This window comes from Humulus lupulus, chromosome 1 (assembly GCF_963169125.1).
Source record: "Humulus lupulus chromosome 1, drHumLupu1.1, whole genome shotgun sequence".
Taxonomy (NCBI): Eukaryota; Viridiplantae; Streptophyta; class Magnoliopsida; order Rosales; family Cannabaceae; genus Humulus; species Humulus lupulus.
This window is the reverse complement of record NC_084793.1, coordinates 158,924,161-158,996,249: the sequence shown is the minus strand read 5'-3', so window position 1 is coordinate 158,996,249 and position 72,089 is coordinate 158,924,161.

The following is a 72,089-nucleotide window of genomic DNA, read 5'->3' as shown; positions in this document are numbered from 1 at the left end:
TAGGAAGGCCTTGGCTATTTGATCGGCGAGTCCAGCATGATGGCTTCACCAACAAGTACTCATTCACGTTCCGCCAACGAACAATCACTCTAGCTCCATTGACGCCAAAGCAAGTATATGAAGACCAAGTGAGGTTGCAAAAATTGAGTGATCAAAAAAAATTGAGTGAGCAAAAGAAGGAGAGTGAGAAAAAAGAGAGACAAAGAGAGAAAAGGGTCGAATCAAGTGAGAGAGAAAAGAAAGAGAAGAGTTCGATCAATGAGGGAAAATTCGAGAGAAAACAAAGTAATTTTTATGCAAAAAAAAGTGAGGTTAAGGAGGCTCTTTTAAACACTAACCAATTTGATGCTAACTAGGGTCGTCACAAGCAGGTTTTTGATCCCGGTGATTGGGTATGGTTACACATGAGGAAAGAGCGATTCCTAGCACAAAGACGTTCCAAATTGCTACCTCGAGGAGATGGGCCGTTTCAAGTGCTAGAAAGGATCAATGACAATGCCTACAGACTCGATTTACCAGGTGAGTATACTGTTAGTGCTACTTTTAATGTTTCTGATTTGAGTCCTTTTGATGCAGGTGACGATTTGAGGTCAAATCTTTCTCAAGAGGGGGGAATGATGAGGACACCAAGACTCAAAATCCAAGTCAAGTTCCAGTTGATCCAAGCCAAGAGGGGAGGAATGATGAGGACACCAGTTTAGGAGCTTGATCAATATTTAGCTTCTTGTAATGAGTCTTTTTATTTTTAATGACGTTTTTTAGTCTTTGTTTATTTTGTGATAAGTCAAACACTTGACTTGTGTGAGTCCAAGAGTCCTTTTTGTCTTTAATTTTCGGTTTTTATTAGGAAGACAAAGGGTTGTCTTTAATTTTCGGTTTTCATTAGGAAGACAAAGGGTTGTCTTTATTTTTCGGTTTCATTAGGAAGACAAAAGGCTTGTCTTTAATATTTCGGTTTTTAGGAAGACAAAGGGGGCTTGTATTGATGTAATTTTCGGCTATATAAGGCCTTGAAAACATTTGGAAAAATCAGATTATGTTGAATGAAAATTTGTGAGTTTTCTTCTTGAGTTCTTGAAGAGACTATCCGAACTTATCAAGGGTATCCCTTGTGGCGTTCAATTCGACTTATCAAACGGATTCCCATCCCCGTTTGTGGCGTCTTCCTCATACCAAGGTTCGTGCTTTGCTAAGCATTGGGTCGCGGTTCTTCATTCCATTTCGTGTGCTCTTGGTGGCTGTGCCATATTTGGTGTCGGGTTTCATCACAGTGTTGGTGTGGTTCGTATCATTAGTGCAACTACCACCATCAATAATAACACTGCATACCTTGTCTTTCACATGACAACGAGTGTGAAAGATGTTCTCCCGCTGCACCTCTTCTTCCTCTTCTTTTGCTTGCAAATTTAAGGCTCGTCGTGTGACTAGTGCAAGCATCTCACCAGATTCTGGCCCATACTCATTGTCAGAAGCATCTTCCAATGGTGGCATGTCAGCAAGATCATCTTCATCTTCAGAATCTATTTCTCCACTTTCTCGAATCACCATGACTCTCTTGTTTGGACACTGGCTAGCTATGTGTCCTCGCCCCTGACATTTGAAACACCTTATCTCACTAGAATGAGACTTAGTAGGAGTTGTTTTACCTTGAGGTGGCGTGGCTGTGGTGGCTGGTTTTGGTGTAGATGATGAAGTGGGTTGGTCTTCTTTCTTTGGATAGTTCGACCTCCAAGGTGTTGTACTTGGATTGTGTGGGCTCGGTCTTGACCTCGAACTTGAACTACCCTTCTTGAGCTGCCTCTCAACTTTGATTTCCATATGAACCAAATCCTCCAATTCCACATAATGGTGTAGCTCGATTGGGTCAGCAATCTCTCGGTTCAACCCATTCAAAAACCTTGCCATGGTTGCCTCCCGATCCTCTTCAACATTGGCTCTAATCATAGCCATCTCCATCTCCTTGTAATACTCATCAACACTTCTGTAGCCCTGACGAAGACCCTGCAACTTAAGGTAGAGATCTCGATAATAATGAGGTGGTACAAACCGTCGCCTCATCACTCTCTTCATGGCCTCCCATGTGTCAATAGGGCGATCTCCACTCCGCCTCCTGTTGATGCACAACTGATCCCACCAAACAATAGCATAATTAGTAAACTCAATGGCAACAAGTTTTACCTTCTTCATGTCGGAGTAGTTGTGACAATCAAAAACTAGCTCCATCTTCTTCTCTCACTCAAGGTATGCTTCAGGATCACTCTTCCCCTGAAATGCTGGGATTCTCATTTTGATATTCCCCATATAATTATCTACCTGGTTCCTATCTTCTCTATTCCCACCATACCTCCTATGGTTACCCGTCGACATCCTATCAAACTCATCATCAGAAACTACCCCTTCTAAATCCCCTTCATTCTCATCCTCCCTTTGGTGTACCCTACCCCTCCTTGGTCTCCGTTGTGCCCCCTCTTCTACCCTATCCAACCGCTCATGTATTTTCTCACACTCCTCCCTCAACATCCTCCTCATCTCCCCCATTAAAGCTTCAATTTGTAGATTTGGAACTGTAGGTGGTGGAGCGTCATTGCCTGCATTTCTTTCGGTATTTTGTGACATGATGGAAAATCTGCAAAACAATAAGGTTAGACAATTATAGAAAGGACCTCACTGCACTCCCTCACGTGTTTCACTCAAAGAAAATGGTCACTCAAGTACACTCGTGTTTGCACTCAATGATGGCTTTTACCCTCAAATAAGCTCACACCTCTGCCTTTTTCCACTCTATTTTCTTCTTTAAGCTCTTTGAAAACTAATGAAACGGTGATATGGAGGTTCAAGCAGCCAATTCAACCAAACAAACCAAACGAACACCGACGAAAACTGGTGAAAATGACGAAAAATGATGATTTTTGGAACACTTGTGTGAGGTTTTGGCCAAAAGGCCTCTAGACCATAAGGAACAAGAATAGAACAAAAATTTTTAAGACAGGTTTCCAGACTTTTTGTTTTTTTTTTTTTTTTTTTAGAGTTCGGATCCTCTTTGTTTTCTTCTTCTTTCTTTCTATTTTTTTTTTCTCAAATGCAGATAAGAAGAATCAGAATTGGTGGAACTACAACAATTCGAAAACAATACAACTCGGATTGCAATACTAGAACAAGAACAATTAGATATTTCACAACAAGAACCAGAGAAAAAAAAACTCGATCCCAATTCAGATTCTCAATCCCAATTTCAGATTTCACAATAAGAATAAGAGAACCTCAATCCCAATTTCAGAAAACCCAAATAGACTTGTAGCACTATAACAATCTCGAATTTCTCCCAAATAAAGGGAAACAAAATTTCAATCAGTGGCACTATAACAATTGGTGGTACACTCCCAATAACAGAGAACAAATATTCCCAAAAATAACAACCCCAAAATAGAAAAGGACCAATCAATCCGTGGCACTATCACAAAGTAAACAATTGACTCAATAACAATCTCAGATTTTCACAAACTCAATAACAATTTCAGTTGAGTAGTTTCGGATTTCAAGGGATTTCACAAAGAACTAATGTAAATAAGGAAATAAGAACACGATTTGAACAAAGAAACAATCTGGAATAAAGAGATTAACTATAATGTTTTCGGATTTTTAGAAGGAAAACAAGAACAAAGACTAAGAAAATCAAGAACACGAATAGATAGATTTTTTTTTTTTTGATTTCAGAAACCCTAAAATTGAAATACGACTAGAATAGAAACACGAATGAAAGAATAAAAAAAAAAAAGGATAGGCCAAACCGAATGATCCTAAGCTCTGATACCAACTGATACGAACCACACCAACATTGTGATGAAACCCGACACCAAATATGGAACAGCCACCAAGAACATACGAGATTGGAATGGAACCGCGACCCAATGCTTAGCCAAGCACGAACCTTGGTATGAGGAAGACGCCACAAACGGGGATGGAATCCGTTTGATATGTCAGGATGAACGCCACAAGGAATCTCCTTGATAAGTTCAAAAGTTTCTTCAAGAACTCAAGAAGAAATAAACTCACAATTTCATTCAACATAATCTGATTTTTCCAAATGTTTTCAAGGCCTTATATAGCCGAAAATTACATCAAGACAAACCCCTTTGTCTTCCTAAAAACCAAAAATTAAAGACAACCTTTTGTCTTCCTAATGAAAACCGAAAAATAAAATAAAGACAAGCCTTTTGTCTTCCTAATGAAAACCGAAAAGTAAAGAAAAAAGGACTCTTGGACTCACACAAGTCAAGTGTTTGACTTTTCACAAAAATAAACAAAGACTAAATAAAAAATACAAGATGACAAAATACAATAAGACTCATCAAGCTCCTAAACTGAGTCTTTTGGCTCGCGCCCTCGTCACCAGACCAACTGGAACTAGACTTGGATCTTTAGTCTTGGTGTCCTCATCACTCTGACTATGTGCTCTCCCAGATGGCATCGCCTGCACCGTGCACACTCTGGTAAGCTTCTCCAGTTCTCTCCCCCGCCCTGACGACCACTAAAGGCACCCTGTGCCCTCCTATATGGACCAGGAGGAACAAAAGAATCTGGAGCCTTTCTCTTCTGCTCACTGGGGCCACTACCTCATCCACAACTAGTGGAAGGAGTCTCCATCCTCCGAGCATCACGCCTTGTGGATCCTTCCTTTGATTTGGTCTTCAGCACCCTCAGCGGTAAGGGTTTTTTCCACTACTTGAGCATAAGTAGTAGTCCTTGGATCCAATGTTATCTTGACATCCCGAGATATTATGACATTCAACCCCCGTACAATACAATCTCTCCTTGCCATATCAGTAGGCACCAAATCTGGAGCGAATTTAGCTAATCGGTCGACTTCAAAGCGTAATTTGTTACAGTCATTCTATTCTGCATTGAATTAGTGAATTCATCCTCCTTTGCAGCTCAAACTGCAATACTGTAATATTTCTCATTGAAGACGTCCCTGAACTCATCCCAAGTAATAATGATCACATTTCTCCTCTGAGACATAACTTCCCACCAGATGTGGGCATCATCTCTTAACATATAACTAGCATAAGCCACCCTCTCATTTCCCTCCTCCATCATAAAATCCAATATGGAAGTAATCATGTTCATCCACTGCTCTACCTGTAGTGGGTCCGGACCACCCTCAAAGGTGGGAGGGTGCTGCTTTATGAATCTCTCATATAGAGGCTCCCATCTATTCTCCATGAGAGGCTGGGCTAGCACTGGTACCACAACCTGTGGAGCCTGTATTCCAACATCCCGAGGAGGAGCCTACTATCTCAGCTCTCGGATTTCATCTTCATTCCTCTGGAGTCTGGCTTGCATTTCTGTGAACATCTATTGCCAGTTCTGTGGGGCAGGTGGAGGGTCCTGACCCTGGTTGTTATCTTTGGCCATATTGTTGCAGAATTGGTTTGATCGATGAGGCATAACCCCAATATGCCTGCAATATATGATGTCGCACATCAAGCATGATAAGAACATCAAAACAAACAACCCCTAGTTCAACCGATCAAACAAAAATAGCAAACCAACACCATATACACATAACATAGTCATATAACAATCAAAGGGGTCCATGCCCTAGCATTATATACACATCATGCTTTATATATCAATCAGGCAAATAGGGCAATTCAAATAAGCTATTAGACAAATATTTCACTTAATACCGACAAACCCTGAGTCGAGCTTGTCTTTGGCAATGTAATGGCCAGACTATTTCTAAGACCTCAGACCATTAAAACTACTAGGACATGGCTACTAATTTGATAGAATCATAAGAAATAACATAACTTTATTTAAAACCCAAAATATTGTATCAAATACAAAATAATGTATAAATATAAAATCTGGTATGGGATCCCATTGTTATAAAATATAAAACATAAACTTCAATTGCTTAAATACTAATTGTGGAATTACATCAAAACATAGTTTAAAAGACAAAAAAAAAACATCATCCTCGATCATCACGCAGTCCATTCAATCCATTGATCCTTAACACACAGGTCAAGCTGCCAAGAATCTTTCCACCTTCCATATATTCATTTTCTTGCATCAAGCTAAAAATAAAGGAATGAGCCTAATGCCCAACAAGGAAAATCTACTAACAACATATATCATAAATCATAAACATATACTATAAAACATATGACTATAAAAACATATATCATATAGGACTACAATATTAATGGCCATTAACTCATTAACATGGCATGTGATAGAACCATCTAGGTCCTCTGTCTACTAATCAAGGTAGGTTAGATCACATGGTAGTATATGATAACCTATCTAGGTTCTCTGTCTACTAATTGAGGTATAACTGTAAACCATGAAATTGATAAAAAATCTTAGGGCTTGCTATCTAAGCAGGTCATATGCCCAAGCGACTATAAAACATATTCTTGGGGCTTGTTATCTAAATAAGTCATATGCCGAAGGACTATAAAACATATTTATACATATATATAATATAGCATAAAACATATCATAACATAAACATATAAGCACATATAATCTATCCTATTTTCCTTACCACAAACCGGGATATATGAGAACAAGAACGGGATTGGAACACTCCTAAAAACCAACAGCAAAACCATGAGTTTCTAAAGAAAAGAAAATGAAAAGAAAACTAAACCATCAAGAAGAAACTTACCGAAAAGAACCTTAAGTTTCAAGAAACTCACCTAACCAAGAATCATAAACAAGAGTTAGGATCTGAAAGAAAATAAAAGAAAACTAAAGAACCATGAAGATCTGAACTTAAGGATAAAAATACCTTGAATGATCTTATAAATTGATCTAAATCTTGATACCGAAATCTCACTATATCTCACTTCCCAAGTGTTTAGAAAAGCTTAGGATGATAAAACTCTTAACCTAAAACCCAAGTGTTTCTCTCTATAGTAATCTTAACAACTTGGAGGCTCTGAACAAATGCTTGAACAATGAAGAAAAGGGCTGAGTACTAGGTCCTATTTATAGAGTTCACGGAGTGAAACTAACCCATTTTACTTTGAACAAATAAATGAATATAAAATAAAAAAGATTTGAATTTTCGTTCAACAGATGCCTAGAACTCAGTAAAAATCATTCAAAGATAGGTCCAATTGGTTAAGGCTATTTTTAAATTTAAAAATCCTCAAGATTAAAAAATGATGCACCAGGGGCGATATATCGCCTACCCTGGGTGATATATCGCCTAGACCATTTTCCCGAGCCCCGTTCGATCGTTTGTGCGAAGTCGACGTGTTTTTCGTATCTTCCGTAGGCGATATATCGGCCCTATAGCTGCGATATATAGACATACGTTGATATATCAAACACATATTTGCACATTTTCAGCATAATTTGAATTGATTAAACAGCTTTGACTGAGTCTAAATGTGATCCTAACAACTGATGGAAGGTTCTAGAGCTTCTAGATCTTTCTTCTATTTAAACTATTCATGAAAAATACTTAAATCATTAATAATCATGCTTGTGACAAGTGTCACACTTTTATTAACTCTATCTAAACCTTAGGTTATAATAAATAATATTTCTAGGACCAGCAATATTAATCAAACCTTATGTTATAATTAATATTTCTAAACTATAGGTTAAACTTATAAAATCCATAATTGTTGCTATGAGTTTCCAACTAAGTCCCGGCTTGAACCAAAATCCATGGAAACTAACATACTACTAACTACTACTACTATCTAGCTAAGTAAAATTCTGGGACACTAAATTGAAGTACTCCTTTAAGGGTAGTAGTGCCTCAGCTCACATATGCTCGTGACTCTAGGCCGCGGGCTTAACTTTTCTCTCTGAGTCGTATTGACCCGGAGCAAAATAGCTCATTTCGTGGGAGCTGGCAGGTCGACACACCAATTTTCCAGACATCTTTAATCCATGGCTCAATAGGATGTCTAAAATCTATCTCATAGAGGTAACATAGCTCTGGTAGTGTTCAGCCTTGAAGAAAGAACTCTCCAAGGCCAGGATAGAGGAAACTTCAATGGCTATTTGACTTGTTGGCTGGTTTGATGTACTCCCCATGGTCTCAAAGGAGAGCCTACCCGGGGGAAATGCTATGGTAACCCTACACTTGGGATCTAAGGGAATAGGACAGATTAAACATATAAAATCCATAATTTGTTGCTCTGATTTTCCAACTATGTCCCGACTTGAACCAAAATCCACAGAATCTAACATACTACAAACAAATACTAACTACAACTATTATCTAGCTAATTAAAAATTATGGGACACTATAGGCAACGAGTGTACATGTTTGGTCAATCTCTAGGAACCATAAACCTTAGCACGCTCTAATACCAAGTTGTAACACCCTACTACCCTAGAGCCATTACCATGTGGTTTTAAAGATTAATTTAATAAAATTTTTATGTAAAATGTTTAAACATTAATTAGATCATAGAGAAGTTACATTGGGATACCAAAATTTTATTTAAGACATATTTACAACTCAAAAGTCATTGTACGATCCACTTAGGCGAAAAAATCAGACATTTACACTGCATTCCTTAAAAGTACCCCAACCGTAGAGACCAGGTAGGCCAAACATGTAAGCACCGTTCCATGCTCTCCAACTCAAGCTTGGTCGGCCTTTCCCTTGCCCTTACCTACACCATAGAACACCCATGAGCCAAGGCCCAGCAAGAAATCATCACTAGCATAGCATACAATAATTCATTTCAATAAGTGCATAACTAAACAAACACAACAGACAATCCACATGCATCCACTACAATTCACAACAGTGGCCCAAGCTGGTCAAGGTGCGTTATCGAGCACTAAGTTCACAGTCCTAACCGAGCGAGTGAATACAACTCCCTTAGATGGCCCTGGCACGACGACCTGCATTTAGCATGCCTATTTCAGATCCCGACCCTTGCCGCTTAGTCACAAACACATATATGACATAATAGTTACCAACATTTACACATAACAATAAGCATAATACAAGCACAAATAATCGAGTCATGCCCTGCTCTATGTGCACAAAAAGTTTTCTTACCTGAACTCGACAAGCTCTAGGTAAACATCCTAGATACGATACGATCCCCGTCAAATGCCCGGATTAACCCTAAGTCACAATAATATGGAATCTCTGTCAATCTCACGTAAATAAAGATCTCCGAACATAGTTCTAGCCTCTGAGACCTCGAATTCTTCTAAACCGAGTAGTAGAATCTTTCCTGAGCCCTTAGGATTGAGTTCCAATGACTCAAAACCTTTTTTTTTTTGGTTATTTTCTCCAATTAGAGTCGCGGCTTAGGTCCAAGGCCAGGGCTCTCTTCTAAGAGACACGCACCACAGTACACCCCAACCAGCGTTGCGCCCCATAGGCGATTTCAGAGACTGCCCAAGCCATTTCACGCACACGGGCTGCGGCGCATGAAGAATAGCGCCGCGACTTGAAACCGAAACCCAGAAATTTCCCACCTTCTTCAACCCAAAAGTCCTTAAAATTTCCTACCAAAACCCTCATTTTTCCCAAAATCAAACCCCTAAACAAGCTCACTGCAACATATACAACATCTTTAACCTATAAACTAGCTCAAAACTACCTCAAACCTCAAAATTCACACTTAAGCTAAAGCTTTAAAATCCTTAACTATAAGCATCAAAACTCCTTACCTCAATTGTGTAGTACGACCTCAAGCTTTCTTGGCTCCAATTCATAGCTAGTATTCCTCTCTTGATCCTAAAAAATCTACTCCTTTTTTATCTTGGTTTTTATTTAGTTTTCCCTAAAAATGTCTAGGTGTTGAGAATAGAGAAGAAGGGAAGAGACTTAGAACATACCACAAGTTCTCAGAAAAAGTTTTATCTATCCTCAAGCCAAATTACCACCGCCCCTCCCTCTAATTAAGCTCCTATACTAACCTCAAGGGCATCCTAGTCTTTTACTCATTCTCTTGGAAAAATGCCATCTTTTCCACTTAATTTCCCACCAATATCAACTACTCTCAAGTGTTACAAATGGTTACCCATGATACCAAAATACCACTAATTACCAAATATCCCCACTTGTGACTTTCCGCTAAAACTGTGTGACAGGATCCACCGATGCTGGGAGCACATAACATAATATAATCAACGTACGTACCCTCAACGAGTTAACTTTACGAAAATTCCCATGGTTACCAAGCATGGGACTTTAGACACAATTAAATTAACAAAATCACATTAACATTCATAATTCAACGCTTAATGCACTCATAATCAATATGCCCCCTGACACACTATCCAAAGCTGAAGTTATCTTTCTTTTCAAATTTTTGGGACGTTACAGACGTCTCAAAGAATGGTAAATAGAATGTTTGCTAAATAGATTGGAAACAACATGGAAGTGTATGTGGAAGACATGTTGGTCAAGTCCAAATACAATAATAACCATGTTGATGACCTCTCAGAATACTTTGAAATACTTCAAAAATTCAACTTGAGACTCAACCCACAAAAGTGCTCTTTCCAGGTATCTTCGGGAAAGTTCTTAGGATTTATAGTGAATGCTCGAGGAATCGTGGAAAACTCGGATAAGATCAAAGACTTGATCGATATGCCTTCTCCTTGAAAGCATAAAGATGACCCTTGCCTAACTGGACTAATGACGACTTTTAGTAGGTTCATCTCGAAATCCACAAACAAGTGCCTACCATTCTTTAATACTTTGAGAGGGGGCAGGAAGTTCGAGTGGTCAGATGAGTGCGAACTCGCCTTTCAGGATCTCAAAAAGCACATCGATGTGTCACCAATTTTATCCAAACCAATCACGGGCAAAATATTGTACTTATACATCGCTACTATCAAGCATGCAATCAGTGTGTCCATCACTTATTCGGGAGTAAATGAAAGTACAAAGACCGGTCTACTATATCAGCAAAAGACTACTGGGAGCTGAGTCGAGATATCCACTAATTGAAAAACTAGAGCTATGCCTAGTTCATGCGTCTCGAAAGCTTCGACCTTACTTTCAAGGACATCCTATTCATGTGATGATTGATCAACCACTAAGACATATATTAGAGAAACTTAAAACCTCCGGAAGACTATTAAATTGGGCGGTTGAACTTGGGCAGTTCGAGATCACATACCACCCGAGAATGACAATAAAAGGTCAGGTCTGGGCTGACATTATAGTTGAATGCACATGAATTACCAACGAAGAAGTCATAACCCCATCTCGTGAGCTGTGGAGACTTTAGGTCGATGGATCCTTTAATGAGAACGGATCGGGGGTAAGCATTATCCTAATAACTCCATCAGGAAACAGGCTTCACTCAGCCTTAAAGATTTGGCTTCAATGCTTCAAATAACGAGGTTGAATATGAGGCACTATTAGGAGGGCTTCGAGTAGCTTTCAAGCTGAAATAGAGATGGGAAAAAAATCGGTGGATTGGGGCAGGTCGAAACTCCGAACCGATGGGGCGACCCCGATCCAGATATAAGCGAGGCAAAAACGAGGCAAGTCGAGATCCGATCCGACCCGCTAGCAATTGAAGTGGGTCAGATCACGACCCGACCTGGTTTTTTTTTGTTTTTTCTAATTAAATAATTTTTTTTTAAAAATTACTACCATTATTGAGGATGATCCACGATCCAAATATATATAATAAGACAAAGTAAATTTAAGAGAGATAGAGAAGAAAATTGTTGTTTTTCTTGGAAGTATATTAATTATTTTTTTATTTTTGTATGCAAGACCACTTATAAAAAAATTTAGGCCGCTCATTTCTGTCTAGTATGACATATTTTTTTGCCATTTATTTTATATTGTAACATTTTAAAAAATTTGTTTTTCTTTTATTAAAGAAAAAGAAAAAAAACCTGATGAGGACACCAAGACCCAAGTATCAAGTCAAGTTCCAGTTGGTCCAGTGACGAGGGCACGAGCCAAGAGATTCAAGGAAGAACTTAACAGCCTAGTCCACAAAGTCCTAAAACAAGAGGAGACTGTGGTCAACATTGAAGGAGAACAAAGACTTGTCTTACTCATCAAAGTTGACTGAGTTTAGGAGCTTAATGAGTCTTTTTATTTTTAATCACGTTTTTTTAGTCTTGGTTTATTTTGTGATAAGTCAAACATTTGACTTGTGTGAGTCCAATAGTCCTTTTGTCTTTAATTTTCGGTTTTCATGAGGAAGACAAAAGGCTTGTCTTTAATTTCGGTTTTCATTAGGAAGACAAAGGGGCTGTCCTTAATTTTTCGATTTCATTAGGAAGACCAAGGGTCTTGTTTTCATGTAATTTTCGTCCTTATAAGGACTGCCAAAACAATGTGAAAAATCAGATTATGTTGAATGAAATTGTGAGTTTATTTCTTCTTGAGTTCTTGAAGAAACTTTTGAACTTATCAAGGAGATTCCTTGTGGCGTTCATCCTGACTTATCAAACGGATTCCATCCCCGTTTGTGGCGTCTTCCTCATACCAAGGTTCGTGCTTGGCTAAGCATTGGGTCGCGGTTCCATTCCAATCTCGTATGTTCTTGGTGGCTGTTCCATATTTGGTGTCGGGTTTCGTCACACTTGTTGGCGTGGTTCGTATCAAAACCTTACTGGGTCATGTATCCTAGGATCCTATATGAGTTCAATTGGAGCTAGAAGGGGGCGATACCGATGAAGTCGGTGAACTTCCTGAATGTAATGACCCGACTATTTCTAAGACCTCGGACCATTAAAAACTACTATGACATAACTAATAATTTGAATACATATATAAGAAATAACATAACTTTATTTAAAACCCAAAATGTTGTGCAAAATACAAAGTAAAGTATGAAATATAAAATACGGTATGGGTACCCATTGTTTAGTACATAAAAATATAAAACATAATCTTAAATCAATTGTTACAAAACTAAGTGCGGAAATACATAAAAACATAAATTAAAAGACTTAAAATCAACGTCATCCTCGATCTTCCATCAGTCCATTCATCACAACACACATGCCAAGTTGCCACGAATCTTTCTGCATCAAGCTAAAAATAAAGGAATGAGCCTAATGCCCAGCAAGGAAAATCTACTAACACATAAATCATAAATCATAAACATAAGACTATATCATAAACATATACTATACATATGACTATAAAAACGTATATCATATAGGACTACAATATTAATGGCCATTAACTCATTAACATGGTATGTGATAAAACCATCTAGGTCCTCTGTCTACTAATCGAGGTAGGTTAGATCACACTATAGTATATATGATAACCCATCTAGGTCCTCTGTCTACTAGTCGAGGTAGGGTAAATCATAACTCTAAACCATGAAAATGATAAAAATTCTTGGGGCTTGCTATCTAAGTAAGTCATATGCCCAAGTGACTACAACATAAATTCTTGGGGCATGCTATCTAAGTAAGTCATATGCCCAAGCGACTACAAAACATATTTATACATATACATATCATAGCATAAACATATAAACACATATAATCTAACCTATTTTCCTTACCAAAAACCAGGATATGGAGACAAGAACGGGATTTGGAACACTCCTAAAATCAACAATAAAACCATGAGTTTCTAAAGAAAGGAGATGAAAAAGAGAACTAAACCATCCAAGAAGAAACTTACCGAAAAGAACCTTAAGTTGCAAGAAACTTAAACACCTAACCAAGAATCATAAACAAGAGTTAGGATCTGAAAGAAAATAAAAGAAAACTAAAGAATTATGAAAAACTGAACTTAAGGATAAAAATACCTTGAATGATCTTATGACTTGATCTATACTACCATACTGAAATAACTCTATATCTTACTTCCCAAGTGTTTAGAAAAGCTTAGATTGGAAAAGGTTTTAACCCAAAACCCAGGTGTTTCCCTCTATAGTAATCTTAGCAGCTTGGAGGCTCTGAAAAATGCTTGAATGATGAATGAAATGGCTGAGTACTATGTACTATTTATAGAGTTCAAGGAGTGAAACTAACCCCTTTTAATTTGAATAAATAAATGATTATAAAATGAAAAAGATTTGAATTTTCGTTCAACAGATGCCCAGAACTCGGTCAAAATCGTTCAAGGGCAGGTCCAAGTGGTTAAGGCTATTTTCAAATTTAAAAGTCCCAAACTTTCAAAATAAATGCACCAGGGGTGATATATCGCCTACCCTGGGCGATATATCGCCTAGACCATTTTCCCGAGCCCCATTCGTTCGTTCGTGCGAAGTCGACGTGTTTTCCGTATCTTTTGTAGGCGATATATCGGCCCCTATAGCTGTGATATATCGGCATACGTTTATATTTTGAACTGATTAAACAACTTTGACTGACTCAAAATGTTATCCTAACATGTGCTGGAAGGTTCTAGAGCTTCTAGATCTTTCTTTTATTTAAACTATTCATCAAAAATACTTAAATCCTTAATAAAAATGATTATGACAAGTGCCACATTCTTAATAATTCTATCTAAACCTTAGGTTATAATAAATAATACTTCTAGGACCAGCAATATTAATCAAACCTTATGTTATAATTAATATTTCTAAACGATAGGTTAAACTTATAAAATCCATAATTGTTGCTATGAGTTTCCAACTAAGTCCCGGCTTGAACCAAAATCCACGGAAACTAACATACTACAAACTACTACTACTAACTACTACTACTATCTAGCTAAGTAAAATTCTGGGACACTAAACTGAAGTACTCCTTTAAGGGAAGTAGTGCCTCAGCTCACATATGCTCGCGACTCTAGGCCACGAGCTTAACTTTTCTCTCTGAGTCGTATTCACCTGGAGCAAAATAGCTCATTTCGTGGGAGCTGGCAGGCCGACACACCAATTTGCTGGATATCTTTAATCCATGGCGAGATAGGATGTCGAAAATCTATCTCATAGAGGTAACATAGCTCTGGTAGTGTTCAGCCTCGAAGAAAGAACTCTCCAAGGCCAGGATAGAGGAAAGTTCAGTGGCTATTTGACTGGCTGGCTGGTTTGATGTACTCTTCATGATCTCGAAGGAGAGCATACCCGGGGGAAATGCTATGGTAACCCTACACTTGGGATCTAAGGGAATAGGACAGATTTCAAGGTTTGGGACTGGATACATGGTGAACCGTAGTCTGCATCTTTTTCCATCTTCAACCTTGACAATCTAGTGTCAAAAGTGAGCTCGAGTGTCTTCACATTTAAGGCGTTCCTCGTTTTCCCAAATTAACCAATGATTGCAAGTAAACAAAGATTAAACTTGAGGAGACGGTGGATGGTAAGGGCTTGCAAGCTCAAGCCCCCACCAATATTATGAAGATTGAATAATATAACAAGAAAAAAAGGGTGAGGGCCCACCACATAGAAAGAATAGAAAGAAAAAATCTTGATAACTCGAGCTCGCAAGCTCGAGATAGAGTAATTCGAGCTCGATGACTCTAAATAGCGAGGCTATTAAAATTCCATAACTGAACTGTTATAAGCTCGGGGCACCGATAGTAGATATACGTGAGAGTGGGATGGTTACTTCCAATTTTGGATATCTCGAATTTCTAGGAAGAAATGTGCAGTTACCCAAAATGGGGATATCATCGGTTTATGAGCATTAAAACGCTATTTCTAAAACCTTATTTCTTGTACTACACGAAACCTATAACATATTAACCTATTAGCCTATAACCTAAATAAAGAAGTTATTTTTACCAATTTTATACTGAATTTTTGCCTAAACTGATCTTTATCCATCAAGGTTACTCACCCACATAAATAAAAAACTCTCTTTTACAATAAAAATCTCAAGAACACATCAGGAACTAGAAATTTTTTTTCTTGCATGAACAGGAAAAGTACGATATACAGAAAAAAGCAATGTTTAAGAACTTACATAAAAGTCGATCGTGGGAATGAAGAGATCATCAATTGGAAGATCGGAAGCAGGAACGATCCTATGGAACCAAACGATAGATGATTGCTTTGTTTTTTCAGTTTGGAGATTTGGAGCTTTGGTTTGTGGTTCTTTTCTAAAAGTTGAGAGAGTAAAAGTGAGGATGGAGAAGATGAAAAAAAGGTTTAATTAGGCGAAAAGGTGGCATTCGGGGGGGGGGGGGGGAATCTGAACCCCTGAATTGGATTAAAACGTGATCCGATGGACCATGTTTGATCTTCAAAACTGGCGGCAAAAAGGGGGAATAGGAAAAGACGTGTGCATAAAGAGAGTACGCGAGTACTCTTGATAACCATTCCCATGTTGACACGTCTTCAAAATCGAGTGTGGTAGGTGGGCACATTTCTTGAAAGTAAAGTTCAAAAGTTTCCTTCTCATAGGATTCGAACTAGCAATTTTGAGGGGGCAAAAATGTTACACCCAAGCTTCGAGAATAAATAAACAACCTCGAAATGTAGGATCGTAAAGTGTTAGCTCAGAATTAATAAATACTTGTGCAAATAAACATAAAGTTCCAAAGAGCCATATTATTTGCACTCGAGCATGAGTTGCAGGCTCGAAGACAACAAGAGTCTCCTTCGAAAGATGAGTTCGACAGACCAATCAAGCAATGAGGTAGGGACAACTAGAACGATGAGCTCGAAGCTACATATGATCTCGAAAGCACGTTGTAGCAGCGTTCAAGCTCGAAGACACTTTAAAGTAATACACGAAGACGCTGTTAGGAAATCCCTATAATCATGGGGATTTAATTCAAACCGTGTAATCAACCCTATTGTTTAGGGATATTTTTATACAATTAATGCAATTTATTGTATTTTAATGAGTAGATTTATATTTCAAATTAAAATCTGATTATATTGTAATATTCCTAAGATTAAGGAAGGATTCTTGTAACCGGGTCTATAAATAGCCATGATTTGGTCATTTGTACTCATGCACTATTTGGTACTGAGAAACACTATGTGAAATTGCTCTCAAAGCTTTATCACAGGCCTTAATAAAAGTGACTCATGGATGTAGGTAGATTTCAACTGCTGAACTACGTAAAATTCTATGTTGTTCTTTTCTTTCTAAATTATACATTTGCCTTATTACTCTTGTATTTAATTGACAAAAAACGTCGTCAACAGAAGTATTAACTCAGTGCGCGTCGTTAAAGATCCTGTTGAGCGCCTCTAAATAGAGTTTTTAGGGCTCTCTTTGCGTGCCCTAAAAGAATGTTTTTAGGGCGCGCAATGAGTGCCTTTAAAAGTTATATTTTTAATTTTTTTAAAAAATAATTTATATTTATTTTAAATTAAATTATTAAACATTTATAAACAAATCTTAAAATTTTTAGAATAAAATATCAAAACTTATACATTAAATGAGATAGTTAAAAATCTAAAAATATAAATTTTGGAACAAATATGAATAATCAAATTTATTACAATTATAGTACAAAATTTGGAAATCTAATAATAATAATTTCAGTTAATGATGAAACCCCATAATATCATAACTAGACTTGATGATGGATTCTTCAAGCAATTTATTCTTCCCTTTGCAAAAAATCATCCTCATCTACATCATCATGAACGTTCTAGTTTCTGCCCATGGTCCAATGCTAACAAACTATAATTTTCAATACAAGAATAATATATATATACATACATATAAATATATAAAGTTCTTGTGCAAATCAGGAAAGATATGCATTAAACAAATTTATACTAAATTTCTAGACCTTCAATCATATTTTTCTATTTTAGAATAGAGCTCATTAAGCTAATAATATAAAAAATAAAATACAACATACTAGTCATGGACATGTGAGCTTAACAATTACAAAAGACACCATTAAAGGTTGAAAAAACACATACTTCATAAAAAATTATGGCACATTCCATCATTGAAAGCCAAATAATTTCCACTCAATATTATTATGTAGTCAAGCAGTTCTATATCTCCATCAATATCACAAGAACCATCAAAATTTCAGCAATATTAATAAAAACAATTCATATGAATATTTCCCAAAATTCTAATTGATCTTCAATGGAACACATCAATAAATTTCACACTACCACGTCTCATCAAATCTGAAACTCAACAATCATTTCAGCATATAGCATAAGCACAATTCAAACCAAATTATGCTCAAGAATGCAAGCCAAAACACTAACTCCAAATTCTGAATGTAATTTATTATCAAACCAAATCAACCAATAAGAACCAACCAAAAATAAATTATAAACTAGATTCAAACACACTTAAATCCATCAAACTTAAACCCAAAATATCAACTAACAAACTAAAAGCCAAGTTTCAAACATACAACTATAATTGCAAAAATCCAAAAAATTGCCTCAAATAAGATATTTCATCACTAATCCTTGAGATTTTGGGATTACAACTACCTTTCAAGTTACAAGTCAGGTGGCTTTGGCCAAGCCACAACCATCCTCTATTACAGCTCCACGTGCTTGTAGACAAATAATAGAATCTATAGGCCCAATGGCTGCAAATTGATAGTTAAATTTCATGTTAGCACTCTCTCTAGTCAGCAGTGGATAATACTTAAAATTCAAAGGCAAAAACTTATTCAAATTTTAAAATGGTTGTTCATAGTAAAGTGGGATTCAAATTTTAACATAGTAACTTCCAAATACACCACAAGTGCTTAAGGCCTTTGTTGGAAAAATAATCAGAGTGCGCAATGAAATACACTACAAAAAAATATATTTCTAGATACAAAAAAATTGGTAGCAAATAATGCATATTTGGTAGCTATTACACTTTTTTCTGCCAAATTTTTTTAGTAGCTACTTCGTAGCTGAAATCCCGTCAGTAAAAGATTTTTGCTACCAACGAATTTGGTAGCAATTGTTCTTCTTTTACTACAAAAAATTTAGTAGCAAAAAATATTATATCTAATACCAAAATTATTAACATTTGTGTCCAAGAAATTTTTTTTGCTACCACACTTTGGTAGAAAATTTCTTTATTTTATTAAATGAATATTAATTTACTAGTGAAATTTGGTAGCAAAATATTTAAACTTGGTAGCTAATAAAATATTTTTCATTAACTAATGAAGAAATTTTCTGATTTGTTTTGTATCGCAACTATTTAATATATTGTAATTGTTCAATTATTTCAATATTGTTGACCCTCGAATTGGTCAACGACACGGAGTCAGATAAACGATATAAAGTAAGATGAAAATGAGATAAACACCAGACGAAAAGATAAACGACACAAACAATTTATAGTGGTTCGGCCCCAATAGAATGGTAACAACCTACGTCCACTTAGTGTTCTTATTGATGTAATATTCCAAGAACAGTGATCAATGAACTAGGGTTAACGAGTTTCACTAAATCTCAGATAAATACAATTGTGATGGATAACAATACTCTTTTTCTCTCTTAGAATCTCTCAGCTCAAGCATTCTCAAGCCAAATATTCAAAAGTCCCAAGTCCCCTCTCTTGAGCCCTTTGATTCTTATTTATAGGCTCAAGGAGGTCCCATGGGCCAATGGACCTGAATTACACTTAATACATTCGTATCTAAATAATAATAAAAATTGTAATTAATACGTAATTACAAGATTGCATATTTGAAGGAAATAACTGAGAATATGCGACCAGGCTGGTCGCCCATAATTATGATACTTGATAAGCCAAGGATCTCCTGGTCGATGGCCGAGCAGGATACCTCACTTAAAACTGCCACGTACACCCCACGTGTAGATCAATCCTGCCACGTCATCAGGTAGTCCATTTTTGGGTAAACATTTGCCCCCAAGTTTATTTTACTACAACCAGCATAAAAGTAAACTTAAATGATCGACCTTCTGCGTGACCTGTCAGAGCTGTTAGTGCCTTTTCGAAAAAAGGTAACCAATCATGTCATTGCAATTTCCCAAAAAGTAATTTGATGGCTAACACATTTTCCCACGACTCGAAAAATAATCCCCCATCATTACCTTATTAACTGTGCCTCGATCAATATAAATAATTCCTCAATTTTACTTTTCACTTTTTACTCCCCCTTTTTTCTCAAGAACTCTGAAGAAAGACGCACGTAGAACCTAGAAAACTTAGACACCTTCAGTGACCCGCAGAGTATTTGTCCAGCCGCTCGAATCAACGCCTGTGTCTTCACTTCCACCTTTTATTCAAGTAAGTTTCTTGAGCTTCTTTGTCTCTAAGATGTCGTGAAATAGTTATCCCTTGAGTTTTCTGATGTGTTGGTATCTGAGTTTCTGAACGTTTTTTAAAAAATGATTTTGGGGTAATCGGGCATGTAGGTATTATCATGATAGGATAAGGAGGAAACACTAAATGAGGCTTAGGAGTTGGGATTATTGATTTAGGGTGCAAAATCAAAGTAAAAATTTGATTCTTAGGCACTCAGAAAAGATTGGGTTTTTCCCACCCTTTCTCAGAGTCGAAAAGTTTTCCTTGAAAAACTTTTCACTTTTACTTTTTAATCCGTTTTCCAAGCTATTTGCATAATATTTAGTGTTTACGTTATAATGCTGTTGGTCGTATAAAAGCTTAACTTTTATACACGAGCAACGTTATCCCAACGCTTCCCCTTCTTTTGTCTATTGGTTGTAGATTCTCATCTCCCCTTCTCTATTCGCAGATTTTCATGCACGACCCGTGGGGTGGTGAGAGGCTGATTGATGACGACTTGCTCGCACTATTGTTTGAAGATCAAGAACAGTCGTCGTTGCAATTCTCATAAATTCCATTTTCTCAACACAACCCTGCAAACAGACCACCGACCAGCCAACCAAATATGGGTCGCATAAAACTACCAAGTCTTCTGCTAATCAACCTACCACCCGTGGTAAAACTCCTCCGACCAACCCTCAACCAGCAAACACGTCCCCGCCAGAATTTCAAACCAAAGCTCAACCTCGTGACGTCCTTAGGCCAGAGGTCGAATGGTATGTAGTGCCTCCTAGCATTATTACAGCTAGGATGGTAGGCAATTATCTCAAGAAGTATGGCCTTCTTAGGATAACCCTCATCAAGCCTTCGATCGACCAGCGGGCAAACTTTCCTGGGGGCGCCTTCAGCGCCTGGTCGAGGTATCACATCGATGCAGCTTGCCTTTGCATCCATTCTTCCAGATGGTGGCCAATTATTTCTAGGTTGCTCCTTTTCAAATCACCTCAAGCGGATATAGAGTACTCTTTGCCCTCTATATCCTCTAAAACCACAAGAAGTGGCCCGTAGCTACGCCACAGGAGATCAACTACTTGTTTGATCTTAAGTCTAACCCCAATCACAAATACACGAGGTTCTTCAATTTCTACCATCAGGAATCTGCTCGCACCTTCCTGAGCAACACTATGATACGAACCACGCCAACAAGTGTGACGAAACCCGACACCAAATATGGAACAGCCACCAAGAGCACACGAAATGGAATGAAGAACCGCGACCCAATGCTTAGCAAAGCACGAACCTTGGTATGAGGAAGACGCCACAAACGGGGATGGGAATCCGTTTGATAAGTCGGATTGAACGCCACAAGGGATACCCTTGATAAGTTCGGATAGTCTCTTCAAGAACTCAAGAAGAAAAACTCACAAATTTTCATTCAACATAATCTGATTTTTCCAAATGTTTTCAAGGCCTTATATAGCCGAAAATTACATCAATACAAGCCTCTTTGTCTTCCTAAAAACCGAAATATTAAAGACAAGCCTTTTGTCTTCCTAATGAAACCGAAAAATAAAGACAACCCTTTGTCTTCCTAATGAAAACCGAAATTTAAAGACAACCCTTTGTCTTCCTAATAAAAACTGAAAATTAAAGACAAAAAGGACTCTTGGACTCACACAAGTCAAGTGTTTGACTTATCAAAAAATAAACAAAGACTAAAAAACGTGATTAAAAATAAAAAGACTCATTACAAGAAGCTAAATATTGATCAAGCTCCTAAACTGGTGTCCTCATCATTCCTCCCCTCTTGGCTTGGATCAACTGGAACTTGAATTGGATTTTGAGTCTTGGTGTTCTCATCACACTACCCACAAGTCCAATGTGGGAAACTACTTCTAGGAGTACTTTCTAACACAAGACCTGGTCGCCAACAACCTAGCCTTCACTGAAGGAGGTAAATCATTTACTTACTGATCGTTTGGTTTCTTTTAGATTTTCTATACATTCTTTAGAACTTTAGCGTCATTCAGGTCCATGGAATCGACCAGTCCCCACTTTAGAAAAGGAGATAAGGGCAGTAGACCCAGCCAGCATGACAAACATTGAAAAGAGTGTCAAAGAGCTGGTCACAGAGAACAACCTAAGGCTGGTCGGCCTTCTTGCACCTCACTAGGATGTGAGGGAATCAACAATGGGAAGTGCTACTGGGGGTGAAGTTCTCGAGCAACATCAGGATGTGTCACAACCCCCGAGGAGGAGGCTGCAGGAGTGACCATCAGGGAACCCTCCAGCACTCTGCGAGCAACTGCTGTTCCTGCCCAACATGGGAAAGGCAAGCAAAATCTTCTTGCACACCCCGAGCCCATACTAGAGTCCTCGGATGAGAATGGTACTGACTTCTCACTCTTAGAAAGTTTGCCCATTCCCTGTCATTTGTTTGACGGGGACGACAACTTTAAATATGTGACTAGTTTAAATTCAGAGTTCTTCAAGGCAGAGAGTGAGTGTAGTAGTAGTACAATAGACAATGTAACGACCAGTAGTTGTACCTTGGGTATTTTATGTAACGCCTTGGTTACTCCAAGACCGTTACTGTGAACTTTGAATCGTGCTTAACTCGCTAATCAAGTTCTTTGGTTATAAACGTGCATCTTGGTGTTATTAATAGGTTAAGGTGAAAAACCAATAAAAAAGAAACGATCTATTTTATTTAAAACATAAAAATGTTCATGGGCCCATAAAAACGTTTATAGGTTATTTACAATACAAAATGGTCATTATAGTATAAAATTTACAACCCGCCGACCTAAGCGGCAAAAATATGGTTAACCCCTAGTCCCTCAAAGAAACTCCTTGGTCGTGGTGGTTAAGCGGCTGCATATGTACACATCACCACCTAAGCTCTCCACTCAAGGCTGGATGAGCTTTTATTTCCCTTTACCTGCACCACATAGCACCCATGAGCCAAAGCCCAGCAAGAAAACTCATTACTGCATATAAATATTATCAAATGATGATCATTATAATCACACTGAGCTTATAGCCTTGAACAGATGAGTGGATATCACTTTGTAGTAACATTAACCAAGAAGGAGCGTATAGCTCTAATCAGATGAGTGATTTAACACTTGAGGTTCTTTTAACCATAATGAGTGACTGACGAGCAAGTTACTACAGGGCTCAGCACCCACAGCCATGTGACAATCTAGTCACCTACACCTTCTGGCCTTGGCTCTAATCAAATGAGTGACTGTTGGGTAAGTCACTTCGGGATCAACACCCATAGCCATGTGATGAAACAGTCACTTGGGCCCTCTGGCCCTGGCTTTAAGTGACTAGTCATAGGCTAGACAAGCGCTTTTAGTTTTCATCGAACTTGAGGTTGGTTCAGCATTAATGCTCATTTGAGTCGTTAAACGCAGATGTCGATTAGATATAAACTTTGTCGACTTGTGTTAAATGCGCTAAGATCGTTCTTGACTTATTAGTCAATACCATGTGACCAGTGCTTAGTCCTACTACCAAACTTGACAAGTAAGTCACAGCTTCACAGTTAATACTGACACCAATGCCAATTCTGACTATTTAGTCAGTGTCACACACAAGTGAGGAAGATTTGCTAAGCATTCGATATGCAATCAATGTCCACATTTAAACAGTCATCATGCCTCAAGAATAACCATGAATGTCACATATGGGGTGCAGTTTTCTTACCTCTGGTTCGAGCGAGAATTAATAAAAGAACAACCCTTGAGAACAATCAACCTTTTAGTTCCTTTACGGCCACCTGGTCATAACCAATTACGGATTCCATCAATAAAATGAATCACAAAAGGTTCCCGGACCAAAACCTAGCCTCCAGGACATCGAATCCTACTAAACTGGGTAGTAGGAATGATCCCGGGGCCTAAGGTTTGAATCCGCAAGCCAAAATACATCCCTGGCCAAAATGCCACTAAGGGCCGCGACCCTATATCACCATGCTCCAGCCTACCTCCTCAACAAGAAAACACAATAAAGCATGATATAATATCAACAATGATCGTAATAATCATCCAGGACTATCAGTCCCAACAAATAGGTGACTATTGCAAGAGTCACCAGTACAGGGACAACACCCTCCAGCCATGTGACGATAGGGTCACCCGGGCTTAACAGATAAGTGAGCCTTTCATAAGTTTGAACAGGACAGGTGTATGGTGAATAGTCACCAACATAACCTTCCCCATGACCTTAGAGTCATAACCCTGGAACAGCGTTCCCTAGCCATGTGACAAACAGTCACCGAGGCCATATGCCCTGGCTCTGAATAGCTGGTCTTAGACTAATGAGGACACCAAGACTCAAAATCCAAGTCAAGTTCCAGTTGATCCAAGCCAAGAGGGGAGGAATGATGAGGACACCAGTTTAGGAGCTTGATCAATATTTAGCTTCTTGTAATGAGTCTTTTTATTTTTAATGACGTTTTTTTAGTCTTTGTTTATTTTGTGATAAGTCAAACACTTGACTTATGTGAGTCAAAGAGTCCTTTTTGTCTTTAATTTTCAGTTTTTATTAGGAAGACAAAGGGTTATCTTTAAATTTCGGTTTTCATTAGGTAGACAAAGGGTTGTCTTTATTTTTCGGTTTCATTAGGAAGACAAAAGGCTTGTCTTTAATATTTCAGTTTTTAGGAAGACAAAGGGGCTTGTATTGATGTAATTTTCGGCTATATAAGGCCTTGAAAACATTTGGAAAAATCAGATTATGTTGAATGAAATTGTGAGTTTATTTCTTCTTGAGTTCTTGAAGAAACTTTTGAACTTATCAAGGAGATTCCTTGTGGCGTTCATCCTGACTTATCAAACGGATTCCATCCCCGTTTGTGGCGTCTTCCTCATACCAAGGTTCGTGCTTGGCTAAGCATTGGGTCGCGGTTCCATTCAAATCTCGTATGTTCTTGGTGGTTGTTCCATATTTGGTGTCGGGTTTCATCACAATGTTGGTGTGGTTCGTATCATAGACCAGACAAGTGCTTACAAGTTCATCGACCTTAGGGTCGGTCCAACGTTAATACCCCATATGAGTCATTCTTTGCTGATATCGATTAGATCTAATCTTCATTTGGCTCGGCGTTCATGATGCTATGCCATTTCTGACTCTTTAGGTCAGTGTCCCTGACTAATCAGTACATATTCAAGTATTCAACATTTACTAGCATTTAATAGGCAATCCAAGACCACATTTATCAATCAACATGCCTCAATAATGATCACGCATGTCACATATACACAGGGTGCAGTCTTCTTACCTCAGATTCGAGCTAGAAAGATTAAAAGAACGGCCCGTGAGAACGATCAACTTTTAGTCCTTTACCGGTTACCTAATCATAACCAAACACGGGACATCACCAATAATAATGGTCAACATAGGTTTCCACACCAATATTTAGCCTCCGGAAGATCAATCCCAACTAATCCAAGTAGTAGGGACACTCCCGAGGCCCATAGCTAAGTTCCCGGGGTCAAAACGAGCAAACGGGTTGAAAACAGGGCAAGGGCTGCGGCCCTAGCACCTTGGGCCGCAGCCCCCAGAGTTCCCTGAGGCAAGGGCCGCGGCTCCCAGCAAGCACAAAAACCCCACCTGCTTCTTCAAGGCAGGGCCGCGGCACCCCAAGAACAGGGCCGCGACCCTCAACTCTGGGCCATTCCCAAACATGTTTTAACACTCCAAAGCCTCCAAAATCATACCTAAACATTCCCCAATCATCAAAACAAATTTCCCAAGCTTCCCAATGCACCAAAACCCTCAAAACCCAAGGTTCAAACGAACAAAAAACCCAACAATTTACAAAATCAATTCAAAGCTTAGAAACTCAGAAAAACTCAAAACTTAAACTTCGATTACCTTCGATTGTGTTGTTTTCCGTCAAATCCTTCGGTTAAGAAGCTTCTAATCCTTCCTAGGATCGCTATGCCTCAATCCTCGCTTTATTCTGACTCCTAGAACTCGAGATATCTTCGAAAATGCTCAAACGGTAAAACGGACTATCAAAAGGGAGACGAAAGGTTTTGTAATCGTACGTTCTATTTGACAGCTACTTCAAGCTTAAGTAACCTCAAATAAAACCTAGTGCTCGGGGTCCCGAAAATACCCCAGGGGACATTATAGTCAAAACCTCTGAAATTTCACCCCGATCTCAAATATTCCCAATTTATCATCAAATAAACATTTCTATTACCCCAAAATTGACCTCGTTATGACAAAACCGCTAATCCACTATATATGACCGTCTCATGCTGAATAGCTCAAATATATCTCCATAATAATGGAATCTCATTCACAAATCAAGTTATGCACCCAAATACACACATTCACCCTCAATGGGCCAAATTATCAAAATAACATAATTATTCAAATGTGGACCCACACGCACGCATATAACATCATATCATAATATAATTCACATATACATGCATAATATCATTTAATGGCATAATTAAGCAAGTATAGCCCTCCCGGCCTACTAATCTCGCCATTAAACCATACCGGAGAATTCAGGGCATTACAACTATCCCCTCCTTACACAGAAATTTCATCCTCGAAATTTACCTGAACAGCTCGGGATACTGATTCTGCATGTTTGACTCCAGCTCCCAGGTCACTTCCTCGACCTTGCTGTTCCTCCACAATACCTTAACCAAAGGTATCGTCTTGTTCCTGAGGACCTTATCTTTTCTGTCAAGTATCTGGACAGGCTGTTCCTCATAGGAGAGATCTGCCTCAAGCTCCAGATCTTCATAGCTCAAAATATGATTAACATCAGGCACATGCCTTCGAAGAGCTAAAACATGAAATACATTATGCACGGCAGACAACGCTGGAGGCAAAGCTAACCTGTAAGCCACCTGACCAACCCTCTCCAGGATCTCAAATGGACCTACATACCTGGGGCTCAGCTTGCCTTTCTTCCCAAACCTTTTCACTCCTTTCCATGGCGAGACTCTAAGGAAGACATAGTCTCCTACCTGGAACTCCACGTTCCTGCGTTTGGGATTTGCATAGCTCTTCTGTCTACTCTGAGAAGTAAGCATTCTAGCTCTAATCTTCTCTATGGCCTCATTGGTCCTCTGAACTGCCTCAGGACCTATGTATCTCCTTTCACCTGTCTCTTCCAATGAATGGGAGACCTGCATTTCCTACCATACAACATCTCATAAGGTGCAACCCCAATGGTAGACTGATAACTGTTGTTGTAGGAGAATTCTATTAAAGGCAGATACTTACTCCAAGATCCACCAAAGTCCAGCACGCATGCCCTCAGCATGTCCTCCAAAATTTTGATGGTCCTCTCAGATTGCCCATCTGTCTAAGGATGATAAGCAGTACTGAACTTCAACTGCATCCCCATGGCCTTTTGCAAACCCCCCCAAAACTTGGAAGTAAAGGATGGGTCCCGATCTGACACGATCAACCTAGGCGCACCATGGAGCCGCACGATCTCTCTCACATAGAGATCTGCATACTGGTCAACTGTATAAGTAGTCCTCACTGACAGAAAGTGAGCTGATTTGGTGTAGTGATCCACTATCACCCAAATAGAATCATGCTGACCAACAGTCCTGGGTAAGCCCACCAAAAAATCCATTGTGATGTCTTCCCACTTCCATTCTGGAATATCCAGAGGCTGCAGTAGCCCTGCCAGCCTCTGATGCTCAACCTTGACCTGTTGGCATGTCAAGCACTTAGCCACATACTCTACTACATCTTTCTTCATCCCTGGCCACCAATATAACGATCTCACATCCTGATACATCTTTGTGGTTCCTGGATGCAAAGAGTAAGGTGCAGTATGAGATTCATCCAGAATCTCTCGCCTCAATGCAGTGTCTAACGGAACACATATCCGCCCCTTGTATCTCAACAAGCCTAGCTCAGACATTGAATAATCTCTGGACACTCCAGCCAGAACATCCTCTCTGATCTTGACCAGCTGAGTATTACTCAGCTGATTCTCCTTAATTCTCTCTAACAGCGTAGACTGTAGCGTAATATTAGCCAACTGGCCCACCAGCAACTCTATACCAGCTCTGGTCATATCATCAGCTAACTCCCTGGCTATTAGCCTCATACCATAAATTTGGCTCGGACCCTTCCGGCTTAAAGCATCAGCTACCATGTTTGCCTTTCCTGGATGATACAGGATCTCACAATCATAATCTTTCACTAACTCTAGCCAACGCCTTTGCCTCATATTTAAGTCTTTCTGGGTGAAGAAGTACTTCAGTCTCTCGTGGTCTGTATAAATCTCACACTTCTCTCCATAGAGATAGTGCCTCCATATCTTCAGAGCAAAGACCACAGCTGCTAACTCTAAATCATGAGTAGGATACCTCTTTTCATACTCCTTCAACTGACGAGAAGCATAGGCAATAACCTTCTCTGATTGCATCAAAACACAGCCCAAACCCTGATGAGAAGCATCATAATAAATCACAAACTTCTCCTGTCCTGTCGGAAGACTCAAGATCGGAGCTGTAATCAATCTTTGCTTCAGTTCCTGGAAGCTGTTCTCACACTTATCTGACCACACAAATTTCTGATTCTTGCGTGTCAGTTCAGTCAAAGCACTAGCAATCTTTGAGAACCCTTCCACGAAATGTCTGTAATACCCTGCCAATCCAATGAAACTTCTAACCACAGAAGCATTCTATGGCCTTGGCCAATCTCTGACCGCTTCGATCTTTACTGGATCCACTTTAATCCCCTCATTACTGACAATGTGTCCAAGAAAAGATACTTGAGACAACCAGAACTCACATTTCTTGAACTTAGAAAACAGTCTGTGTTCCCTCAGTCTCTGTAGAACCAACCTCAGGTGATACTCATGTTCTGACTCTGACTGAGAATATACCAGAATGTCATCAATAAAGACAATCACAAACTGGTCTAGATAGTCCTTGAACACCCTGTTCATCAGATCCATAAAAGCAGCAGGGGCATTAGTCAATCCAAATGACATAACTAGAAACTCATAATGCCCATACCTGATGCGAAAAGAAACTCAACTGATGATAACCAAAACGAAGGTCGATCTTTGAGAATACCTTCTTGCCTTGCAACTGATTGAACAGATCATCTATCCTTGGCAAAGGATACTTATTCTTAATTGTCAGTTTATTCAGTTCCCTGTAATCAATACACATTCTCAGAGAACCATCCTTCTTCTTTACAAACAGAACTGGCGCACCCCAAGGTGAGAAACTAGGTCTGATAAAACCTAAATCCAACAGTTCTTGCAACTGCACTTTTAATTCTTTCAACTCAACTGGGACCATTCTGTAAGGCGCTCTAGACACTGGCTTTGTCCCTAGTGCCAATTCTATAACAAACTCAATTTCTCTATGTGGTGGCAACCCAGGCAAATCTTCTGGAAACACATCCAGAAACTCACAAACTAACCTGGTATCCTCTGGTCTCGCTGGCACGACCTGAGTGATATCAACCACACTGGCTAAGAACCCAATGCAACCTCCCTGCAACAAATCCCTAGCCCTCAATGCAGAAATCATAGGAATACGAGGTCCATGCACAGCACCAACAAAGGATCCTCACCTTCAGGCTCAAAGGTGACCATCTTCCTTCTACAATCAATGGTTGCCCCATACTTTGCCAACCAGTCCATACCCAATATCATATCGAAGTCAGTCATAACCAACTCTATTAAATCCACTGATAACTCTCTGCCCTCTATTGTCACTGGCAAAGATCTGACCCACCTCCTGGATACCACTAACTCTCCAGTGGGCAATAAGGTACCAAACCCCACAGCATTAAAATCACAAGGTCTACACAATCTATCAATAACACTACTAGCAACAAAAGAATGTGTAGCACCAGAATCAATCAACACATTATAAGGGGTTCTAGCACTAAGAAGCTGACCTATAACAACTGAGGGAGAAGCCTCAACTTCTGCTTGAGTCAACGCGAACACTCAAGCTGGGGCCGAGCTGTCCGCCTTTCTGGGTTCTTCCTTTATTGCCTTAGGGCAATCCTTTTTAAGATGACCCACTGCTCCACAAGAGAAGCAGGCCTTTGCCCTACACTCTCCCAAGTGACGCCTCTTGCATCTGGGACACTCAGGATAAGACTTCCAGGCTTCACCACCTCCTGGACAATCCATAGAAGTACCACGGGGCCTCCTGTCAGGACCTGGAACTGGGAAGGTGTCAGGAACCTTCCTTTTATGATCACTAGGGCCAAACACCTCAACCTGAACCCACAAATGGAGGACCTAGTCTCCTAAAATCCTTCCTGGCTGCATTATCACGCCAGATCTTAATCTCTACACTCTCAGCTGTGAGTGCCTTCTCCACCACCTGTGCATAAGTAGTAACTGATGAGGACACCAAGACTAAAAATCCAAGTCAAGTTCCGGTTGATCCAAGTCAAGAGGGGAGGAATGATGAGGACACCAGTTTAGGAGCTTGATCAATATTTAGCTTCCTGTAATGAGTCTTTTTATTTTTAATCACGTTTTTTATTTAGTCTTTGTTTTGTGATAAGTCAAACATTTGACTTGTGTGAGTCCAATAGTCCTTTTGTCTTTAATTTTCGGTTTTTATTAGGAAGACAAAGGGTTGTCTTTAAATTTCAGTTTTCATTAGGAAGACAAAGGGTTGTCTTTATTTTTCGGTTTCATTAGGAAGACAAAAGGCTTGTCTTTAATATTTCGGTTTTTAGGAAGACAAAGGGGCTTGTATTGATGTAATTTTCGGCTATATAAGGCCTTGAAAACATTTGGAAAAATCAGATTATGTTGAAAGAAATTGTGAGTTTATTTCTTCTTGAGTTCTTGAAGAAACTTTTGAACTTATCAAGGAGATTCCTTGTGGCGTTCATCCTGACTTATCAAACGGATTCCATCCCCGTTTGTGGCGTCTTCCTCATACCAAGGTTCGTGCTTGGCTAAGCATTGGGTCGCGGTTCCATTCCAATCTCGTGTGTTCTTGGTGGCTGTTCCATATTTGGTGTCGGGTTTCGTCACACTTGTTGGCGTGGTTCGTATCAGTTGGTATCAGAGATTAGGATCATCCGGTTTGGCCTATCCTTTTTTTTTCATTTGTGTTCTATTCGTATTTCAATTTTAGGGTTTCTGAAATCAAAAAAAAAAAATCTATCTATTCGTGTTCTTGATTTTCTTAGTCTTTGTTCTTGTTTTCCTTCTAAAAATCTGAAACCATTATAGTTAATCTCTTTATTCCAGATTGTTTCTTTGTTCAAATCGTGTTCTTAATATCCTTGTTCCAATTGTTTGTTGTGAAATCAGAAACTATTCTAGAGCTTGTTGAAATCGTGAATTAGGGCTTTGAGTTTTTTTCTCTTGTTCTAATTGTAGAATCTGAATTTTCATTGAGTTTCTAGTGTTGTTTTGTTTTGAAATCCGAAATTGGTATTGATCATTCCCTTGTTTCAATTGTGTCCCTGGTTTCCATTGGTTCCTTTATTTGTTGTGGAATCCGAGACTGTTATAGTGCCACAAATTAGTTTGGTTTTGATCTTATTGTTTGAATCACAGATTAGATTTTGGGAATATTGGTTTTCTGTTATTGGGATTGTTCTTGAATCTGTTATAGTACCACAGTTTGCTTGGTTTTCGGATTGGTTCTTGGTATCCGTTTGGTTCTTTGGTGTTCAAATTTTTTTTTTCTTTTCAAAAATTGAGTATCTGGGTTATCAAATTTGAGAGATAAAAAAAAAAAAAAAGGAAGAAAGGAAAGGAAAAATCAAGAGGATCCGAACCAAAACCCCACACAAGTGTTCCAAAAATCATCATTTTTCGTCATTTTCACCAGTTTTCGTCGGTGTTCGTTTGGTTTGTTTGGTTGGATTTGCTGCTTGAACCTCCATATCACCGTTTCATTAGTTTTCAAAGAGCTTAAAGAAGAAAATAGATTGGAAAAAGGCAGAGGTGTGAGCTTATTTGAGGGTAAAAGCCATCATTGAGTGCAAACACGAGTGTACTTGAGTGACCATTTTCTTTGAGTGAAACACGTGAGGGAGTGCAGTGAGGTCCTTTCTATAATTGTCTAACCTTATTGTTTTGCAGATTCTCCATCATGTCACAAAATCCAGAGAAAGATGCAAGCAATGATAATCCGCCACCTGAGGTTGCGAATCTACAAATACAAGCATTAATTGGGGAGATGCGAAGGATGATGAGGGCGGAGTGTGAGCAGATACATGAGAGGTTGGATAGGGTAGAAGAGGGGGCACAACGGAGACCAAGGAGGGGTAGGGTACACCAAAGGGAGGATGAGAATGAAGGGGATTTGGAAGGGGTAATTTCTGATGATGAGTTTGATAGGATATCGGCGGGTAACCATAGGAGGTATGGTGGGAATAGAGAAGATAGGAACCAGGTAGATAATTATTTGGGGAATATCAAAATGAGAATCCCAGCATTTCAAGGGAAGAGTGATCCTGAAGCATACCTTGAGTGGGAGAAGAAAATGGAGCTAGTTTTTGATTGTCACAACTACTCCGACATGAAGAAGGTAAAAGTTGCTGCCATTGAGTTTACTGATTATGCTATTGTTTGGTGGGATCAGTTGTGCATCAACAGGAGGCGGAATGGAGATCGCCCTATTGACACATGGGAGGCCATGAAGAGGGTGATGAGGCGACGGTTTGTACCACCTCATTATTATCGAGATCTGTACCTTAAGTTGCAGGGTCTTCGTCAGGGCTACAGAAGTGTTGACGAGTATTACAAGGAGATGGAGATGGCTATGATTAGAGCCAATGTTGAAGAGGATCGGGAGGCAACCATGGCAAGGTTTTTGAATGGGTTGAACCGAGAGATTTCTAATCCAATTGAGCTACACCATTATGTGGAATTGGAAGATTTGGTGCATATGGCAATCAAAGTTGAGAGGCAGCTCAAGAGGGGTAGTACAAGTTCAAAGCCAAGACCGAGCCCACACCATTCAAGTGCAACACCTTGGCGGTCGAACTATCCAAAGAAGGAAGAAGACCAACCTACTTCATCCTTTACACCAAAACCAGCCACGACCCCTCAAGGTAAAACAGCCCCTACTTCGTCCCATTCTAGTGAGATAAAATGTTTCAAATGTCAGGGGCGAGGACACATACCTAGCCAATGTCCAAACAAGCGAGTTATGGTAATTCGGGATAATGGGGAGATAGATTCCGAAGAGGAAGATGATCTTGATGACATGCCACCATTGGAGGACGCTTCTATGGGTGATGAGGAGTTTGGGGCAGAATCTGGTGAGATGCTTGCACTAGTCACACGACGAGCCTTAAATTTGCAAGCAAAAGAAGAGGAAGAAGAGGTGCAGCGGGAGAACATCTTTCACACTCGTTGTCATGTGAAAGGCAAGGTATGTAGTGTGATTATTGATGGAGGTAGTTGTACTAACGTTGCTAGTTCTTCCATGGTTGAAAAGCTAGGGCTCCCAACGCTTAAACATCCTTGTCCATACAAGTTGCAGTGGTTGAATGATAGTGGTGAAGTGAGGGTTACAAAACAGGTGCTGGTATCATTTCGAATTGGCAAGTATGAGGATGAGGTATTGTGCGATGTGGTTCCCATGCAAGCTGGACACCTCCTTCTAGGAAGGCCTTGGCTATTTGATCGGCGAGTCCAGCATGATGGCTTCACCAACAAGTACTCATTCACGTTCTGTCAACGAACAATCACTCTAGCTCCATTGACGCCAAAGCAAGTATATGAAGACCAAGTGCGGTTGCAAAAATTGAGTGATAAAAAAAAATTGAGTGAGCAAAAGAAGGAGAGTGAAAAGATGAATGAGAGTGAGAAAAAAAAGAGACAAAGAGAGAAAAGGGTCGAATCAAGTGAGAGAGAAAAGAAAGAGAAGAGTTCGATCAATGAGGGAAAATTAGAGAGAAAACAAAATAATTTTTATGCAAAAAAAAGTGAGGTTAAGGAGGCTCTTTTAAACACTAACCAACTTGATGCTAACAAGCAGGTTTTTGATCCCGGTGATTGGGTATGGTTACACATGAGGAAAGAGCGATTCCCAGCACAAAGACGTTCCAAATTGCTACCTCGAGGAGATGGGCCGTTTCAAGTGCTAGAAAGGATCAATGACAATGCCTACAGACTCGATTTACCAGGTGAGTATACTGTTAGTACTACTTTTAATGTTTCTGATTTGAGTCCTTTTGATGCAGGTGACGATTTGAGGTCAAATCTTTCTCAAGAGGGGGGGAATGATGAGGACACCAAGACTAAAAATCCAAGTCAAGTTCCGGTTGATCCAAGTCAAGAGGGGAGGAATGATGAGGACACCAGTTTAGGAGCTTGATCAATATTTAGCTTCCTGTAATGAGTCTTTTTATTTTTAATCACGTTTTTTATTTAGTCTTTGTTTTGTGATAAGTCAAACATTTGACTTGTGTGAGTCCAATAGTCCTTTTGTCTTTAATTTTCGGTTTTTATTAGGAAGACAAAGGGTTGTCTTTAAATTTCAGTTTTCATTAGGAAGACAAAGGGTTGTCTTTATTTTTCGGTTTCATTAGGAAGACAAAAGGCTTGTCTTTAATATTTCGGTTTTTAGGAAGACAAAGGGGCTTGTATTGATGTAATTTTCGGCTATATAAGGCCTTGAAAACATTTGGAAAAATCAGATTATGTTGAAAGAAATTGTGAGTTTATTTCTTCTTGAGTTCTTGAAGAAACTTTTGAACTTATCAAGGAGATTCCTTGTGGCGTTCATCCTGACTTATCAAACGGATTCCATCCCCGTTTGTGGCGTCTTCCTCATACCAAGGTTCGTGCTTGGCTAAGCATTGGGTCGCGGTTCCATTCCAATCTCGTGTGTTCTTGGTGGCTGTTCCATATTTGGTGTCGGGTTTCGTCACACTTGTTGGCGTGGTTCGTATCAGTAACTCCTGCCACAGTGGTGATACGTACTTCTCGGGCTAACCTGGGCTGTAGCCCCAGAAAAAATCTCTCTCTTTTGGTCCCATCAGTGGGGCTTCTTGGCAAACTTTGCCAAACGATCAAACTTCAAGACGTACTCAGTGATTGACAAGCTTCCCTGAAGTAGCCTAATAAACTCCTCGGCCTTCGCCACTCTAATAGCATCATTGTAATATTTTTCATCGAATAGAGTCTGAAATTCTTCTAGACTCAGGGCATTTACATTCTTGGTCTGGGTAATCACTTCCCACCAAATCCAGGCATCCTCCCGAAAAATATAGGTAGCACAGGCCACCCTCTCATTACCAGATACCCTCCTAAAGTCAAGGATAGTGGTAATAATGCTCATCCATTGTTCAGCCTTAGCAGGATCTGCACTGCCCTCAAATACTGGAGGTTGTTGTTTCCTGAACCTTTCATAAAGAGGCTCCCATTTATTTCCAACCTCAGGCTACTGCCCACTGAAGGCCCTTACTGTTGCTTCAAGAGACGAAGCTCTTCCCCCTGTTTCAATATAGTAGCCTGCACTAACCATCTATTTGTTCTTGTAGATCATATGGGGCTAGTTGACATTGATCGATCTGCCTTGAGACTAGGAGCACCCCCAAGCTCTTCGGATGCTTAGGGGCCATCATATCCTCGAGAGAATCCAGAACTCTCTCCACCAGCCAAGAGACAGAGGGTTCCTACTCCCCATGTGGAAGTTCTTGCGCTGGACCCGCCCCCATTCTTAGAGATTTCCTCCTACGCGGGGTTAGGCAAAGTAGTTGAAGGCTCAATCCAAGCGGGGGCGGTGCCCCATGCCCGTCTTCTTGTATACCCCAAGAGGTATGAGGGGGCCCTACTAAAGCAATATCAGAGGATGATTTAGCATTTTGAGGCAAGAATGGAGGAAGGCAATATGCTCCTCCACGAGACTGCAGTGGCCCTTCCCCAAATGAAGCCGCCAAGAGACAGACCAATCGTTCCTGTGATAGGTCGGGCTGAGCTGGAGACCTTATTCTCTGCCAAATTAGGGGAGGTTGTGCTCCTTTCACTGCAGAGCTCCTCCAGGGATTAGCTCCACCTTGTGCGAGCTGACCACCTGCAGTTTCGCCCTACTGGGAGACAATATTGAGGCCTATCTCGTGGCCTTATGTTGGTATGCCACCATCCGGGTAAGCCACTAGTTCTCTATGTTCTGTTTCATTCCCACAATACTTGAGCTAATCTCCTCCTTTTCTGCAGTCTGCCTTGGATTTCCAGTGCTTGGGTGATACCATTATGGAGAAATCCTACATACTCCAATGGTCTCATGACAAGGTATCCTCTCTTAAAGAAAAACTCTGAGGCCCTCAGGAAGAGCTTGCTCATGCTCAGGCTACCCTGGAAAATGAACAAAATCATTCTCAGGAGCTTGAAGAGGCTGCCCAAAACGTCACTAAAGGCATGTGACGGGCCAAGGAGGAGGCAAAGAAAGAAACGGCCAAGGTCTTTGGCGAGAGGAAAGCCATCCAAGCCATGGAGATGAATAGATCTTCTTTGCGTCAGGTGGACAAACTCAAGAATGAGGTTGAGACTATCGCCGAGGACGCCTTCTACGTGGCCTGGTTCCACAACACAGATATGAGCTTGAATTTTACTGGAGAGGCTGAGGAGTACAAACTCCTCTTCAAAGAACGCCTCCTAGCGACCCAGGCTGTGGAGGCGGCCCAAGTGGCCGAGGCGACTAAATTTGTCGAGGCAGCCCAAGTAGCTGAGGTGGCCCAAGTAGTCCAGGTGACTCAAGCTATGGAGGCGATTCAAGTTGCGGCCCATCAAGCAGGGAGTTCTCTGAGGACATACCCAATCATTGACCTGGTGGAGAAGGTTCTAGAGGGCAGTTGAAGCTCAAGCCCCCGAGCATTTATCACAATTTATTTAGGCTTGCCTGCAATAAAAAATTAACTTGTCTTTTTAATTTGTACAAACGATACAATGCATTTCTTTTAAACAAGTTTTTATCCCCTTAACGCAATCATAAATCACGAGGGTCCCTAGATGCTAACCTTGGTCTCTCGCTCAAGCTTTTAAATAGGTTTTTATGTGTTTAGTGTTGCTTTGTAGGCTCGTGATCCTCAAGAGTAACTTTAATGCTAGGTCAAGTGATTATTTGACGCGGCTCTATCTCCCCGAGTTCCATTGACTAAGGAGTCTGCCTGCGATACTTAGAGTTTAAAGATATTCTTATCAGTGTTTAGACACTTGTGCATTTAGTGTTTCAACTTAGGCTCGAGGTCATAAGAGTAACTTTGACGTAGTGTCAAGTGAGGGCACTTGACTATCCTACACCCTCGAGTTCCAAAAACTTGGGACTAGGAGGTCTTGTACTATAATTTATTGCCTTAGTGCTTGATGCTTAAGACATTTAGTGTTGCCTTCCAGTCTCAACGTCCTTGAAAGTAACTTTAATGTAATCCCATGTCCCCGAGTCTTGATGACTCGGGGCTTTAGGGGGGGTCATCCACACTAAGCTATCTGCTCCCCGAGATCATGGTCTCCGGTGTACCATCTTGGGATTCTTTGTTTGTCCCCCGAGTACACAGCTTGAGACCCAATCATGTGGAAGTTTTGAGCTCATCATCCCAAGCCTAGGAGATTGAATTCACGCCCATGTACTAGGTATACCGTGAAACTCGAGTTTAGGCGCTCGAATTCTAGCCCCACGGTTTGGCTCACATCTAAAGATCATAGGACTGAGTCATTGCTCCTAGGGCGTTGTGTCCTCAGGGGGTAACCCAAATCCATACTCGCGCTACTTAGGCTTTATGTTTGCTCTTAGGTTCAATATCCTGTAGAGCACTCTGCTCAAGTCTTAAGGTGACTTAGGCCAGAGCTTGAGTATCGATGACTCGTGATTTCGTTCACATCTCAAGGATTGGGATTTGTTTACCACTCCCTAGGCACGCCCCGTTCTCAGGAGGATATGCAAAATCCAATCTCGCGATACTTGGATCTTTTCTGCACCGTGTTTCTATCAGGCCATTTAGCTATGGGATCCCACGAAATTTAGGGTGCTTCCATCGTCAACTAGCCAAGCTCCCCATGTCACGAACATCCTGACACCACAATATTTGAGGCATATGGAAGACTTGAGCATAACTCCCCAAGCGCAATGTCCATGGGAGGCATCCTAAGTCTACCCTAGGACCAAGTACAGAGTACTCGGTTTTTCGTTTGCATCTCAAGATCAAAGGACTTGATCAGAGCTCCTTAGGTGCAATGTCCACTGTGTGTAGGTACACTCTCGTGCTACTAATATTTTGTCTAGTTTCTAGGTGATAAGCCCTATTATGCTTGGATCAAGCTTAGTCTCCTAGGCTAGACTCGATTAGTTTCCTAGGGTTTTATATTCTCGAGGTGGCGACATTAGGCTTACTCCTCTTGACAAGCTTAGTTTCCTAGGTCTTTCTCAGCGAGGCATGATGCTGTCCTAACTCCATGCCCCCCAAGTGATCGGAGACTAGTCTGCATTCACTTGTTCAGGCCAGTTAGCGGGCACTCTTACACATAGTATTAACAGAATATAGGAAACCAAAAAGTATAAGTAGACAAACAAATTTCTCTTTTACCGTGTTTTATATACACGGTTTCCATTAAATGTGCCTGGAGGATACAAAAATTAACAAGGTTCACTGCCCAGGTTACTGGTAATACCAGCGAAGATGCTCGGCATTCTAGGCATGGGGTATCAATTTGTATGGACCTAGACATACAACACTCTCGACTTGGTATAGGCCAGTTAGGTCCCAACACTTCTGCACCAGGATCCCAGGTGGCTAAGAAGACTCTTCGCAACACCAGATCTACGATCCAAAAATTTCTATCCTTCACTTTAAAGTTGAAATACCTGGCCACCTTCTGCTGGTAGGACGCTGCTCAACACTGAGAAGCTTCACGGAGATCCTCCACAAGGTCCAGGGATTCTCACAGTAAAGCATGGTTTGTGGTCGGGGCATATGTAACCCATCGATGCATGGAGATTGCTGCTTCAACTGGGAGCACTGCATACTCGTAAGCCATCGAGAATGGTGAGTGGCTGGTAGAGGTCATGACAGTGGTGTGCTAGCTCCACAATGCCCTAGGAAACTCCTCGAGCCAAACGCCTTTCGCTTGTTCAAGCCTTTTCTTTAAGGTGGCCTTAAGCATCTTGTTGACTGCTTCTACCTACCCAATTTTCTGCCGGTGGGCGATGGAAGAAAAGTTTTTCATTACTCCGTCTCTCTAACAGAATTTTGTGAACACCTCAGATCGTTGTCCGAGACTATCTTCCTTGGGAGACCACAGCGGCAAACGATGCTCTTAATGATGAAATCTAGCTCCTTCTTGGAAGTGATAGTAGCGAGTGGGTCATCCACAACACACTTAGTGAAGTAGTCGACCACCATTATCGCATACTTCACCCCTCCTTTTCCTGTGGGCAGGCACCCGATAAGTTCGATGCCCAAGACCTCGAAGGGCCAAGGACTCATCATATGAGTGAGCACATTCAGAGGAGCCAGAGTTATGTTGGCAAATCGTTGGCACTTCTCACTCTTCTTGACATAGTCCATTGCATCTCTATTCATGGTGGGCCAGAAGTATCCAAGCCTCAAGATTTTCTTGGATAGGCTCTGCCCCTGGTGTGGTCCCCACAAAAGCACTCATGCACTTCTTGGAGTATCATGCTGGCTTCTTACTTGGACACGCACCGTAACATAGGCAAGGAGTATGCCCATGTAACGACCCAAGATAACTAATAAGGCTTACTAAGGACCTTAATTAGTGTGCCGGAAGGGCACGATTGGATTATGTGTAAATTAAGTAGTTTAATGCATGATTCTATGACAAGCATGCTTGTATGGTTATTTGAATGTATATGTGAAATGCATGTCTACGAGTATTAGTATGCATAACGGCCCCGTTTAGCTTAAAGGGGTATATTTGTAATTTTAGCCTGTTGAGGGCGTAAATGTGATTATATGTTATAATTGTGAGGACCACATTATTATGTGGGTAAGTCTGCAGCATGCGACTTGAGGCGATCCTAGGGAGCTAGTTAGTGGGAAAGTCACAATGGGACCTAATACTTGACATGGGGCAAGTCAAGGGGTATTTCGGGTACTAGATGGTTATTTGGGTTATCGGGTTATGGAAATAAATAAGTGAAGATATATTTGAGGTTAGGATGCTTAGGTGGGAATACTGGGGAATTTTACCATTTTTCCCTCGGGGACGTGTTCGGTACCCCGAGCCTCGGGATTGACTTAATAGCTTAAGGATAGATTGAGTAAAATCTAGAAAATGGTAGAACAAAAGCCAAACCGACCTTCCTTCCTCTCCTCTTTCTCTCTCAAAGGAAACCACAAAAAACCAAGAAGAACTTGGCTGGAACTCAATGAATTGGAGCTGTGATTTAGGAGATTAGCTCAAGGATTAGCTAAGGATTCAATCAAGAGTTAAGGTAAGCTATGAGTTTTATGCATAGTGGTTGAATTCTGTGATTATGGCTGAGTTCTAAAGTGTTTATGGGTTTTGGCATTAAAGGTTGAATTAAGGCAGAAAGCTTGGGAGTTAGCTCAGTGCGTGTTTGGAGGATGGATTCTTCAGTGAAGGTAAGATCCAATTTATGATATAGTATTTGAATTCTGGGTTTTTCTGACTGGTTTTGGTGTTCTTGAGTGTGTGGGTTTCAGAAATTAAAGGGGGTGTTTTGATGAGTTTTTAGATTAGGTTTTTGCTGGCTTGTGCTTCTGAAATCATGCTAGAATGTTTGTGATAATTGGAGTATATTTATTGGGATGGTTATGGGTGGTTTTGAGTGAGGTTTGGGTGTTAAAAATGGTGGTTTTTCTGGGTTCGAAGGGGTCGGGCCGCGGCATGGGGTATGTAGGGCCGCAGCCCGTGTCAATTTTTGGGCGAGGCTAAGCGTCTGGTTGGGGCCATGCTGCGTCATAGGTAGCTTGAGCCACGACCCTTAAGGAAATTTGTGGCCTTTTGGAATTTTTAAGCGCGGGAACATAACCTAGGGTGCTCGGGATCGATTCTACTACCATGTTTGGTGGAATTCGATGTTTTGGAGCCTAGAATCTTACCCGGAAACCATTTTACAAATTATTAATTGTATCCCTTATCTTGGTTGTGACTACGTATAAGCTAGGGCTCGGGAAACGGATTGTGCTCAAGAGGCATCCCTCGTAATCAGTACACTTGGAAATTAAAGGTAAGAAAACTACACCAGATTGTGAATTTATAGTGGGACTAAGGTTCCCTATTTTGTATGCTTTATGAAGGATGGTATTATGCCATGTGAATAACAAGCAAACGGCCTAAGAGTGCCAGAGTTTACATTGGCGCACAGGGCGCGACTCTGCCACTGGTAGCTGAGGACAGCTTATTAATCTCTGGGCTCGGTTTAAGAGGACTAGAGTCAGTGGGGTAAACGGAGGGTGCGACCTAAGGGCGTCGACCCTGCTTATCATGTGATTTGATTATTATTATTTATTGATGAACTTGTCATCTTAAATAGCTGGATGTTGGTTTGTAAATTCTCTCGTTATGTATGAACTATATGATTAATGTGGACTGTTAAGTGTACGAACATGCTTTAAGAGTTTATCTAATTGTTATCATTGTTTTAGAAAAGATGTCATGTTTTCTTGCTGGGCCTTGGCTCATGGGTGCTACGTGGTGCAGGTAAAGGCAAGGGTAAGCTTGATCAGCCCTGAATCGGAGAGCTCTGAAGGCAAAATGTACATGATCAGCTGCTCGGCCACCATGGTTGAGGTGGAGACTGGAACAGGAGGGCCATAAATATCTGTTTTGCCCTTAGAGTGGCTAGTGGTTGTTTGTACTCTGGAAATTTTGTAAACTGACTTTCAAACACTGTTTCTTTTGGGATCCCTTGTACAAAATATTTAATTATATAAAATGTATTTTTTTGAGACCAAAACCTTTTAACTCTAGTTCATTAATTGTTTTAGTAACACCTTTTTAACTAAATGATTTGATTAGCAAGTCCTGCACCTTTATAGATACACAGTGTAGTGGTCTTGGCTATCCAGGGCATTACAACTTGTTATCAGAGCCTCCTAGGTTTAAGGGTTCCTGAAGACCAGCTGGACATGTACATTCGCTGCTAGAGAGAAGCTTGATTCAGGGTTTGGTAATGTGTATATGTGCTTATATGTTTGTGTGCTTGGAAATAATTATGAATGTTGTTCTCCGTTGGATTAATAGGAAGTATGAGATACTGATAGGGCCTGGCCCTTGACTGTTGTGTGATAATATTGAGGCATGCGTATTAGCATTACTGTGCATGTTGAATATCTTAATGATTAACTGCTCATTGTGTATATGTGGGTGAATGTATGGTTGAATTTCTATATCTTGATTGTTTGTGATTGGTTATGTTCCATTGGTGGATTTTGGAAAAGCTTTTACCCTTTCATCATGGTCCGATTGTCGAGTCGTTGATTGCAGATTGACTTGGATAGCTATGCTTCCAAGAAAATCTACGCGACTAGTCGACACTAGGTCTTGGACCGAAGATGATGACCAGGGCCAGATTCCTCCGCCAGACCCTAAGAACTGGCAGCAGATTATGGCGGAGATGCAAGCACGACTTTAGAGCCAAGATGAGCAGATTCATCTTCTACGATAGCAGGCTCCATCAGGGAGTGTTGCACCTATTGTGGCACCTATAGTGGCACCAGTTATTCAGCCAGTAGAGGTTGGGAATAGATGGGAGCCATTGTATGAGCGGTTCCGGAAGCAGCATCCCCCAACTTTTGAAAGGACTTGACCCACTGAGGGTCAAACAGTGGATGACTATGATTACTACTATCCTGGACTTCATGAGGATAGATGGATATGACAGAGTGGCCTGTGCCACATATATGTTGAGAAAGGATGCCCGCATCGGGTGGGAAGTGGCATCACAGACCAGGGACGTCACTGCTTTGAGATGGGATGGATTCAAGGACTTGTTTAGTAAAAAATACTACAATGTTTCCATCAGGGCAATGAAAGTTAATGAATTTGTGGGGTTGGTGCAGGGCAATATGACAGTTACTGAGTATGCCCTAAAATTTGATAGACTTGCGAAATTTACACCAGATCTTGTGCCTACATATGCAACTAGGCAAGACAGGTTTATTAGAGGCCTTAATGCTATAATAGCCCAGGATGTGAGGATTACAAAAATACTTGGGGGAACAACTTATGCCCAGGCTTTTGAGAAGGCTCTTACCGCAGAGGAAGTGGAGAACAAGATTTGGAAGGAAAGTGCAGCGAGGCGCAAGGGTCGCAAAGTGGTGCCTCGTTATTCTGGGTCAGGTAGGGGTGGAGGCCCCAGTGATGTGAAGAGGAAGACCCCTGACACTTAGACCGCTGCTGGTCCATTAACGATCCAAGTCTAGTTCCAGTTGGTCTGGTGACGAGGGCGCGAGCCAAAAGACTCAGTTTAGGAGCTTGATTGTATTTTGTCATCTTGTATTTTTTATTTAGTCTTTGTTTATTTTTTGTGAAAAGTCAAACACTTGACTTGTGTGAGTCCAAGAGTCCTTTTTTCTTTATTTTTCGGTTTTCATTAGGAAGAGAAAAGGCTTGTCTTTAATTTCGGTTTTCATTAGGAAGACAAAAGGCTTGTTTTTTTTAAATTTCGGTTTTGCTTTAGGAAGACAAAGGGGCTTGTCTTGATGTAATTTTTGCCTATATTAGGCCTTGAAAACATTTGGAAAAATCAGATTATGTGGAATGAAAATTGTGAGTATTTTTCTTCTTGAGTTCTTGAAGAAACTTTTGAACTTATCAAGGGGTTCCTTGTGGCGTTCAACCTGACTTATCAAACGGATTCCCATCCCCGTTTGTGGCGTCTTCCTCATACCAAGGTTCGTGCTTGGCTAAGCAATGGGTCGCAGTTCTTCATCCCCAAGTTCGTGTGTTCTTGGTGGCTGTGCCATATTTGGTGTCGAGTTTCATCATAGTGTTGGTGTGGTTCGTATCACCTGACACTTAGACCGCTGCTGGTCCTAATAGTCGGGGTCAGGGTGGTCAAGGTGGCCGTCAGGGCGGCAGTGAGGCGTGGAGGAGTTATCCGAAGTTCCCGAGGTGCAGAAGACGCCATCATGGTGAATGTCGGGCCAAGGCCTGCTATGTGTGCGGAATAGTGGGGCACCTCAAGAAGGACTGCCCAGCAATGAAGAAAGGGGAAGCAGGAAAGGTGGATAGCTTGACTCCGGCTTAAGTGTTCACTTTCACACAGGCAGAGGCCGAGGCTAGTCCCTCGGTGGTGACAGGTCAAATTTCTAGCGCTAGCTCTCCTTTTACTGTATTGATTGACTCTGGTGCTACACATTCATTCGTTTCTAGTAAAGTGATTAATAGATTGTGTAGACCTAGTGAGTACCGGACTGTGGGGTTTGGGACTTTATTGCCTACTGGGGAACTGGTAGTATCTAGGAGGTGGATTAGGGCGCTACTAGTGATGGTTGATAGTAGGGAGCTTTCAGTTGACTTAATTGAGCTAGACATGGAGGAGTTTGACTTGATCTTAGGGATGGATTGGCTGGTCAGGTATGGGGCTACTATTGATCGCAGGAAGAAGATGGTGACTTTTGAGCCTGAGGGTGAGGATCCTTTTGTTTTCGTGGGTGCGGTATGTGGACCTCATGTACCCATGATATCAGCGATGAGAGCCAGAGACTTGTTACAGGGAGGATGTATAAGCTTTCTGGCTAGTGTGGTGGACACTACCAGGGTTTTGCCAGCAGGGCTGGGAGAGACCAGATTGGTTTGTGAGTTTTTGGATGTATTTCCTGAGGATCTACGAGGATTTCCGCCGTGCAGGTAGATTCAGTTTGTTATTGAGTTAGCATCGGGGAAAGAACCGGTATTAAGGACACCATATAGGATGGCACTAGCAGAGTTGAAGGAATTGAAGATACAACTGCAGTAACATCTGGATTTAGGATTCATCAGGCCTAGCTACTCTCCACGGGGTGCTCCAGTTTTTTTTTGTTAAGAAGAAGGATGGAACTCTGAGGATGTGTATAGACTACAGAGAATTGAACGAGTTGACCATCAAGAATAAGTACCCTCTACCAAGGATCGATGACTTGTTCGATCAGTTGCAGGGAAAGAGGGTGTTCTCAAAGATTGATCTTCAATCTGGTTATCACTAGCTGAGGATCAAGGACGAGGACATACCGAAGACAACCTTTCAAACATGGTAAGGGCACTATGAGTTCTTGGTCATGTCTTTTGGTTTGACCAATGCCCCGGCAGCTTTCATGGATCTAATGAACAGGGTGTTCAAGGACTTCTTGGATCAATTCATCATTGTCTTCATCGATGACATCTTAGTGTACTCCAGTTCAGAGGCAGAGCATGAGCAACATCTTCTTCAGGTCTTACAGAGGTTAAGGTAGCATCAATTATATGCCAAGTTTAAGAAGTGTGAGTTTTGGTTGCCAGAGGTGAATTTTCTTGGGCATATTGTTGGTGCAGAGGGAATTAAGGTGGATTCGTCCAAGGTAGAGGCAGTTTGAGATTGGCCAAGGCCAAGGAATGCCTCGGAGGTTCGGAGTTTCCTCGGGTTAGCGGGTTACTATAGGCGATTTTAGAAGGGTTCTCGAAGATTGCTACACCGATGACAGAGTTGACAAGGAAGAATCTAGAGTTTGTTTGGTCAAAGAAGTGTGAAAACGGTTTCCAAGAATTGAAGCGACGACTTATTATTGCACCTGTACTGAGTCTTCTTTCGAAGGAAGGGAAGTTTATGGTATATGCATCAATGTTGACAGCGAGAACTCGTCAACCAAGTTAGGTTAGAAAAATAGAAACGTAGAGATTATCAAAAGAAAAACTTTAAAGATCTAATTGGAAACTCAAAGAACACTTGCAGAAGAAAAATGGTGAACTGAATTTGTATTTCTTATGGTGTAGTGCTACAATATTTTTTCCAACCCCCTTCCATGTGGAAGTGGGGTTCATTTTATAGTAGGCTCTAATGACCCACAGTGTGGTCCAGGGGACCAGATGGTACAAAAGTACATTCTCAAGAGAGTGGTATCAAGTGTAATGGTGTTGGGAGAGTGGTGGACGGCTCTGGCGCATGTCAGAGACGTGGAGGTGGTGCTGCCATTCCTCGTACTACCCCTAACCACCACTACTTGTCGAGTACAGGTGTCAGGTCTTTCCCTTAATCCTTGCAGGCATGTACATACCTATTTAGAGGTACCATGTTCGTATTTTTTGTCTCCTGTGGGCCACCCTGAGGGCCACCTTGAACGACATATTTGGTTGGCCTTTTCTACGACATATCTGGTTGTAAGTGGTACCAATTGGCTAATTGAAGAGAGTGCACTTTGTTGGTGGCCCCAACCTCACCAAGTGACATAGGGCCTTTTCTACGAGGTGGGTATATAGCATGTTATAATAGTGAGGTTTCGCGAGGACGTGGGGAGGTCCTAGCACCGTGTGCACCCGCGAAGCGTAGGGTGTCATATACACCTTCGAAGCAACATGGCCGCGAGGCTACGGGAGCACCTACGCGCATTGGTCCCTGGGCGAGGCCATCATGCACGTGAGGCCCTTGGGCGAGGCCTTTATGCGTGCGAGGCCCTTTGGATCGAGACCCTTTGGGGCGAGGCCATCATGCACGCGAGGCCCTTCAGCGAGGCTCTTTGGGGCGAGACCATCATTCATGCGAGGCCCTTGGGCGAGACCCTTTGGGGCGAGGCCATCATGCACGCGAGGCCCTTGGGCGAGGCCCTTTGGGGTGAGGCCATCATGCACGCGAGGCCCTTTGGGGCGAGGCCATCATGCTCACGAGGCCCTTTGGAGCGAGGCCACGCGCGCGGATCCCATGTGGCGTCGCGAGGCCATCGCATGCATATCCCAGGTGGTGTCGCGAGGCCAGCGCGCGCAGATCCCAGGTGACGCTCGAGGGGTTCTTTGCGAGGCAAGGCCTCCCTGGGTGCATGGGTGCTCAACATGCTGAGAAGTTCCGTCGAGGTGCACAGGTGCTGGGCATGCCGAGAATGGCCTCATGTGCCTCCTTGCGAGAAGATGATGTCCCATGGTTTTCGTGGCAGAAGTAGGTGTCTAGGCGTTTGGGGGACCTTGGCTTGTGCTTTGGATCTTTCACAAGCATGGAGTTTTGAGCATCTACACTTGCCCCCCAGTCTAAGAGAGGACCTTTAGGTGCTTTGGTAGACTCTTCTCTTTAATTCTTATAAATAGGCCCCCATGCCAAGCCTATTATCTACACTTCATCTCCTTAGCATAGTGGGATTTAGATCCTTCCTCCTTTCAAGAGGTAAGGGGTTCCATGCCCCACAACCTCACTTTTGCTATAGTTTTCTCCTTTTTTTTTTTTATATATTTGAGCTAATTTTTGGTATGTCTATATCCCTTCGTATATTTGGAGGCTAACACATCTTTTCTGTTTATTTTTGCAGATGCGTACTTTCGACCATTTGGCTCTTTTTTACCGAGACGGTACTTTTGGCCCCCAACCTCCTTTAGACCACGACAACGTTTCATTTTTCCTGCTTGAGGTATATCTCTTTTTCCCTTATGTTTATTGGGTCCACATTAGCACCACTCGGGATGGGGTACTTTGGCCTGAGCCCGTCGTGAGTTAGCCTTGAGGCATGCCCCTTTATTCACACCCTGTTGCGGGTCATTTAGAGTGTTTGTGCCTAGAAGTTTTGAGCCCATTCCTTTGTGTTTTGTAGCAATCCTCTCATTTATACGTGAACCCTTTTTGCTTTCGGGACGAGGTCTCATGGCAAGTGACGATCCGTTCGGCATTCCTCCGGGGGTTGAGTTTGTTGACTTATCTTCAGACTCAGAGTCCCCTGAGGAAAACCCTTACCAAGACCATGACACCTTAAGGCAGGCCCATATTCGTCATCTTGAGCACATGGATGAACTTAGGCGTAAAATTTGGGTTGTAGAGAGCGAAATTGACTCGGTGTTGAGGGGAGACGGAGCACCTTTCCCTCCTGACCTTAGTGACCATGCAGCGAGCCTTAGGGTGACCCTTTTAGATTTACAGGGGGAGTTGGAGTTTATGGAGGCACATCTTCCGCCTGAGCCTTCTAGCCCATCCTTGCCTGATGACTGTCATGGGGCCACTTCTGCTTTTCTTCAGCCCTTATTTTCGATCTTCCCTAGCTTAGCGCTTCTGCAGTCGGTGCCCCGGTGGAAGACTCTTTCTAGGAAGAGAAAATGGAGGGTCAAGTGTTCTGTCTCTTCCTCACCTTTTTCTTTTGGTTTTGCAGATATGCCGAAGGGAGGACGACGACAGGTGTCCATTAATGTACAGGACGATGCCCCCTATTGGCATCCACCTTGGTGTCCCACGTGTCTGAAAATAAATTGGTGGGAATTGTAGAGAACTACCGTGTTCCTCCGGAGTACGCATTATACACCCCTTCAGACAAGTGCCGGGCCGACTGCCCTAGTCCCGACTTCCTGGCCCTTAGCGATCATATCCTGAAGGCCGGTGGTACCATCCCATTACACCCATTCTTTGTTGCGGTCCTCAACTACTTTGACCTTGCTCCACTTCAGCTGGCACCAAACAGTTGGTTGACCTTGAGCTGCCTCTTTATCGCGTTTGCGGAACTTGCCAAACGTGATCCTGTGGCCCTAGAGGTGCACTTCCTGTACAATCTCATGCCCTCTCCCAAATCCAAGGGCTTTTATTACCTGCAAAAAGCCAATAACGAAGTCCCTTTGATAGAGGGCATAGTGTCCAACCTGGGGTCCTGGAAGCAAGACTTTTTCTTCATGAAAGGCCCTCTTTCTGTTTGCGAGCACTTCCGTTCTGCTCCCAGTAAGTACCTCAAGTCACCTTTTCTTCTCTTTTTTTTTTTGTTGAAACTTATTGTTTTATAACTTATGTTTGTGTCAAAAATGGTGCGGATCGTGCAGAGCAGTTCGCCATACTTGTAGTTGTTGGGTTGGAGGCAAACGCCGTGAACGATCTCATCAACGCTGACCTTGCCGTGAAAAAGGCTGCATACCTATTCACTGTGGAAAATCTTAACCTTCACAAGCTGTCCCCGATTTTAGATCCCAGGTTGCTATGGACTATTCCTGGGTCAAAGGGGATGAAGGCTGTCTCGGTTGAGCCTTGTCCGGGTGAAGGTGAGGCTGAGGATGTGCCGGAGGGAGTCTCCCTGTGACACAGGCAACCTTACCAGCTATCCTCGTCCCCCGGGGGATGTCCTCCCATTGTCCCTTTTGACCCGGACATGGCTTCCCAATCCCAAGGTCAATAGGCCATACCGGGGCATTTTGTTTGTCCCGACCCTGCGGACTTTAACGCTTTTCCTCAAGCTCCCCTCAACCTCGATCCATCGAGGGCTTACTTTCCCGATCTTCCTGCACCCCCTCCTGATCTACCCATGGCTCATTTTTCCAATTTTCCTGCGCCCCCTCCTGTTTCGGCGAGCGGTTCATCTGTCCTTACCCAGCCAGGTACCCTTGACTCGGAAGGGGTGCCCTGGGTGGGTCGCATTGCGACCTCTTACGGGCGGCGGTATGTCCAAATCGCCTCAGACCTCCCCAAAGCTGATTGGAATGGTCTTGGGAGTTTTTCCATGTCGGACCTTGGGGAGACTTTGACGCGCACTACTGCTTGGGTGAGTTCTTGCATTTTGTGTCGGCCTTATTATTATTTCTTTTTGTTACTTATCATTGTTGTTGTTATCTTTCTAGTGCATGCCTATACCGTGGCTCAGCGGTTTGCCGACTCGGCTCACAAACTTTCCGCGTCGAGTACCGAGAGGGACCGTGTTGCGGCACGGGTCCAGGAGCTCGAGAGAGAGCTTGATGAAAGCAAGTCTAGGCTAGAAATGACCTTGACGAAATTTTTTGCCTCGTCAAAAAGGAAGAATAAGGCGGTTGTCAAGGCCATGAGGTTGCAGGAAAAAGTCACCAGCCTAGAGGGCGAACTCCAGGGTGCCAAGGCTACCGCGGCCGCATCGCAGGAGAGGGTCGCTTCCCTAGAGGCCGAACTTGAGGTTGCTAAGGCTGCTGTAGTTGCGTCGCAGGAGAGGGTGATGAGGACACCAAGACTAAAGATTTAGGTCAAGTTCCAGTTGGTCCGGTGACGAGGGCACGAGCCAAGAGATTCAAAGAAGAACTTATCAGCCTAGTCCACAGAGTCCTAAAACAAGAGGAGACCGTGGTCAACACTGAAGGAGAACAAAGACTTGTCCTACTCATCAAAGTAGACTTAGTTTAGGAGCTTGATGAGTCTTATTTTATTTTGTCATCTTGTATTTTTTATTTAGTCTTTGTTTTTTTTTTTGTGAAAATTCAAACACATGACTTGTGTGAGTCCAAGAGTCCTTTTTCTTTAGTTTTCGGTTTTCAATAGGAAGACAAAAGGTTGTCTTTAATTTTCGGTTTTTAGGAAGACAAAGGGGCTTGTCTTGATGTAATTTTCGGCTATATAAGGCCTTGAAAACATTTGGAAAAATCAGATTTTGATGAAATGAAAATTGAGAGGTTTTCTTCTTGAGTTCTTGAAGAGACTATTCGAACTTATCAAGGGTATTCCTTGTGGCGTTCAATCCGACTTATGAAACAGATTCCCATCCCCGTTTGTGGCGTCTTCCTTATACCAAGGTTCGTGCTTGGCTAAGCATTGGGTCGCGGCATGTCAGCAAGATCATCTTCATCTTCAGAATCGAGCTCGCCACTTTCTCGAATCACCATAACTCTCTTGTTTGGACATTGGCTAGCTATGTGTCCTCGCCCCTGACATTTGAAACACTTTATCTCACTAGAACGGGACGAAGTAGGGGCTGTTTTACCTTGAGGGATCGTGGCTGTGGTGGCTGGTTTTGGTGTAAAGGATGGAATGAAGAACCGCGACCCAATGCTTAGCCAAGCACGAACCTTGGTATGAGGAAGACGCCACAAACGGGGATGGGAATCCATTTGATAAGTCGGATTGAATGCCACAAGGAATACCCTTGATAAGTTCGAATAGTCTCTTCAAGAACTCATGAAGAAAACCTCTCAATTTTCATTTCATAATAATCTGCCATTCCCAAACGTTTACAAAGGCCTAATATAGGCAAAAATTACATCAAGATAGCCCTTTGTCTTCCTAAAGAAAACTGAAAATTAAAGACAACCCTTGTCTTCCTAATGAAAACCGAAATTTAAAGACAACCCTTTGTCTTCCTAATAAAAATAAAAAATTAAAGACAAAAGGACTATTGGACTCACACAAGTCAAATGTTTGACTTTTCACAAAATAAACAAAGACTAAATAAAAAACGTGATTAAAAATAAAAAGACAAGATGACAAAATACAATAAGACTCATCAAGCTCCTAAACTGAGTCTTTTGGCTCGCGCCCTCGTCACCAGACCAACTGGAACTAGAGTTAGATCTTTAGTCTTGGTGTCCTCAAATCTTGAGAAGGATTTGTCCTCAAATCTTCACCTGCATCAAAAGGACTCAAATCAGAAACATTAAAAGTAGCACTAACAGTATACTCAACTGGTAAATCGAGTCTGTAGGCTTTGTCATTGATCCTTTCTAGCACTTGAAATTGATCATCTCCTCGAGGTAGCAATTTGGAACGTCTTTGTGCTGGGAATCGCTCTTTCCTCATGTGTACCCATACCCAATCACCGGGGTCAAAAACCTGCTTGTGACGACCCTTGTTAGCATCAAGTTGGTTAGTGTTTAAAAGAGCCTCCTTAACCTCACTTTTTTTTGCATAAGAATTATTTTGTTTTCTCTCTAATTTTCCCTCATTGATCAAACTCTTCTCTTTCTTTTCTCTCTCACTTGATTCGACCCTTTTCTCTCTTTGTCTCTCTTTTTTCTAACTCTCATTCATCTTTTCACTCTCCTTCTTTTGCTCACTCAATTTTTTTGGATCACTCAATTTTTGCAACCTCACTTGGTCTTCATATACTTGCTTTGGCGCCAATGGAGCTAGTGTGATTGTTCGTTGACGGAACGTGAATGAGTACTTGTTGGTGAAGCCATCATGCTGGACTCGCCGATCAAATATCCAAGGCCTTACTAGAAGGAGGTGTCCTGCTTGCATGGGAACAACATCGCACAATACCTCATCCTCATACTTGCCAATTCGAAATGATACCAACACCTGTTTTGTAACCCTCAGTTCACCACTATCATTCAACCACTGCAACTTGTATGGACAAGGATGTTTAAGCGTTGGGAGCCCCAGCTTCTCAACCATGGAAGAACTAGCAACGTTAATACAACTACCTCCATCAATAATCACACTACATACCTTGTCTTTCACATGACAACGAGTGTGAAAGATGTTCTCTCGCTGCACCTCTTCTTCCTCTTCTTTTGCTTGCAAGTTTAAGGCTCGTCTTGTGACTAGTGCAAGCATTTCACCAGATTCTGGCCCATACTCTTCATCATCGATAGAAGCATCTTCCAATGGTGGCATGTCAGCAAGATCATCTTCATCTTTAGAATCGAGCTCGCCACTTTGTCGAATCACCATAACTCTCTTGTTTGGACATTGGCTAGCTATGTGTCCCGCCCCTCACTAGAACGGGACAAAGTAGGGGCTGTTTTACCTTGAGGGATCGTGGCTGTGGTGGCTGGTTTTGGTGTAAAGGATGAAGTAGGTTGGTCTTCTTTCTTTGGATAGTTCGTCCTCCAAGGTGTTGTACTTGTATTGTGTGGGCTCGGTCTTGGCCTTGAACTTGTACTACCCTTCTTGAGCTGCCTCTCAACTTTGAATGCCATATGCACCAAATCCTCCAATTCAACATATTGGTGTAGCTCAATTGGATTAGCAATCTCTCGATTCAACCCATTCAAAAACCTTGCCATGGTTGCCTCCCGATCCTCTTCAACATTGGCTCTAATCATAGCCATCTCCATCTCTTTGTAATACTCATCAACACTCTTGTGACCTTGACGAAGACCTTGCAAATTAAGGTATAGATCTCGATAATAATGAGGTGGTACAAACTGTCGCCTCATCACCCTCTTCATAGCCTCCCAAGTGTCAATGGCACGATCTCCATTTCGCCTCCTGTTGATGCACAACTGATCCCACCAAACAACAGCATAATCAGTAAATTCAATGGCAGCTAGTTTTACCTTCTTCATGTCAGAGTAGTTGTGACAATAGAAAACCAACTCCATCTTCTTCTCCCACTCAAGGTATGCTTCAGGATCGCTCTTCCCCTGAAATGCTGGAATTCTCATCTTGATATTTCCTAAATAATTATCTACCTGGTTCCTAGCTTCTCTATCCCGACCATACCTCCTATGGTTACCCGCCGACATCCTATCAAACTCTTCATCAGAAACTACCCCTTCCAAATCCCCTTCATTCTCATCCTCCCTTTGGTACACCCTATTCCTCCGTGGCCTCCGTTGTGTTCCCTCTTCTACCCTATCCAACCTCTCATGTATTTGTTCACACTCCTCCCTCATCATCCTTCGCATCTCCCCAATTAATGCTTGCATTTGTAGATTCGGAACCACAGGTGGCGGAATATCATTGCTTGCATTTTTCTCTGGATTTTGTGCCATGATGGAAATCTGCAAAATAAGGTTAGAATAATATGGAGAAAAGACCTCACCACACTCCCTCACGTGTTTCGCTCGAACAATATTTTCACTCAAATCCCCTCGTGTTTCACTCAATTTCAATGGCTTTTACCCTCAAATAGGCTCACACTTTTTCCTTTTTCCACTCATATTCTTCTTTAAGTTCTTTCAAAACTAATCAAACGGTAATATGGAGGTTCAAGCAGCAAATCCTACCAAACAAACCAAACGAACACCGATGAAAAATTGGCGAAAACTGATGATTTTTGGAACACTTGTGTGGGGTTTTGGAAAAAAGGCCCCTAGACCATAGGGAACAAGAATAGAACAAATTATTATTTTTTTTTTTTAGAGTTCGGATCCTCTTGGTTTTTTTTCTTCTTCTTTCTTTTCTGTCTTTTCTTTCCTCTTTATCCTCAAACGCAAGTACAAGACACAAGAAAAAAAAATCAGACTTGGATTCGAAAACAAAACAACTCGGATTTTACAAAAGAGCAAGAGAATCTCAATGCAAATTCGGATTTTCACAATGAAAAACTAGAGAAACTCACTGTCAATTCAGATTTCACAATAAAACAATAGAAACTCGATGCCAAATCAGATTTCACAATAAGAACAATAGAGACTCAAGGCCAAATTCGGATTGTACAATAAGAACAAGAGAAAAACTCAATGCCAATTCGGATTGCACAATAATAAGAACAAGAGAACTCAATTCCAATTTCGGATTTCACAACAAGAACAAGAGAAACCCAAGGCAAAATTCGAATTTCAAAACAAAACAGCAAGAGAAACTCAATGAAAATTCAGATTCCACAATTAGAACAAGAGAAAAAACTCAAAGCCCTAATTCACATTAAGAACCCTAATTCACGATTTCAACAAGCTCTAGAATAGTTTCGGATTTCACAACAAATAAGGGAAACAAGGAAACAATTGAAACAAGGAAATTAACAAGCTCTAGAATAGAAAAACACGACTAGATGAACACGAATTGAATATAGGAACACGAATTGATTTTTTTATTTTATTTCAGAAACCCTAATATTGAAAAACGAATTGAATAGAAAACACAAATGAAAAGGGATAGGCCAAACCGGATGATCCTAAGCTCTGATACCAACTGATACGAACCACACCAACGATTATGATGAAACCCGATACCAAATATGGCAGCCACCAAGAACACACGAAATGGGAATGAAGAACCGCGACCCAATGCTTAGCCAAGCACGAACCTTGGTATGAGGAAGACGCCACAAACGGGGATGGGAATCCGTTTGATAAGTCGGATTGAACGCCACAAGGAATACCCTTGATAAGTTCGAATAGTCTCTTCAAGAACTCATGAAGAAAACCTCTCAATTTTCATTTCATAATAATCTGCCATTCCCAAACATTTACAAAGGCCTAATATAGGCGAAAATTACATCAAGATAGCCCTTTGTCTTCCTAAAGAAAACCGAAAATTAAAGACAACCCTTTGTCTTCCTAATGAAAACCGAAATTTAAAGACAACCCTTTGTCTTCCTAATAAAAATCGAAAATTAAAGACAAAAGGACTATTGGACTCACACAAGTCAAATGTTTGACTTTTCACAAAATAAACAAAGACTAAATAAAAAACGTGATTAAAAATAAAAAGACAAGATGACAAAATACAATAAGACTCATCAAGCTCCTAAACTGAGTCTTTTGGCTCGCACCCTCGTCACCAGACCAACTGGAACTAGACTTAGATCTTTAGTCTTGGTGTCCTCATCAAGCACGCCGTTGCCCGGGCGGCTGGGTGGAACGCCCGTGGCAGGAGGCCTTGAGGTCATCATTTTGTAATTTCTGTCAGTTAGCCCGCTGTGGGTGTATGCTCATTTGAGCCTTGTTGTTCTTGTAATAATTATTTTTAAATCTTTCCATGTTACCAAGAATCTTTTTTAATATATACATATGCTGTTATTCATCCCTTATTCCTCTGTGTTTGAGGTCTTTTTGAGCCTGTATGATGGGGTTTGGTAGGTTCCCCTCTTTCATTTATCAGGCTAGAGGTCCTTTGGAGCCCATGTGAAAGGGTTCAATGGGTCCTTTTTTGGTGCCTCTTGATTACTTTTATAAGGATATATTGATCCCTTGGGTTCTAGCTATCCTTTTATATATTTTTGCGTGCGCTTATTATTTTTTGCGAGAAGCGTCATTCTCGTCATTATTCATAGTACTATTTTTGCAAGGGTCTCTTTTAGGACCCTTTTTGGCTAGACGGCTTGGTGGCCGCTCTAGGCTTATCGGCGGGTGCTCTTTCTGGGGCTTCTCCCATTGAGAGAGTATCTGCCCTTATTTGGGAGCTCGTTGTTTTTTTTATAAGACCTTTTGGTCTCCTTCATGTTCGTAAGGGTAGCTAATCCTTATGAACTTCGGGAGATGCCTTGCAAGGTCTCCTCCCTGTTTGTTAGGGCTCACCATGCCCCGATACAAGGGGTCCTTTTTAGGATCCTCCTTTTTTAGGAGCCCTTTTTAGGTTCCTCTTGATAGAGGGTCCTTTGTAGGATTCTCCTTTTTAGGAGCCCTTTCTGGGATCCTCCTGATAGAGGGTCCTTTTTAGGATCCTCCTGTTTAGGAGCCCTTTTTAGGTTCTGAGGAGTCCCTTTAAGGAACTCGTTTAAGGCCCTGATATAAGGGGTCCTTTTGGGTTCCTCTTTTTTAGGATCCTCCTGATGCGAGGAGTCCATTTTAGGATCCTCATGCTTGCTGTATGCTTTTGCCTCCTGTCCTACCCCCCAAGTGTTTGGTGAAATTTATTTCGGCAGGCACTTTGGCTGATGCCCGCATAGAGAAGAAAAATAACATGTGAAGTTGCGATCAGTTTCATTCATAGCATGTGGTTTACAACGGCTTATAAAAAAAAGGGTTACATCTAATTGGGAGGTTACCCAGGTAGCCTCTTTGATTCTTACTCACTAAGCTAACATAACAACGAACAAACTAAACATAGGTCCTCTTTGCACTGGGTGCAGAAGCCTCACTGGTAGCATTTCTTGAGGTGTTCCGTAACTCGTGGGTCCAACTCATGTGGATCGCGCCTTCATACACAACCATTGTCATCGGCACCGATGGTTTTGTGATCGTGCGGAGGGACATGTTATAGCATTCCCTCGCTTCCTTCTGCTCCCCTTTTGATGCATGCTACTCCCCCAGGGGTTGGGAATTTCATAGCTAGGTGATACACAGAAGTTATCACCTTCAATTCTCTCAGAGAGGGTGTCCCTAATACCGCATTAAAGGTTGAGGCGCAATCCACCACGACAAATTTTGCCATTATGGTGGTTTGCCTGGGTTGTTCCCCCATGGTGAGGGCTAATTCAATTGCACCTAGGGGCTGTATCGAGTCCCCTGTGAACCCGTAAAGGGAGGTATTGCAGGGTTTCAGGTGTCGGACACTCAGTCCCATCTTCTCTAAAGCGGGGCGATGCAAGATGTCTACAGAGCTTCCATTATTCACTAGGACCCGATGTACTCTCATGTTCGCAAGCTAGACAGTTAGCACCAGGGGGTCATTATGAGGGAAATGTACCCCTTGCGCGTCTACTTCAGTGAAGGTTATCGAGTCATTCTCGCCCTTGAAACTCTTCTGGGGGCGTTGCTCCAAACTTAAGACGCACGGTGGTTGACTTTGTCTGGCCTCCTTGGCATATTTGTCTTGTCACTTCCTTGAATCGCCTCTGAATCCTGGTCCTCCAAAGATGGTCCTGACCTCTCCCTGTACTTCTGGGGCCACGTTTCGCGGCCACAGCGAGGACGCTCTTTCTTCTGGCCTCTGGTTCTCCTTGCGCACAAATCTGCCCAAATATCCCCTGCGGATGAGCTCCTCAATTTCCACCTTCAAATGGTTGCATTCCGCTGTGGTGTGGTTGCTGGAGTCTCTTTTAGACCGGTCTTTTTTCATTGGCGGGGGCCTTTTGAAAGGGACCTGGTTTTCGTTCGTAACGAAAATATGCTCTCTCGCATGGGTGAGGCCAGTATAAAAGGTGTAGGGGCCCTGTATGCACTCATTAGGGCGTTGATGCTTCCGGGGTCGATCATCTCTCGTTGCCTCATAGACCCCCTTCTTCTTTGCACCACTTTGGTTTTTCTCGGATCGAAGGTTTTGGGGGCGACTGGCCTTTTCTGGTTTTGAGGCTCTCGTGACCATCCTCCACACGAATATATTTTTGTGCTCGCTTGTAGAAATTATGCAAGTCTATGACCTCCCTCTTGAGCATGTTATCCCATAACTTGCTGCCCGGGCGCACTCCAGCTGTGATGGCCATTTTTAGATCTCTGCGGGTCAAACTCCCTACTTTAGCTGCCTTCATATTGAACCTTTGAATGTATCTCTTTAGACTCTCATTTTCTCCTTGCTTAACATTGGCGAGGCTGGTGCCTGGCATCGTGTAGTCCCGTACGGCGTGGTGCTGCTGGAGGTATTCATCAGAAAATTGTTGACAAGATCTGATGGACCCCGGTCTAAGTCTTTTGAACCATTTGTACGCAGGTCCTTTCAATGTGACAGCAAAGCAGTGACATCTGGCTCTGCTACTAACTCCCCTCAATTTCATCAGAACGTTAAATGCGTCCAAATGGTATTTTGGATCTGTGCTTCCTTTGTAGGGGGTCATATGGGGCTCCTTAAAGTTGGCTGGGAGCCGGATGGCTTGGATCTCCTTGATGAAGGGCGACTCGTGGATGAACTCATCCTCAAAGGCTTGACCTCCCGAGGCAGTGACGATTTTGCTCCGTAGGCTTCTCATTTCTGTGTCCAAGTCTTGCCTCCTCTTGTTCAAGGAATCTCTCAGCGTGGATGGGTTAGGATCGCCCCTTCCTTCGCCTCCCTAGGGCACCGCAGTGGGCGTGGTCCTTTTACCCGCCCTCTTTTTGTTGAGTGCTTCCCATAGATCTGAGGTGACCTCGACATCGTTACGAGGGGCAGCATTGGTCTTCGGCCCTAGCCCCTGGGGCTGCTTCGGCGGTCCGGGGCATTCATGCTGCTTCATCCAGGGGTGTTACTAGTGGAGAGTCGGGTCCGTCCATCATCTACTGGGACGGTGGTTTCTACCCCCTCCTGGCCTCTCTCTTTCCGCTTAGGGAGTGTCACGTGTGATCTCCCTTGCAACAGGCCATTTAGCACCTCTTGCATGTTCTCCAGGGTGGTTTCTAGCCTCTGATTCTTACGATGAAGTTCTCGTATCTCATCTTCGTAGAATTGAGACTTAGAACTCGAGCTCACAGAGTGGACCCGAGGGTGCTTGTCAGCTCAGCCCTTCGATGGGCCTGGATCCTGCCGACAGGGGTTTCGCACCTACAGCGGCCTTGGAGGCAGGAACTCATCAGCACCCCTTGCTGGGGCAGTCGCTGACCTTGGGCGATCCTCTTCAGGTGGGACTGCTGGGGACGAGGCCTCCCTTTCATCTCTGGGCACCTTAGGCTCCCTTGGGGCCTCCATGTTTGCAGGTGGAGGAGGATCCTTCATGGAAGCTTTTAGCTGATCTCCGTCAAGGTGGACTTCCACCTCGCGCAGATCTCTCAACCATTTCGAACGTCGCGGCATTTTTTTCTTATCAGAATCGACGGAAGAACAGTGACTTACAATCTATCCTTCCCACAGACGGCGCCAAACTGTTGACGGTGAAAACTCGTCAACCAAGTTAGGTTAGAAAAATATAAATGTAGAGATTATCAAAAGAAAAACTTTAAAGATCTAATTGGAAACTCAAAGAACACTGGCAGAAGAAAAATGGTGAACTGAATGTGTATTTCTTATGGTGTAGTGCTACAATAATTTTTCCAACCCCCTTCCATGTGGAAGTGGGGTTCATTTTATAGTAGGCTCTAATGACCCATGATACAGTGTGGTCCAGGGGACTAGATGGTACACAAGTACATTCTCAAGAGAGTGGTATCAGGTCTAGTGGTGTTGGGAGAGTGGTGGTCGACTCTGGCGCATGTTAGAGACGTGGAGGTGGTACTGCCATTCCTCGTACTACCCCTAACCGCCACTACTTGTCGGGTACAGGTGTCAGGTCTTTCCCTTAATCCTTGCAGGCATGTACGTACCTATTTAGAGGTACCATGTTCGTATTTTTTGTCTCTTTTGGGCCACCATGAACGACATATCTGGTTGGCCTTCTTGTAAGTGGTCCCAATTGGCTAATTGAAGAGAGTGCACTTTGTTGGTGGCCCCAACCTCACCAAGTGACATAGGGCCTTTTCTACGAGGTGGGTATATAGCATGTTATAATAGTGAGGTTTCGCGAGGACGTGGGGAGGTCCTAGCACCATGTGCACCCGCGAAGCGTAGGGTGTCATATACACCTTCGAAGCAACATGGCCGCGAGGCTACGGGAGCACCTACGCGCATTGGTCCCTGGGCGAGGCCATCATGCACGTGAGGCCCTTGGGCGAGGCCTTTATACGTGCGAGGCCCTTTGGAGCGAGACCCTTTGGGGCGAGGCCATCATGCACGCGAGGCCCTTGGGCGAGGCCCTTTGGGGCGAGACCATCATGCACGCGAGGCCCTTGGGCGAGACCCTTTAGGGTGAGGCCATCATGCATTCGAGGCCCTTTGGGGCAAGGCCATCATGAACGTGAGGCCCTTTGGGGCGAGGCCATCATGCACGCGAGGCCATTGGGCTAGGCCCTTTGGGGCGAGGCCCTTTGGGGCAAGGCCCTTATGTGTGCGAGGCCCTTTGGAGCGAGGCCACGCTCGCGTGGATCCCATGTGGCATCGCGAGGCCAGCATGCGCATATCCTAGGCGGCGTCGCGAGGCCAACGCGCGCAGATCCCAGGTGATGCGCGAGGGGATCTTTGCGAGGTAAGGCCTCGCTAGGTGCATGGGTGCTCAACACGCTGAGAAGTTCCTTCAAGGTGCATGGGTGTTGGGCATGCCGAGAATAGCCTCATGTGCCTCCTTGCAAGAAGATGATGTACCATGGGTTTCGTGGAAGAAGTAGGTGTCTAGGCATTTGGGGGACCTTGGCATGTGCTTTGGATCTTTCACAAGCATGGAGTTTTGAGCATCTACAATCAAGGTTGGGTTTAGGCTATGTGCTGATGCAGAACAAGAAGGTCATAGCTTATGCATCACGGAAGCTGAAGGAATATGAGCAGCGGTGTCCTACCCATGATTTGGAACTAGCTGCAGTGGTATTCGCACTGAAGGTGTGGCGACATTACCTGTATGGGGAGAAATGTGAGATAAACACTGACCATAAGAGTTTGAAGTATTTCTTTTCCCAGAAGGATCTGAACATGAGGCAGAGGCGTTGGTTGGAGTTGGTTAAGGATTATGATTGTGATATTCTTTACCACCCAGGGAAAGCCAATGTTGTGGCAGATGCATTAAGCCGGAGGGGCTCGGGGCAGTTATTTAGTTCTGTTCAGATCTCCAAAGAGTTAGTAGATGAGATGACCAGGGCAAGGATAGAGCTGGTGGTGGGCCGGTTGGCCAATGTTACCTTGCAGTCGTCCCTACTAGAGTGGATCAAGGAGGGTCAATTGGTAGATGTGCAGTTACAGGAAGTTCGACAGAATGTCTTAGCGGGGGTAGCTAAGAATTATTCTGTTTCCGAGGCCGGTATGCTTCGATATCAGGGAGGGATTTGTGTTCCGGCAGATTAAGGGATCAAACAAGAGATACTAGATGAGTATCACACTATGCCGAACTCGCTTCCTTCGGGTACCATGAAGATGTACCAGGATCTACGGACATTATATTGGTGGCCCGGGATGAAGAAGGATGTGGTGGAGTATGTGGCCAGATGTTTGACATGTCAACAGGTGAAGGCGGATGATGAGGACACCAAGACTAAAGATCCAAGTCAAGTTCCAGTTGGTCCGGTGACGAGGGCGCGAGCCAAGAGATTCAAAGAAGAGCTTAACAACCTAGTCCACAAAGTCCTAAAAACAGAAGGAGACTGTGGTCAACACTGAAGGAGAACAAAGACTTGTACTGCTCATCAAAGTAGACTTAGTTTAGGTGCTTGATCAATATTTAGCTTCTTGTAATGAGTCTTATTGGATTTTAGCATCTTGTATTTTTACTTTAATCAGTCACTTAATCACGTTTTATTTAGTCTTTGTTTTTTTTGTGAAAGTCAAACATTTGACTTGTGAGAGTCCAAGAGTCTTTCTATTTGTGATTGTTAGGGTTTTCATTAGGAAGACAAAGGGGCTTTTCTTTCATGTAATTTCGGCCATATTAGGGCTTGTAAACGTTTGGGAAATTCAGATTTTGATGAAATGAAAATTGAGAAGTTTTCTTCTTGAGTTCTTGAAGAGACTATTCGAACTTATCAAGGGTATTCCTTGTGGCGTTCAATCTGACTTATCAAACAGATTCTCATCACCGTTTATGGCGTCTTCCTCATACCAAGGTTCGTGCTTGGTTAAGCATTGGGTCACAGTTCATCATTCCAGATTCGTGTGTTCTTGGTGGCTGCCATATTTGGTGTCGGGTTTCACCACAATCGTTGGTGTGGTTCGTATCAGCTGAGCATCAACGACCAGCGGGTTTGCAAGCCTTTTGGTATCCCCAAGTGGAAGTGGGAGGACATTACCATGGATTTTGTGGGAGGTCTATCTAGGACAGTGGGACTTTATGACTCAGTGTGGGTGATAGTGGACAGATACACCAAGTCAACTTATTTTCTGGTAGTGAAGTTGACTTACACAGTGGAACAATATGCGGAGTTGTATGTGAGGGAGATAGTTCATCTCCATGGGGTTGAGATACTTGGAGAAGACAAGTAGTCGATGGGGACTACATTGATCAGTTCAGTGTCCTTGGTGGTTGCAAGCTTGGCCAGGGTGTCAACGTTTGAGTTTTTTTCCCATGGCACTTGTCGAATTTTGAATTTTCTAAAGCCATGTAGCATTACTTGGGTCATCGCTAGGCAAACTCTCTATGTCTAACTCCCTCTCGGAACATTCTCAACACCGAGTTCTTCCAGTCCGTTACGTAACCAAAGCATAACCATTCAGTTGAACACTCATCCTCGAGGAATCAGCCTCGAACTACGAATGTAGCGAGGCATTCAAGTTTTCTGTTCCCTCCCTATGGGAAGTCCATCTTAACATATCGAGTCATTCTATGTAGAAGTCATGCCCTCACCTGACCTCTTTCCAGGTGGCATCCTCTTCCTCATGTCCATACCAATTAACCTCCCTGGTTCCTGTCACCATCTTGATGACTACCTTTTCAATCAGGCTTCTTTCCAATCTCAAATTAGGTGCCCTAGTACTGTCTGGGGTCCTTCAACCTCAAAATTGAGAATCTGTCCTTGCTGCATTCTATCAATAAAAGTACCATCTTATCAATCAGACTTTTCCCCCATTCTGGCAAAACCAGAAGCCACAGAACTATCCGGGGTTCTTTTAACTCAGTTATCACAAATCTATCTTTACTAACTCCATCAAAGGAAGAACTGCCATTGCAGTTCTGGTACTTAGGCTCTATGCATCATTCATCAGTTCCTCGAACAACATGGCCCTCTCCGCCATCCACATACAGACGATAAGTCCTTACATCAGAGCGGCCCAAATACCTTAGACTATTCCAGATCTCAAATCCTTAAATGGGTCGCCATCAATTCCAGATACATCCATCGGTATAAATTTCCGAAATGAATTACCCAATTCACCAAACCCATTGATTTACATTGTTGTTACCCTATCAGTCCAAACCAAACTTATGAGCCCACCAGTCTCCACAGTTCAATTCATGTCTTTATAATCTCTTCTATCAATCACCATCTGAGTTCTTTCCAGCCCATTAAGCCAGTACCTCAGCCCGAGTACCATTTCCAGGCATCTCTCTGCCTCAACATTTAACACAACCCTCTAATCAGGATCTCTCATCCTCTTAACCAAGGGTGGAATTAACTTTGCCCATCTATTGATCAATTCCTTGTCAGCCCGAACTCTCCTCCAAACCAGAGGATAACACCCTTTAAGCCTTTCATATAATACCCTTTTCTGTCCATACCCTCACAGTAAACCAACATTGGTAACCTTACTGTTAAAACATCGAAATCAGCTATTTTCCCAGAGAAATCCGTTGTTCTTCTGTTCCATCTCAACTAATAAACTCCACAGCTTACTCACACACTAGTGACCCTCTGCTGCTGCTTTCAGGGATAAATGGAGATCTCTAACTCCAACTTATATCTAGAGTCCCCCTTTCAACGCACTATCAGGTCCACATAACCCTTCTAGGAACAAACAATTCGAGTTCATCTGCCAAAACTGACCGAACTCCTAGGTTCTGTGGCTCATACTCTGAACCAAACCACAACTAGATCCAAATAACCACAGTTATCATGCACACACAAAGCATATATAGGCCAAATCCACAATGATATACATTAGCTACCAGATTTTAACATCACCAAGTATACCCAGGTCTCAACATGCTTCATACAAGCCAATAAACGGATATTACATACGAATTCAATTTAAACAATTAACCACATAAACTCAATATGTAAACCATTATGCCAATATTCATCCACATGCATAATAATATTATTCAGCACGCATCAATCTCAACATGGAATAGTCAACTCATTCCTCATGCTCCATATAAATAAGCAGGCAAACAGGGCATTCAAACATATGTTCAAGCATGTCAATCATTCATACCAACCAACCCTGAGTCGAGCTTGTCACTGACAGCGAGTGTACATGTTCGGTCGATCTCCAGAATCAATAAACCTTGGCTCGCTCTGATACCAAGTTGTAACACCCTACTTCCTTAGAGCCGTTACGAAGTGAGTTTTAAGACGAAAAAGGTGCAATGAACTCGCTAACTGAGGTTTTTAAAACAAAAGTGTGACTAAGCAAAAGTTAAGGCTGTAATCTTTGAAAAATGCGTTGTTTCATTGAAAACTTCTAGTATTAAACATTTGGGATCCCAAAATAAGGTTTGAAAACTATTTACAATTAAAAATAAGTTTACAGTCGATTAATTATTAAACCACAGATTATTACAGCCATTTCTCAAATAAACCCCCAACCAAAGCAGTCGGGCAGGCCAAACATGTACGCGTCGCTTCACGCTCTCCGTACTCATGGCTGGTAGACTCAATCTTTGCCCTTACCTGCAACACAGAGCACCCGTGAGCCGAAGCCCAGCAAGAAAACTCATACAGTACATAACATATGCGATTAATACATTTAACATATGAGAAAATCCACAGATAACCAAGTATTCCATTAGACTAAACAAACACGGCCATGCCGTCCCAGAGGCCTTACCAAAGCCTGGGGTCTCGGTCTCCACTGAAAGGATATCACATGTATCCATGGGGTCCCACCCTGACTACAAGCACTTCACGTGCTGAGTGTTACTTCCGGCCCCACTGCCGTTCTCGGCCTTTGCCGTTCTTGGCCCTTGCCGTTCTCTCTACTATAAATGCAAATAGTATAACTCAAGTAGCATTCAAACATATATCAATTCGATTAAGTATGCACCCTAACATGTAATGCAATATAGGGTCGTGCCCTGCAATCATCTCAGCATGCAACGTAGGGCCGAGCCCTGCAATCACATCATGGGCCCATGCCCTATCCTACGGGTGCTATAGTTTTCTTACCTGTCAATTTGATAGCTTTCAACACTTGACTCCTTGAGCACGATCCCACCTGAGCCTTAGCGCACACCTAAGCACAAACATAGGTCAAAGTCAACACCAAACCTCGAGTCCAAAACCTCGCCTTGGGACCAATCCCGAGCCCCCCGGGAAGTCCTAGATCCACAAAACAAGGTGGTGGAATCGAACCCCGAACCCTAGGTCAAAATCCCTCACAAATAGCCCAAAAACCCCTTTCTGGGCACAGGGTAGCGCTACAGCGCTCAAAAGAGAGCACTATAGCGCTACAGGCAGAATCGGCACCACCCCAGAAACAGGGCCTAGCGCTACAGCACCCAAAGACTAGCGCTGTAGCGCTAGCTGCAGGCAGGCAAAACCCAACTTCTTTTTCTGCGATTTCTTTGAGCCAATCTCAACCCAAACTTCCCCAAATCTTTACCAAACTCAAAATCAAGCTTATAAACACTCTCCACTCATCCCAAGCATCCCAAATCCTCAAAACCCAAGCACATTCAACCCAAATCTCAAAATTCACCATGATCAACCCTAAACCCAGAAATTCAGTCAAACAACAAAGTTAAAGGCTTAGAATTCATACCGTTGATGCAATTTCGACCTTGATTCATTTCCTAGACCTCCTTAGTTTGCTCTTCCTCAAAGCTTGCCTAGAAATTCCCTAAAATTCCCATCATCTCAGCCCAAAACACAGCTCAAACCAGCCAAACCCTTAAAACTGAAAACTCTAAGAACTTACCTCAAAAGTTGATGTGTTCTTGCTAATCCTTGCCAAATCTTCAAGTCTGACTCAAGATCCTTGATGCTCAGCCTATCATAGCTCTCCACTGAGCTTTGCTCCAAGAAATTTGAAGAGAAATGGTGCTAGAACCCCAAACCGATCCTTTGAAACAAAACCCCTCTGTTTTTCTCTCTTTTCTTTTTCTTCCTTTTTCTTTCTTTTCCACAGCCATTCACTCTCTCTACCAATCCCACTAAGTATATAAAGCCTCATAAATCAATCTCTAAAAGCCAATTGACCAAAATGCCCTCCCTATTAATTCTAAACCCTTTTTGTCCAAGTAGGGCCATTTTAGTCATTTTACCCAATTCCCGCTAATCCTCAAGTGTCTCTAATATTTTCCCGTTGCTTTCCAACACGTGATAAATCACCAACTAAGTATTCCCCATCATCAAAATTAATCTCAATCTATTCTCTAAATTCCTGCTTATACCCCCAGGCTCGCCCCGAGCCGGGTATAAATTCTCACAATGACTTTTCCGCTAACCTGCTCTCTGGGATCGTCTCGAGTCACAAATCACGGATACACCCACATACCACTGTGTCTCAACAATCATCACATATCAATACAGTTATGCCCAAAATGGCCAAAATTACAATTATGCCCTTCTAACACAATCAGGCCCTACATGCATACTAATACACATAGTCATGCATCTCAAATAGTCAAATAGTCATATAACACACTTTAAATCATAACCATGCATTTAACTCATAAAAATCACACATAAATCCCAACATGCCCTCCTGGCACACTAATCAAGGCCCTTAAGCATTATTAGCGATTTTGGGTCGTTACAAAAGGTCAACTTTTGCGTTAGTGGGTAACTGGTTTTTGCTCCGAGGAGCCTTTTGCTCACATATTACATGGGGTGTATCACATGGCCTTCTTCGTGGACTAAGGCGATGCTAATGGCACTCTTAGATACATCTATGTAGAGTAAGAGGGGTTCCTTTTCAATGAGCTTTGACAGGATAAGAGGGTTTGTCATATGAGCCTTCATTTGTTGGAACACTTGCTTACATTCCTCCGTCCATTCAAACCTTTGTCCTCCTTAGAGGATATTAAAGAACGGGATGCACTTGTCCGTCGCCTTGGAGACAAAATGGCTCACTGCAGTGATCCGTCCAGTGCGGCTCTGGACATCCTTATGCCTTCAAGGGGATGGCATGTAATTTTTTCGAGGTTTGCCTCTGTCCCTCGAGCGCTGATGATGAGGACACCAAGACTAAAGATCCAAGTCTAGTTCCAGTTGGACTGGTGACGAGGGCGCGAGCCAAAAGCCTCAGTTTAGGAGCTTGATGAGTCTTATTGTATTTTGTCATCTTATATTTTTATTTAGTCTTTGTTTTTTTTGTGAAAAGTCAAACACTTGACTTGTGTGAGTCCAAGAGTCCTTTTTCTTTATTTTTCGGTTTTTATTAGGAAGACAAAATGCTTGTCTTTAATTTTGGTTTTCATTAGGAAGACAAAAGGTTGTCTTTAATTTTCGGTTTTTAGGAAGACAAAGGGGCTTGTCTTGATGTAATTTTCGGCTATATAATGCCTTGAAAACATTTGGAAAAAAATCAGATTATGTTGAATGAAAATTTGTGAGTTTTCTTCTTGAGTTCTTGAAGAGACTATCCGAACTTATCAAGGGTATCCCTTGTGGCGTTCAATCCGACTTATCAAACGGATTCCATCCCCGTTTGTGGCGTCTTCCTCATACCAAGGTTCGTGCTTGGCTAAGCATTGGGTCGCGGTTCCATTCCAATCTCGTATGTTCTTGGTGGCTGTTCCATATTTGGTGTCGGGTTTCATCACAATGTTGGTGTGGTTCGTATCAGTTGGTATCAGAGCTTAGGATCATCCGGTTTGGCCTATCCTTTTTTTTTTTCATTTGTGTTTTCTATTCAATTCGTTTTTCAATTCTGAAATCAAAAAAACAAAAAATCAATTCGTGTTCCTCTATATTCAATTCGTGTTCATCTAGTCATGTTTTTCTATTCTAGAGCTTATTAATTTCCTTGTTGCAATTGTTTCCTTGTTTCCCTTATTTGTTGTGAAATCCGAAACTATTCCCTTATTTCCAAAGTTTCCATTATTTCTTTGTGAAATCCTTGAAATTCGAAATTGGAATTGAGTTCCCTTGTTCTTATTGTGAAATCTGAATTGGGATTGAGTAAATCTGAATTGGGATTGATATTCTCTTATTCATAGTGTTAAATCCGAATGTGGGTTGAGTTTTCTCTTTTCTTTTTTGTGAAATCCAAATCTGCATTGTTTCTCTTTTCTTTTTGAGTCTCTATTGTTTCTCTTGTGAAAACCGATTCATTTTGTTTTTGAATTGTTCCTTGTATCTGCATTTGAGAAAAAGAAAAGAAAAGAAGAAAGAAAGAAAAGAAAGAAAAAGAAAACCAAGAGGATCCGAATTCTAAAAAAAAAAAAAAAAAAGTCTGGAAACCTCTCTTAAAAATTTTGTTCTATTCTTGTTCCCCATGGTCTAGAGGCCTTTTTGCCAAAACCCCACACAAGTGTTCCAAAAATCATCATTTTTCATCAGTTTTTCTATGTTCGTTTGGTTTGTTCTAGTTTGATTTGCTACTTGAATCCTCCATGATATTGTGGATTAGTTTTGAAAGAACTTAAAGAAGAATACGAGTGGAAAAAGGCAGAGGTGTGAGCCTATTAGAGGGTAAAAGCCATTTGAAATTGAGTGAAACACGAGGGGATTTGAGTGAAAATATTGTTCGAGCGAAACACGTGAGGGAGTGTGGTGAGGTCTTTTCTCCATATTATTCTAACGTTATTTTGCAGATTTCCATCATGGCACAAAATCCAGAGAAAGATGCAAGCAATGATATTCCGCCACCTGAGGTTCCGAATCTACAAATGCAAGCATTAATTGGGGAGATGCGAAGGATGATGAGGGCGGAGTGTGAGCAGATACATGAGAGGTTGGATAGGGTAGAAGAGGGAACGCAATGGAGGGCACGGAGGAACAGGGTGCAACAACGGGCTGTTGAGGGTGAAAGAGAGTTTGATGGGGGCGATTTAGAGGAAGAATATGATAGGATGTCAGAGGGTAACCATAGGAGGTATGGCCGAGATAGAGAAGCTAGGAACTGGGTAGACAATAATTTGGGAAATATCAAGATGAGAATCCCCGCCTTTCAAGGCAAGAGTGATCCTGAGGCATACCTTGAGTGGGAGAAGAAAATGGAGTTGGTTTTCGATTGTCACAACTACTCTGACATGAAGAAGGTAAAACTAGCTGTCATTGAATTTACTGATTATGCTATTGTTTGGTGGGATCAGTTGTGCATCAATAGGAGGCGAAATGGAGATCGTGCCATTGACACTTGGGAGGCTATGAAGAGGGTGATGAGGCGACGGTTTGTACCATCTCATTATTATCGAGATCTATACCTTAAGTTGCAGGGTCTTCGTCAAGGTTCCAAGAGTGTTGATGAGTATTACAAGGAGATGGAGATGGCTATGATTAGAGCCAATGTGGAAGAGGATCGGGAGGCAACAATGGCAAGGTTTTTGAATGGGTTGAACCGAGAGATTGCTAATCCAATTGAGCTACACCATTATGTGGAATTGGAAGATTTGGTGCATATGGCAATCAAAGTTGAGAGGCAGCTCAAGAGGGGTAGTACAAGTGCAACACCTTGGCGGTCGAACTATCCAAAGAAGGAAGAAGACCAACCTACTTCATCCTTTACACCAAAACCAGCCACGACCCCTCAAGGTAAAACAGCCCCTACTTCGTCCCGTTCTAGTGAGATAAAATGTTTCAAATGTCAGGGGCGAGGACACTTAGCTAGCCAATGTCCAAACAAGAGAGTTATGGTGATTCGAGAAAGTGGCGAGCTCGATTCTGAAGATGAAGATGATCTTGCTGACATGCCACCATTGGAAGATGCTTCTATCGATGATGACGAGTATGGGCCAGAATCTGGTAAGATGCTTGCACTAGTCACACGACGAGCCTTGAATTTGCAAGCAAAAGAAGAGGAAGAAGAGGTGCAGCGGGCGAACATCTTTCACACTCGTTGTCATGTGAAAGACAAGGTATGTAGTGTGATTATTGATGGAGGTAGTTGTACTAATGTTGCTAGTTCTTCCATGGTTGAGAAGTTGGGGCTCCCAACGCTTAAACATCCTTGTCCATACAAGTTGCAATGGTTGAATGATAGTGGGGAAGTGAGGGTTACAAAACAGGTACTGGTATCATTTCGAATTGGCAAGTATGAGGATGAGGTATTGTGCGATGTGGTTCCCATGCAAGCTGGACACCTCCTTCTAGGAAGGCCTTGGCTATTTGATCGACGAGTACAGCATGATGGCTTCACCAACAAGTACTCATTCACGTTCCATCAACGAACAATCACTCTTGCTCCATTGACGCCAAAGCAAGTATATGAAGACCAAGTGAGGTTGCAAAAATTGAGTGATAAAAAAAAATTGAGTGAGCAAAAGAATGAGAGTGAGAAAAAAGAGAGACAAAGAGAGAGAAGGGTTGAATCAAGTGAGAGAGAAAAGAAAGAGAAGAGTTCGATCAATGAGGGAAAATTAGAGAGAAAACAAAATAATTTTTATGCAAAAAAAAGTGAGGTGAAGGAGGCTGTTTTAAACACTAACCAACTTGATGCTAACAAGGGTCGTCACAAGCAGGTTTTTGACCCCGGTGATTGGGTATGGGTACACATGAGGAAAGAGCGATTCCCAGCACAAAGACGTTCCAAATTGCTACCTCGAGGAGATGGTCCATTTCAAGTGCTAGAAAGGATCAATGACAATGCCTACAGACTCGATTTACGAGGTGAGTATACTGTTAGTGCTACTTTTAATGTTTCTGATTTGAGTCCTTTTGATGCAGGTGCAGATTTGAGGACAAATCCTTCTCAAGAGGGGGGGAATGATGAGGACACCAAGACTAAAGATCCAAGTCTAGTTCCAGTTGGACTGGTGACGAGGGCGCGAGCCAAAAGCCTCAGTTTAGGAGCTTGATGAGTCTTATTGTATTTTGTCATCTTATATTTTTATTTAGTCTTTGTTTTTTTTGTGAAAAGTCAAACACTTGACTTGTGTGAGTCCAAGAGTCCTTTTTCTTTATTTTTCGGTTTTTATTAGGAAGACAAAATGCTTGTCTTTAATTTTGGTTTTCATTAGGAAGACAAAAGGTTGTCTTTAATTTTCGGTTTTTAGGAAGACAAAGGGGCTTGTCTTGATGTAATTTTCCGCTATATAATGCCTTGAAAACATTTGGAAAAAAATCAGATTATGTTGAATGAAAATTTGTGAGTTTTCTTCTTGAGTTCTTGAAGAGACTATCCGAACTTATCAAGGGTATCCCTTGTGGCGTTCAATCCGACTTATCAAACGGATTCCATCCCCGTTTGTGGCGTCTTCCTCATACCAAGGTTCATGCTTGGCTAAGCATTGGGTCGCGGTTCCATTCCAATCTCGTATGTTCTTGGTGGCTGTTCCATATTTGGTGTCGGGTTTCATCACAATGTTGGTGTGGTGGTTCGTATCAGCTGACGATGAAGCCTATGAATTTTCCTGAAGTAATGCCAAAGGAGTACTTTTGGGGATTTAGCTTCATCCAGAACTTGGGAAGCGCCGAGAACACCTCCGTGAGAACCCTCACATGGTCGGGGGCTGTTCGAGATTTCACTAGCATGTCATCCACGTACACCTCCATATTCCGCCCCCACTGCTCCCTGAACATACGACTCATGACCCTTTGGTTGGTCGCCCCAACATTCTTTAGCCCGAAGGGCGTCACCTTATAGTAAACTCCTTTTTCTGTTCGAAAGCTGGTGTGCTCTTGGTCCGTGACATGCATGGAGATCTGGTTATACCCTGAGAACGCATCCATGAAGGACAAAAGCTCATACCTAGAGTTGGCATCGACCATCTGATCGATCTTAGGTAGTGGGTAACAGTCCTTAGGGCATGCCTTATTCAGGTTAGAGAAGTCTATGCAGGTCCTCCAAGTTCCGTTTGGCTTGGGCACGAGGACCGGATTGGATACCTGCTTGGGATAC